General features: G+C 47.6%; 1 long non-coding RNA gene across 1 annotated transcript; it reads left to right on the top strand.

Annotated features, from left to right (window-relative positions):
* Positions 1-19,348: 19,348 nt before the first annotated feature.
* Positions 19,349-28,271, top strand: LOC125940755 (uncharacterized). The gene is made up of 3 exons (XR_007463959.1): positions 19,349-19,596; positions 23,462-23,518; positions 28,141-28,271. It is a non-coding gene; the product is annotated as an uncharacterized LOC125940755 (long non-coding RNA).
* Positions 28,272-72,089: the final 43,818 nt, after the last annotated feature.

Genomic DNA, 72,089 nt, shown 5'->3' on the forward strand with positions numbered 1-72,089 from the left:
GCTTGGACTAGGGAAACCGCTGGTGTGCTCGAGTCGCCGGGGTTAGAGCTGGTAAAGAGGCTAGCGGGAGCCATTGCCTCGATTTCACGGCGGACAATCCTCGTCAATTCGGCCGACGGCGGCGAAAGGTTAGATTGCGGCCGCTCTTCACACGAAGACGTTGCAGCGGTGTTGGGAAGCCGGGAGAATGGTCGTTCGATACGGCGGCTCTTAGCCTGCTCGAAGCGCTGACACTCCTCGATCATGACATCGACGGTAGCACAATTTATGCGCATGAGCAGATTGTATGCGTCGTCCGCTATCCCTTTCAGGACGTGGCCAACCTTGGCAGGCTCTGACATGTTACTGTCAGCTTTACGGCACAGCGCCAGCACATCCTGTATGTAAGACAAATATGATCCCGTGGACGTGTGGGCACGAGTTGGCAGCTGTTGCTTCGCAGCGATGTTCCGACTGGAGGCCTGACCGAACAGGTCACGGAGCTTTTGTTTGAATGTATCCCAGCTCCCCAAGTCAGCCTCGTGATTGTCATACCACAACTTCGCCGTTCCCCTAAGATAAAACCCCACATTGGCCAGCATGACTGTCAGGTCCGAGTGGTTGGAGTCGCTCACCCGTTGGTATAGCGTGAGCCATTCCTCAACGTCGATACCATCGGTGCCGTTGAACGTTCCATGGTCTCGGGGTTGGACTTCTACAATCGGTGTCCGCGGCGCAGAAGCAGATTCCGGTTGGTGTGCCATGGTGGTCGCACCGCAGCGCCGACCACTTTGGAGCTCCGCCGTCTGGCGAGAATACCCAGCACCTCCCACCAATGTGTGACGGGGCGTCAAATTGATAAAGGGGGGACAGTATTTATATACAGAGACTGTTGGCAGAGATGGCCAAGATGGCTGAACACGCGCAGCGTTTCCCGGCGATCGTCGTCTTCTTCCTTAATGCAAGGAGGCGGCCCGTAACAATATGTTACGTACAACTGGAAGGCAACGACAATGCTTAACGCAGTTCACATTCTTGGCGTGAGATAATGCTACCACGAGCACGCCATCGTGCCTTATAACTTGTTGCTTTACATGTGTTGAACGACATAAAATAGAAAAGTAAGTTTGATGTGTTAAAATAAAAGGAAAATGCAACTAGTATATTAAAGATGTATGCAGGTTTCTTGTGCGCATTGGCGCAAAACTAAATTAAAGAAGTTTAATAGATCGCGTGCCAACATGAGTACATCAGAGCGTAACAAAAAAAAACACAGCATATCCACGAAGTGAATGATGATGAGTGGGCGAAGCACCCGAGGATCATTCGGGTAAACTATAGCTACGGACGAGAGATAAAGAGAGCGCGCGTCGGGAACGAGAGAGAAAATTACACCATCTTCCCGTAGGGGAACCCTGGGTAGTATGCGAAGCAGCCATGGGGTCGACTCAAGGTAGTTTTATCAGCTGTATAAACTTGGACATGCAGCAGCACCAGCAACGCGCACAACTGTTGTCGACGCCGTCGGCGTTTTGCCCACGTTCGCACCGAACGCGCGCAAAGTGGAACCGGAACCGGAAATGGAACCGGAACCGGAACGCCATCTAGTGATTACTTCATAAAACTACAGGTGGCTACGCACACACGCCATCTATTGAGCAATTCATAAACTAGAGGTGAGAACGACCCACACCCTAAGGAGCTTCGCCCCTAAAAACGCAAAAAGACTGGAGACCAAAATGGCTACCCACTAAATTTGGTGGTAAATAGCGGTCAAAATGTTGGTGTAACCTGCTTAGGATGCGAGCGCCATCTGGGTGTCAGCTTCTCAAGTACCCGAACGCGCGGCGGCAGGTCTGGTAGAAATGCTGTAAAAGGGGTCTGTGTTTGAGTTTATTCGTATCAGAATTAGGTTTTCTCGTACATTTAAATTACAATCCGACGCCAATTGGCAAACAATCCGACGGCGAATCCGACGACGAATAGTAAAGTCGTATTTTACCATTTTTTCTGGCGAATTTCACTGCGAGAAATTTAATTTTTGTTCACCAAAACCTTGCACCGCGTGGAGGGCCGGCGCGCTCGGGGTGGTTGGGATGGTTGGGGAGGGTTTTCTCCGCCACCTGCCGACATCGCGCGCCGACGCCAGTTGCCAACGTACGATTTTCTGCGACATGGGGCCCTTAACGCTGTCGCGTAAAAAAAAAAAAAATACGCGGGCACCTTGCACTAGTGGTGCAAGGCTCGAGTGAACAGCGGCTCTGGTGATTGACCTAGCTTCTTGAAGGCACAAATGGTTTCCAGCAGAACGTATGGACACGGACAGAAAGGGACGACGACACACGCTGGACTGGCAACTGAATGTTTATTCTTGGTTTCCCACACCTTTTATAGCACACGACAGCCAATGCTTTTTCCTTTTGTCATGCCGGTTATCCGTCTTTCAGAGCGAAATGTCGTCGCTGCGCAAGTAGTTTTTTTTTCCTTTTGTGTTAGTAGTATCGATGGTGTACTGATGCATGATTGCCCGCTTCTGTCAATGGCCATGGCTTCTAAAATTTCGCGCATCAGCTTGTCTTTACTTTTTTTCTAAAACCTCTATGTCGTAAAGTTGTACGGTGCAATGGTGCTGGCGATGACGAAAAGCGAGATGCCCAGAGGAGGTTCCTTTTAAAGATGCTGCATGCTCTCTTGTCCTGTCATTGAGAAGCATGTCCGGATTTAAACTTCACTTTTGAAATGCCAGAAAGAAAAAGAATTAGGTTTCTTGATTTGGCCATCACCTTCGAAACGCAGCACACATGCTGGAAGTACGAGACCCGCTCTTGCAACGGGTTTCTGCCATACGATTCCGACTATTCTAAGAATGTAACAGTTGGTTTCCAACAGTTGTAGCACGCCTCCAGCTTTGCTTTGAAGGGGTGCCAGGCGTACACAGCCCCGTAAACGTTCAACTGTTTGGGAAGGGTCTTGTTCGGAGCGTCAGCAGTGGTGAAAGACTTGCTTTGGTTGAGAGCCGAGAGGTTTTCAAATATTTCTTCTTGCGGCTGATCGTATATCGTATTGTAGATGATGCCTCGGGTGGCGTCGTCCGGCGTGGCGATGTGTGCACGGACCGGCAATTGCTTGTCGTGGATTTTGAGGACTTGCAATTTGCACGTAGCGTTGTGCCAGATCCTGCGCTGGCGTGCTGATTGTTGATTGCTGACGGGTTGATCCTCAGGCGATCGTGCCGCCGCGCCTCGTTGTAGTTGACATGAAGCATGTTGCACACGAGTGGGAGTAGCATTCCGCCGTTGCGCTGTAGGAGATCGAGACTACCGCCCGGACGGAAAATGATCTTGAGGTCCGTGGCGGGCAGTTTAGGTAGCGGAGCATGCCTTCGAAGCTTAGGAGAAGATGGCTCGCCTTGTTTGTGCTGAGCCGGCGTAGCCAGGTCGGCTGGTTGTTGAGTGAGCGTGTCGGAGCTGGTCGCCGATAGCGCAGCGCGGAGAGTTGCGTAGGCCATTTTCCGGGCAATAAAGGCTCTATTCCATCGGAGATCGTTTGCATCCTAATCTTCGCCTTGGACACAGTATACCATCCTGCTAGCCGGTTCCTTGGAGGCGGGAGAGGAAACGCCGGCGGCCGCCTCGGCGTTGCTCCGGAACTGTAGCCCTAGCGTGGCCGCGCCCGGCTGGAAAACAGAAGTCGCTTCGTGCGCTTGAAAACCCACAGGAAATTGCCGAAAGTGGTGCGAACAGGTGTCGAACACCTTCACTGAACGTTTTTGAGTGGAATCAGGCCATGCTGGGTCAAAAACTCGCCTTCGCAGTACAAAAATCACATCATCTCACCCTACGGGCAACCATGGTGGGATGCGAAAGCATCGCGGGGGGTGCGCATCGAGTTTCCGTTTCGTTTCACTTGGCAACACAACCCAATGAAAGTTAGAGTGAGAGAATGTGTTGAGAAGAGAGGAGACGTTTGTACGGGATTGCGTCTTCATTTAGAGATCTACGTGATTCCTAGCGTCGGTGCGCGCGGTAACTTGAAGACGATCCCGAAGTTCGGGGTCCCCTTGCCGACGCTGATGTTTACGTTCGGCTTCCCGAGCCTTCCTCTGCTCCGCGGAGGTGGCGCTGCCACTGCAACTAGCGCCGATGTTGACGTTGTTCATGGCGTTTCGCACATCGTTGCACAGAGAGAGAATGACGGAAGTACAGCGAACGCGCGCTTTATACTGCGCCGCGACACATGCGCCGCCTACCGGCGTACCCTTAGAGAGAGAGGGAGAGAGTGAGAGAGAAAGTTATATTGTTCTAGAGGAGGACATTGTTTCATCAGCCCTGCGAAAGCTATGGTTCCTTAAAAGAAAACTTAAACATGCTCCAGTCAGTACCAAAACGTCAGCTTACAATACATGTATTCGGTCAAAACTAGAGTATGCTGCCGAAGCTTGGGATCCTCATTTTAAGAAAGATGCTATGCAACTCGAAAGAGTCCCAAGAAAGGCAATCACATTTATTTTTGGGAGATATAGAAGGCAAGATTCGCCATCCTTATTGATGCAGAAGTACCATGTGCCGACTCTCGAGGCTCGCCGGAAAATTAGTCGTCTTGGTTTTCTTCAAAATTGTCTTGCAGGGAAAACTAAGTTAATACTTCCAAATTGTATGAAACCTTTAACTACAAGGACAACTAGACATAGCCATGAATACTCTTTATCGCCAATTTTCGCTAGAACCGATGCACACAAGTACTCTTTTCTCCCACGAACGGTGTCTGAATGGAATTCTTTGCCCCGAAAGGTTTTTGAATCCGCCGATTTTATGAATGAACTCGAGTCTCACATTGTAAGCTTCGATGGTTGAACGTTGTTACGGTCTTTGTGTTCTCTTGATTTTTGTTGTGTTTATCATCGGTACATTGTATTTATCCTTTGTAGCCCCTCCTGCTAGGGCCAAATTACTGGCCTGCAGTATTGTGTAAATAAAAAAATCACAGCATATCCACGAAGTGAATGATGATGAGTGGGCGAAGCACCGGAGGATCATTCGGGAAAATAACAGCTACGTACGAGAGATAAAGAGAGCGCGCGTCGGGAACGAGAGACTCAAGGTAGTTTTATCAGCTGTATAAACTTGGACATGCAGCAGCACCAGCAACGCGCAGAACTGTTGACACCGTCGGCGTTTTGCCCGCGTTACAGTGGCTAGAATGGGGAAGTGTGACGACCGGCGAGCGGCTCATATGGGAGGCGCTGAAGCCGGAGAAGAGGGAACCGCGTGGGGGCGCTCGCTCCCGCATTCACGTCGCTGAAGCTCCGCCGCGCCGAAAAGCTCGCCGTTTCTTTTTGGTGAATGCCACGTGCGTACAGTTCTTTTTACGGTTCTGCGCGCAAGTTTGACCCCCGTCGTGTGTAGTCATGCTGTAGTCATGCCAAGGAGGCAGAGTCATTGTTTTGTGCCTGGGTGTACGACAGGCTATAAGTCTAACAAGAATAAACTGGCCTTGTTTGGTGTACCGAAGGACCAAACCTTGCTCGCACAGTGGCAACGCGCTGTTCCTCGCGCCGACAAGAAACTGGAAGAAAATTGTGCAGTGTGCGAACTCCACTTCGACGATAGGTTCATTTCTAGATATTTTGAGCACACAGTGAATGGTGAGCTCATCCGCATTGACAGAACCAGGCCTGCGCTGCTTCCGGGAGCGGTTCCTACTCGGTTCCCCAACCTACCTGCCTATTGCTCAAAGAGGCTGCCACCGGAGAGAAAGCGCCCCACAAGGACTGAACAGCATGCCCCACCGAGGAAGAAGCGTGCACAAGAGACAACCACATCAGTAAGTGCTGAGAACGCGATCGACAGTGTTGACATCAACAGCGATTCATGCATGCCGTTTGAGAACTTCGCCTTACCGTCGCCCTCGTGGGGGAAACATACGTTCAGTGTATCTCCTCTGATTGTTGGTTACAGCGTGTGTGAACCGGGAAAAGACAAGAGCATCTTGTTCGCCAGGAAGTTGGTTGTTTTCACACAAGAAGAAAACGGAGTGAAGCAAGAAGTGTTTGTGAAAGGAATACAGATACTGCACGATGTGTGTGACGACCCTGCCTCACTGTTAGGGCAGGTAGACGCTCTAAGCGTGTGCTCAGGGGCTGGAACTGTTGAAGAATTTCCGTTTGGTATCGGAAACAAGAGGTACCTTGTCACTGGTACCGAAATATCCAGTTCAAAATGTCATGGAACCGCACAAGAGAAAAAACAATGCGTTTCGTGTAAACTTCTCAGGAAAGGCCTCCTCAATCAAAGATCTTCGCGGAAACAACGCAGTCGGACTCAAGCTGTTCGTCTATCATTAAGGAGGAGGACACAAACACAAGCTCTTAAACGATTAAGGGCTAAGCTTTCGCGGTATGAAGATAATATGCAGAAACTGAAGCAGCAAAGTGAGGAGCTCGAAGAAAACGTCCTTGAAAACCGACTAAAAGATCTCAGGCCCAAGCAAAGGCTTGCCATCATGCAATGTTTTCAGGGTGCACGACGTAAGTCGGCAAAGGGAATGAAGTACAACCCAGAGTGGCTATTGGAATGCATGATAATGCGAATGAAGAGCCCTAGGCTGTATGAACACGTGAGACGGGAGGGCATACTGCTGCTGCCGAGTCGCTCGTGCCTGAAAGTATACATGCGCAAGTATAAGAGCGGCTTTGGCTTTAATTCCATGGTGTTAGCAGGGATTGCCGAGAAAACGAAATCAATGGATGAATTCAAACGACACGGTGGGCTCATAATAGACGAAATGAAGTTGTCAGAGTGCTTGAGTGTTGGTACCGCAGGAAAGGTAGAAGGATTTGTAGATTTGGGAGCGTTCACACCTGACAGCGAAAAGCACATTCCATGTGATCATGGCATGGTCATTTTGTTTCAACCGTTGACAGGCTCCTGGCATCAAATACTGGGAGTTTTTGCTTCCAGAGGAAATGTAAAAGCTGCACTGCTTTCAAGGATTGTTGTGGAAGCCGTGGAAGCCGTGCCTCAAAGTGGATTTTATAACGTCGGATGGAGCATCATGGAATCGGTCCATGTGGCGTAGGTTTGGTATATCGGGGTCTTCAACATCCATAAAGTCTTCTGTGCCGCATCCTGTCGAGGAAGGCCGGCGCCTTTTCTTTACATCAGACTTCCCACATTTAATGAAGTGTGTTAGGAATGGCTTTATAAAAGCCCCTTACAAAACCCCAGATGGTGCTGTGTACATGGAGCATATCAAAGGGGCGTATGATGAAGATAAATGCGCCGTCACACTAAAAGTGATGCCTAAAATCACCGCTTCCCATGTGAACCCAAACAACTTCGAGAAGATGAAGGTAAACTTAGCCTTCCATTTGTTCAGTGCTGAAGTACTACGTGGCCTATTTTTTTATAAGAATGAAGTGTCTAGGCGTTGGGGCAACCCAGCTCCAACACAGGCGTTTGTGCACAGGATGGTAAAGCTAATCGAAGCAATGACGGCACGTATTCCATCGCAAGGACTGAAGATAGATTCTCCTCAAGAAACGAACATAAAAGAGTTCCTAGAATACCTCAACAAGTGGGAAACTTCCTTAGAGCCATCCAAAATTGGATTCATTTCAGGAAGCACCGCCGAGGGACTGAGAGTTACTCTGCATGCTACCCTTGGCCTACTGAGGTATGCGAGTGAAAAGCTGAACTTCAAGTTCATCCTCACAAGCCGTCTAAGCCAAGACTGCATTGAAAAGTTATTTGGTGTCATTCGCCAGTTTTCAGGGTGCAACGATCACCCTACGGCAACGCAGTTTTTGATAACGGTCAACTGCCTGAGCTTTTATGATTTGGTGAAGGCCCCAAACAGTGGAAACTGTTCAGGAGGTTCACTGACCTCTCTCCTTGGAGATGGCAGTAGTGCCAAGCCAGTGGACTCGCTGATTAACAATGGCAAGCTCGAAGAAGCTTCTGGAGTATTGGAAAAGTCGGCGCTTGATCCTGATCATGTGTATGCTGCGAAGAATAGCGATGCCAGACTTGTTTATTACATAGCCGGGTATGTCGCTAGGAAAAATGTTCTGAAAAGCGGCTGCCGCGACTGCTTCGATGAGCTTCTGGTAGCTCCGCAGGATGCAAGCAAAGACCTCGCTACGCTGACACATTTTTGCGACAATGGTGGGCTACTCTATCCGTCGGAGCAGCTCTTCGCGTTCGTCGAAGCCATTGAGATGACTTTCACGACATGGTTCAGCTATGATGAGCTACATCATGACAGCTTGGCTGAGTTGACCTCGTGCCTGAAGAGGAATTCTGTCGTGCTTGGATGTGCACAGCACGGTGACAGCCTAACCAACCAGATCATAAAGTTTTTTTTCATAACGCGCCTCCACTTTTGCACGAAGTCCCTGAACAAGGAGCGTGCATCTTCCCGCGAGAGAAAGAAACATCTGAAACTTAGCCGTCTGACGTAAACATTAGGTCCAACGCTTGACTGCTTTCCAACCCGTGCGACGTATTTGTGTGTTTCTAAGTTGTGTTTCGGCAAGTATACAATAAAATGTATTGTTGTGGTCCAGACTTTCCTTTCATTAGGAGTTGTTTCATAAATCCAAGGGTGAACTAAAATAGTGCAATCGCAAGAATCCAACAGCGTGTTGATCGCGTTTAGTTGAGGGCATTCCGCATCCGTGCAAGCTTCTGCCATCTGTTCACGCCATATTAGCATATCATATCATTGAGCTACAAAATGCAAAATGTGTAACCACACTAGCTAAAAAAACGCGAATTAGAATAATGAAACGCGGCGATCCGACGCCTTGGCAACGCTTCTGCTTCAAGCGCGTGACGTGAATACGGGCCGCAGCTCCATCTACCTTGTTCCCTGCAAAGCGGCACGACCGAGCGGGCGCGCTCGTCACACTTCCCCATTCTAGCCACTGTACCCGCGTTCGCACCGAGCGCGCGCAAAGTGGAACCGGAACCGGAAGTGGAACCGGAAGTGGAAACGGAACCTGAACGCCATCTAGTGAACACTTCATAAAACTACAGGTGGCTACATACTACTACTACTACTACTACTACAGAGGAGGGAACGACCCACACCCTAAGGAGCTTCGCCCCTAAAAAATATGCAATGATTTGCTGCACCGCACCTGTGACGGAGAGGGGAGGAGGAGAGCGCACTCCTGCGTAGGGGAGGAGAATGAGGGAGAGTTGCACATGCGCAGTATGGGTGCGGACGCCGCAGAACGGACACTGCCCCGGGCATAAGATGCTCTCGCATCTAAAAAACACGGAGCCGTGGTGAGATGCGTCCGCTCGCTCCGCCGGTTACTTGGCGTCCCTCTTCCGAATCGGCTCGCCGCCGACAATGAGGTTTAAAAAAAAATGTCACAGTTTCGCCCTAAGGGCGAAGCAATGAATGCGATAGCAACACAGCAATGTCATACGAAGTAAGGTGAGCGGCTTTGGTAGCAACAACACGCAGAACTGTTGTCGACGCCATCGGCGTTTTGCCCGCGTTAGCTCAAAATGCGTGCGGCGTTGGTGACTGTTGCTGGAGCCTCTGATATAAATAGGCACTTGGTGCCGCAGCTAAACGTCGCCTCCCTTCCCTCCCCCTCCCCCACGGCCTCTCGCGCGTCCGAAGAAGGCGCGTTTGCTCTACATATATGGTGATTGTAAAGGAGAAAAGAGACGCCTACTTCTGCAGCCCTTAAGCGAGCACGGCGCCGAACGCGCGTTTGTTCTCCGCCGTGCGTTCACTCCCCGTGAAAGACGCGCCCCTCGCGCCCTTTCACTCGCACATACAGCGTTCGGCGCGCGGCGACGATTTCATCTCCAAATGACGTCATACGGAACCTCACGGCGACGGCGACGGCGACGGCGACGCCGACGGCGACGGCGACGCCGACGGCAGAAATCTGCTTTTGAGTGTCCATATAATTGCTATCGCAATAAAAGATTGTCGCAGTTTCACCTGAAAGGCGAAGCATCAATTGCGATAGCAAATTTGTAGAGAGCTATACGAAGTAATGATAGTAGCTTTATCAGGTGTATAACCTTGGACATGCAGCAGCACGGGCAACACGCAGAACTGTTGTCGACGCCATCGGCGTTTTGCCCGCGTTCGCACAAAATGCGTGCGGCGTTGGTGACTGTTGCCGGAGCGTCTGATATAAATAGGCACTTGGTGCCGCAGCTAAACGTCGCCTCTCTTCCCCTCCCCGCCACGGCCTTTCGCGCGTCGGAAGAAGGCGCGTTTGTTCTACATATATGGTGATTGTAAAGGATGAAAGAGACGCCAACTTCTGCAGCCCTTAAGGGAGCACGGCGCAGAACGCGCGTTTGTTCTTCGCCGTGCGTTCACTCCCCGTGAAAGCGCGCGTCCCTCGCGCCCTTTCACTCGCACATACAGCGTTCGGCGCGCGGCGACGATTTCATCTCCACTGACGTCATACGGAACCTCACGGCAACGGCGACGGCGACGACGACGGCGACGCCGACGGCAGAAATCTGCTTTGGAGTGTCCATATAATTGCTATCGCAATAAAAATTTTGCTGGAGTGAAAATGACGCCTCAAAGTTGAAGCATAGAGAAAGAAATTCAACAAGAGGGGACACTCGGCAAAAATTGGCAACAGGAAACACGTCACCATACGTCACGCTATACTTTTGACACCGAACGTTAGCTGCCGCGAGCATCGAAAAAAAAAAAAGAAAGTGAACTTAAGTTAACAGGTATTGTCTTATTTTTTTTAATTCTTTGCCGCGAAAACTAAAACGTTTTGCGTATAAATGAACTTAAGCTTTGCGACTTATTTTCCTTGCTTTACCTAGCCACAGGTCAATGACGCGCCAGATACATGCGTCATCCGCCAGACACTCCTCCGAAGCCAGCGAGGATGGCTGCGCGCGCGTTTGAGCGCTCGCGCGCGGCGACCCGTCTGTCTCCTTCTATTTTTCTTTTTTTAAATGTAACCTGGTTTATTGGGCTCTCGGCTTATTCTTGCGTTCCTTCTGCACTGGGACAAGACACCACTGCACTATTGGACTATGGCAAGGTGAGAAATCTTGTTTCACCGTCTACGACGCAATTAGGCTTACGCCACGGGACCGAGACTTAAGACGCAGTTAGCGAAAAAGAGCTCGGCCATCCTGGCGCAGTTAATTTGAGTTAATGAATCGTGCTGAGACATGTTTCCGACGCTTCCTATGTGACTATTGTAACTTATTTCGGTTTTTGAGCCACACTGGCCGCACAGGGCGCCGTGTCGCAGTTAGCGAGAACTCAGCCGTGGTGTGTAGTCTAGTGCATCTTGCTAGGAGAAGTTTGTGCCGCTTTCTCTGACGCCAGACATTACTGAAAAGTAATTTCGTTACTTTCTGGGGTACTTTTGAGGCACGCTGGCCGCACAGCGCGCTGAGACGCAGTTAGCGATAAGCAGCTCGGCCGTGGTGATAAAGTTAGTTTGGCGTGTAATGAATCTTAGAGAGACAAGTCTGTGACGTTTTTTGTGGCTCCGCAACAACATATACCTTCTTTCGGTACTCACGCCTCTTGAAAACGCGATGGGCGATTGCCAAGAGTGATAACATGGGGTGTGCTGCTGGCGCCGGCTGAACGCGCGAACGACGAACATATCAGAAACTTTTAATTCGAAAATTACGTCTTCTAAAGGACAGAAAAAGGGCATTGCACCCACGCATTTGTCTTGAGTGCCTGTTGCGTCTGTCTCTATGTATATCGCGTACCGTCGCGTCGCCCGAGGCCAAGTTTTGGAAACGCGAAGTCGCTCGTGTATTTGTGCTGCCTAAGTGCAGGAAATAATGCCCGGAAATTGTGGAACGCTTGGAAATCAGATGTTTTCATATATGTTTGGGATTAGTCGGGTATTTTCTACGCCATGTATGTAAAAGCGAATTGCTTTTGTTTGTAATGCCGTCCATTCACCGCTTTCGCACGTTTCGTCTCTACACGCAGTATTTCTATGTCTAAATACCAAAATGACTCATGCTTGTAACATGCTGTTACGTGCTTGCAAATGTAACATGCTTGTAATTTACTTTTTTTTTCAGCTGGTACCGTCCGGTGGAGCTTCATACAGGAACTACTGCCTTACCTGCTGGTGTCACAACGTTGGATGAACGCACAAAAAGCGCGGAACGAGCTTTTATATAGAGCAAAAGAAATATTTCCTCATTGCACAAAAGGTCTTGCGTCTACTTTGTGAAATTGCACGTGGCACAGATTCGATGGGACTTTACGAGATCGTTCGCAATCATTTTTACTAAATAATAAACCGATTCTGCACGAAGAGCAAAAAAAAAAACAGGAAAGGAAAGGTCGGGGGGGGGGGGGGCGCAGCCGGCGTGCTAGCTCGCGTTCAAAATACGCGCGCCCAAAACCAAAACCGGAAGTGATGCAAGTGATCGACACCGACCGCTTGGCACGCTGCAGTCAATTCGGCCGCTGGGCCCTATGGGAGTGTCCCCTCTTGTTGAATTTCTTTCTCTATGGTTGAAGCCGGACCGCCCCCGTCTTAATATAAGCAAGACGACGCGTTAGCTGGGAGTGTACGAAGCACTTTCTTCCTACTCAGTGCCATTTGGGAAGGTTAATTTTGCCGTACAGGTATTGCACAACGTCCTTCTTGCTGTCACTGGTTTAAGAAGGAAGCTTAAACGTCTTGTCAAGTTTTATGGTGCATCATGATATTATTACGCAGCCAAAGTTAACATTTCAGGCAGAAAACACAAGCTTTTATTTTAGATATAGGCTAATATCTACAATAACTCAACAAGATCAAATGTGCCCAGAGTCAATTTCAGCTGTCGCGGCCCTCTTTCAGGGTGGAAGTATAGGCATACTCTGGCTTCACCTGCGCTAGTAAGGAAAAGCGGGAACTGCCCCTCCAGCAAATTTTTGTTAAACCACCTTCGCCGCCGACGCCTAGACCATAGCCTCCTATATTTTTTAATGCCCGCCGAGTGCCGAGCAGAGCAAGGCGCTCCACCCGTACCTTCTAGTTCATGCGCTCGCCACCACGCCGTGCTGCCGCCCCATACGCAGAGCAGACGACGCGACTACTTTGTTGCGCGCGTGCTTGTGGAGAGAAACTTGTGCTCGTATTAGAGATGGAGCTGTGAAATAAATGCGCAGGTTGCACTAGTGTTTGTTCATGATGTACAGGGGTGATGGGAAGAAACGCAAACAGTGCGGCGCGATGTTTTCATCCTGCTGTGACCCTGGTGGAAATAGAAAGATGGTACAATAGTTTTATTCTAGTGGCTTGTAGTTATCATGCAGGCTACAACCACTCGAAAAGAAATGCGAAATATCAGAGAATGTAGGTGCCGCACTGTTTGCGTTTCTTTCCATCCCCACAGTACAATGAAAGCAAGCAACACGAGACATATTGTGAAAACTGGACCTTTCACTTAGGCCCCCAGCTGTGAGATCAAGCTCACAGTTTCAGGGTCTTTCGTGACAGTGGCTTTATTGCGAACACTTTGGCGACGTCTTGTTTGTCTGTCGCTATCAGAGCGAAATTGGTGAATATTTGGCGAAAGAACTTCGTAAGCAACAATTTGAGCAAATTCTCTTGATGCCCTGGCTTCGAACACATCAAAGCTTTGTGCTCGCGGAGGATTTCGGTAGCATTGTTCACAGCCTCCTTTAGAGGGTGATGCATACGCCTTCTTCTTGCTAGAAGAACTTCGACGAACTTCTGTAGTGCGTAGAGAACATCTAGAAGTTGTGCGGACGGGCAAGGAAGTCCACCGCGGTCTTGGTGTTTAATGAGCGAGTCCGATGGTGTCGATGCGTTTGGCTTTGTTAAGAGCGCGAAGCACTCCACACATTCGAAGTTTTCTCGTACGGCTATTGCGAGGTAGCCACCAACCATAGCCAATGCGGCCACATCTGGAGTGGGAAGTAGAGGCTTATCTCGGTTTAGTCGCTCTATGAGCTCTCTACGTGCATCTGCAGGGAATTCCTCGCTGGTTTGCTCCCTTGTGTTTTTCTGCTGCGGCAGCGTTGACAAGCAATCACTCTCTTCTGCTGCCATTATGTTGCTTGTACTCGACGCCGATGCGATACCGGTCTTGAGGGTTTTCTCAATGCCTGTGAGCACGGCGCGGACGTCCGTTTGGTCATTTGATCCTGCTGATTTCCTGAGCCAGCCAAAGAACGACTCGATTGGGTCCGATGACATTTTCCTCGTCAAAACGAAGTGAAAAGACATCTCGTCAAGAAGATATCTAATGCACTCAACGCTCGAACGAGTTGTGATCACAAGACCCTCATAAGTCTCTTTGGTTAGAAAGTTCTTTGCCAGGCACTGACTTTTGAGATCGGCCAGGTAGTCGAGGAAGCTTGTCTCCAGCCAGATTAGTCGTTCATCGCCTGCAGATTCAAACTGCTTGCAGTCAGCATTCTTCTGATGTATGTGCTGGGTACAATTACTCACCTCCATGAGCACGAACCAGCGGTGCACGGTGTCCATAAATTGCACCGTCGGTCCGACACCCGCGAAGCTTGCGTCGCACGTGTGGCCCGCCTGCTCTTGCAAGAGCTTCATAGCAGCTGTCACGGGAGGAGAAAAAACTTGCACTGCTCCTGCACGTTCATTTTTTTCATATTCGTAGGGAATACGTGCTTTCTCGTCAGAAATCGTACTGGCTTTACAAGGCTGCCTTACTGCATTCTGTAGAGGCTCTTCAAGTGGTTCGCTGATATTTCGCCGCCTTTTCCGATGTCACGGGACAAAAACTGTGATCGCACGTTTTTGATCAGGTGGCACTGATCGAATGCAAGAAAGAGCTTTCGATTCGGTTTGCCAGGCTGGTCAATGCAATGCTTGAGGCTTCCGTTGCACAGAAGCTGCATAGCCAAGACATTGATCTTGTGGTTGTCTGTGACAATGTGCACGACGAAAAATCCTATTTCTTCAACTTCCTTCAGAACGTGTCTCATGAGCATGTGCAGCTCACGGCCAGTGCACTTTCTCGCGAAAAAGTACGCCACGGCTATATTGAACCAAACTGAAAGGCCGTTAAGGACGAAACACAAGAGTGAGTTGGCCAGCACAGGCTCATTTGTTGTTTCTTTGGGGAAGTTCACACCATAGTCCACTTCCCCGATGAAGGCATTCCTTTGCTTGTGATACAGTAGCCGTTGTTTGACGCGCATTTCGTCTACAATTAAAGAGCATGCCCTCGCATGCAACGAGGGATGAGAAGCGAGTTCTGCAGACAGCCTTTGCTTCACGAGTTCGGTCATGCCAACTTCTCCACGTGATGAGCCCATAAAGCGCTCGAGGGTACTTCGACAGGGAAGCCGAGAATACCTGTGCTCCTTACGTGTTCGTATGCACGAGTCGAGAGGTTACGCAAAACCACAGCATGGCGCACTGTCACTTCAGACCACGTTGTTTTCTTCTTCGCGAAATTCTGAACTTGTTCCACTAATATTGAAGCAGCCAGGTCTTTCTCTTTCTCCACAACTTGCAGGACTGCAGACACATAGCATTCTTCCTTGAGCTTTTGCAGTTCCTGTTTGTACTTGTCCACGGTGTTCTTCAGTCGCTCAATTCGCGCGTTCAAGTCTCGCTTCTTAGGTCTCCACTTTCGTTTGTCCATTGCCGAAACCGAGATCAATGACTACAGCTGCACAGCTCTGTCCACCTGCACGGTCGTAGTGATGCAGCGCTCGCTTACGCCGTTTTCCAGAGGTAGCGGCAGTTCGGTTGCGGAGCAATCCATCAGTGATAACTCTTGAGAGGCGACGTCGACGAAGGGCAAGTCATTGAGAAGAAGCGAAGGAGACTCCAGTTGGCTCTCAACTGCTCTTCGTTTCGGCGGTGGTGTGTTCACTGGCGCAGCTGCCTCATGTTTTCTCACAGACGCGTCGCTTCTCTCTCTATTATTGCGATAGCAATTATATGGACACTCAAAAGCAGATTTCTGCCGTCGGCGTCGCCGTCGCCATGAGGTTCCGTATGACGTCAATGGAGATGAAATCGTCGCCGCGCGCCGAACGCGCTGTATGTGCGAGTGAAAGGGCGCGAGGGGCGCGCGCTTGACGGGGAGTGAACGCATGGCGGAGAACAAACGCGCGTTCGGCGCCGTGCTCCCTTAAGGGCTGCAGAAGTTGGCGTCTCTTTCCTCCTTTACAATCACCATATATGTAGAGCAAACGCGCCTTCTTCCGACGCGCGAAAAGCCGTGGGGGAGGGGGGAGGGGGAGGGAAGGGAGGCGACGTTTAGCTGCGGCACCAAGTGCCTATTTATATCAGAGGCTCCGTCAACAGTCACCAACGCCGCACGCATTTTGAGCGAACGCGGGCAAAACGCCGACGGCGTCGACAACAGTTCTGCGTGTTGCCGGTGCTGCGGCATGTCCAAGTTTATACAGCTGATAAAGCTAATATCATTACTCCGTATAGCTCTCTACAAATTTGCTATCGCAATTGATGCTTCGCCTTTCAGGTGAAACTGCGACAACTTTTTTTTCGGACACTGCAGGTACGCAGGATACTCTTCGAAAATGCTGGGAACAGCGTCTTTCTTGAGTTTGCGAATTTCGCAGCCCTCCTTGAAGTCGGAGGAACCGAAGTGTCGGCTGCATACAGTCGAGTAACACGACGTCGTATTCGGTGTCCAGTGGTCCCGAGAAATGACCTTTTAGCCATTTCGCTCGCAGTTCCGGATCGCTTGGTATCTCGTGGAACGATATGCCCGGCGTCCGTTGTTTGCTCGAAGACTTGCAGCGTGGTACGCAGCAGTACGGCATCTTGTCGGGCGCAGGGCACCCCAACTGATTCCACACTGCGGATAGAAAACCAAATCGGTATGTCGAAAGTAATGCAGCATGAAATATTGTCACGTAGTTGACGGTGGGCTGCCTGGTACACAGGCAGACAAAAAAGTAACACTGCGTCGACGATGAACTTGAAATAGAATTTATTGGGCGAACTTGTGCCCCTAAAGCAAGCGAACTCGGCAACCGCGAAAACAGCACGCGCGCCTACGGCGTTCGTCGGACTCTGGCAGCACGAGCGGTGGACCCGTATTTATACCCTCTTGCGTCCAAGATCGAAACGCGTCAAGCGACGCCGCTCGCGTCGCCAGGAACGCGAGGCGGAACTCGCGTTCCGGCCGTATGGGGGGCGTATGGGGTGTGGGGTGCGAGCACCTCTTGCGGAGAAGGCAGGCGTAAATCGAGGAGGAAGGGGGAGGGCAGCGGACGGCCTCCGCTGCTCCACTGCGCGGGCATTAAAAAAAATGTGGTTGATCCCTCTTACATAGGAATCGGTATAGAACACGAAAGTGAAACGTGTCTTCACAGAAGTAGTGTAATGTTTATTGCACATTGATATATAATGTCTATTGGTGTTTTGTGGCTAAAGCGCCCTTAGGCGTTGATGCACCCACGCTGACGCCTGGTGGCACGTCTCCTCCATCACGACTACCAACGTCGATGACCATGAGCAACCGTCGTGCATATGGAAGCTGCACTACGCTGCACACGCTAGCACAACGCGAAAGACGAAGCACGTAACTGACACACTAATACAACGCGCAAGATAAAGCACGTAACTGAATCGTCACCGAGTCAAATCAGCGCGTACAGCGCGTCGTAATTGCACACTGTAAAAAATTTCCGTAATTTTACAGCAAAAACCTACGTAAAATTTACGTAGACCATTCTGTTTTATGAAAAACGGCGGGATTCTACGTAAAAAAGACGGACGTGAGCTCCGTTTTTGAAATACGGAGAGCCGTCCGTAATTTCATGAGGAGGGCAACTGAACATGTTACTAGTGAAAAATGAACACGCAAAGAATATAACGAAAAGACACTGTCTACTCTCACTGCCAGTTACATATATCACCATAGATAACGCTGTTTGAACATTATTCGCGTGCGAGCATAGTAAACACACAAAAAGAAGCAGGTAGGGTTTGAGCGGTGGCGCTGCTTACCACCCCTTCATCGCGCCTACACGCTGGGTTGGATTCCTCCAGCACAAACAACTGTCCGAGTACTCGCTAATGGCGGACGGTGGAGGTGGTGTTCCTCTCGCATTTGTGATTTCACACTAAATAGGAAGGAATCGGCGCTGGATTGTTACACAAGTAAGTGATTTAAGTGTCCTTTTTTCGTTGTTGGTGCACGTCGCGCGTGCGAAATGCTCCGCGATGGCCGGTGATGGGCTCAATTGTGTTGTGTGAGCACGCTCTTAACGAGATTCCTTGGCCATGAGGATTGACAAAGCGACATTGCGAGTCTGTGATAAAGGGGTCTTTCATTTGTTGTGTTGAATGCATACTCACTACAACTGAGACGTGTAGGCAATATTAGCGGCGTTGACGCCTCTAGTAGCTCCTTTGTCGTCTAATGTGGCCGCTGGTTTACGGACGTTAGCATTCCAGTTAGTACTGTGTTGTGCTGTGTGCTCGGCGTTCCAAAATTAAGTGAAGATGTTGTACCCGTTAGTATCTCTCTCGACGCGGTGCAACGTTATGTTACCAATATTCGGTGACGCATTGCATCACAGTGAAATTTTTAGCCATTATTATAAGCTTCGGACGCAGTGCCTTGGCTGGGCGTGCATAATCGCAGTGTTCACGCCCGGGATTGGAAGATTGCTCATGTATGAAGACCTCATTGAGCATGTTCGATGTGCATGCCCCTTCATTACAATCAAATGACGGTGGAGCGTGCTTACTGCCATAACCTTGTGCCACCTGCAGTGGTAGGGAACACGGGTGTTACACGGCGCCCTTTCGTTTGTAGTAGAGCCCGAGCAATCGTGCACGATCGCAATTGAAAGTTGTCCGCGTGATACCCGTTAAGAGTCATTGCAAAGGAAACGGATTATTTTCTACCTGGCAATCTGTATTCTTTTTTTTTTTTGACAGCTACCAGGCTGACGATTAACGTTCTGACGCAGTACGTCAGAATATCACGTATTCTCGGAGGGAGGATTGCCGCTTAAGTTCTGCCCATATGCGGCCGTAATTGTAAAACAAATGCATGCAAAAAGTACTTTTTAACTTAACCTTTACATAGAATAGTGGTGGCCAAACGTGCATTACGGACATTCCAAAGTTATATATATTCCTAACAAGTGTAAAAACAAACCAAACTATATGTCAACACTGATGTTGAAGGGAGGTTCACACTTACTGTCTCGAGTTGCATAGACTAATTTTCAGCTTACACGCATCATTGCAATAATTCTAAAATGCGTGCATGTGTTGTAAGTTATGCAGGGCAAAATTTTTGTCAGCTCATTTTTCTAATAGAAAGTGCTTCATAAAGCTTTTTTTTTGCAAAAAATTAAATGAGGCCATTAGCACTTTATAAAATACTGTGAGCTATCTCACAGCAATAACAGTAACTCAGTGACGAGCTTATATGCAATAGTGTAATTGTATATAAAAATGTTTGTGCTTTGCTTTGGATGACCGGTCAGAAAGTAACTGATATCAGTATTTCATTTGCAGCTGTTGCACCAGTGAAGGATGTCTGTGTGCCGCTTTGCTTTCAGTTTCTCAGTCATGGGGGCCTGCTTGCAACACCAGTGGCAAAGCAGTCTTGCATTGTGCTATTTGTTCTGGTAAGCTGTGCCATTCTATCGTATATCAGTCATGCATATGCAGTCCTAATGGACATTGACTGCAAATGTTGGTTGAATGACAATGCCTATACAAGTATAATAATTGTTGCAGATGCATCCAAAAGATAAATGTTTTGTTCTTCCTGGGGCAACCAATTGGTTCAGCATGAGGACGTCGACTTGAAAGTGGGATTGTTTCATACTTGTCTCGGTTGCACATGAGTTGTGTTCAAAAAACACTAATAGCACCAGATTTCGGGATATGAGGCAACAGATAAAACATGCACCAATAAAAATTTTTCGTTTAGTTTGCCTCTATGAGTATGCAAAAACACCTGCATACTGACCTCTAACACTGTCATGCATGGGCTCTATGGTAACTAAGTGTAGCCATAGTTAAGCTCACTGTTAGCCACTGCTCAGCTTACTATAATAGGTGAAGATGCCTCGACAGATTTGCGTGTGACATTGGAAGGTATCATAACAAGGTAAAATATAGCTTCAGCACACAGCTGTGTCACGTGGTCAGATGACCAAAATATATGAATATATTGAAGGGAATGAACAGCACTACTGCCAGAATGAAGTGAAGGTGAAGGGCACAGCAACACATTCTCTTTATCCTGTCTATGGCACCATTCAGTTCCTTCCTATACATGCACCAACCAGCCCAGTTCAGAACGCTCTAGCAGTTCATCTGAAATACCTTAATTTGTCTAGAAGATTAAGTGTATACACTCTAGCATATGTGGGGGCTATTCTGCGAGTTTTGTATGTTTTGAACATGCGCCATGAGGATTCTTCATTGCTCAAAACTTGATATACAACTGCACAAAGCAGCATCAATAGCTACGTTGCTTCCCCATCTTGTGTCGAGGGTCTGTGCGTGTTTCCTAAGATAGTCCTTGTGTCGTCGTCCTGTTTGTCCTACATAATTGCTGCTGCAGGGCAGTAGGATGTTGTAAACAGCACCAACTACACTTCCTATGATCTCCAGCATATACTTCTTGATGCAAACTTCTTATCTTGACCTGGTCCGGTTGACATTTTCGTACCTGACCAGTTTGTTGGCCCTGAAAATAAAAAGGTAGTTCCAACTCTCCCTAGCAATTTGCTTGAATTGACAGCTTCCTTTGTGTACCTATTGTATAGCAGTGATAGGCCTTGGCTTCCTTGAAGTACTCCGACTGAAGACTTCACCTATGTTCAGCTCCGTTAAATGCTTCTTGGCAACGCATGGCGAAAGGCAGTGCGAACACACTGTTAAAAGCAACCATACTTGGGTCTTGAAGCTCCCCTCCATTTCGTGGTAGTGCCCTTGTGTTCCTGTAGCAACAACACGCTTCAGTGTTCAAGTGCGCTAATAGGAAAGGTCAAGACACTTTTGAGTGTGGGGCATAGATCCAGCACGATGCTCACCACAGAAAACCTTCAAGCCAGATATTGGAGCTTGCCTTCCAGCAGTTTTACTTCCATGAGCACACCTGGCACTGTGGAGGAGACATTAAAAAATGGCTGAACTCCTTGAGTAGCCTTGCTTGGCAACTTCTCACAGACAAAAACACTGTCAGGTAACCGTAAAACACTAGCTATTGTGGGCACCAGTGTAGTAAAGTTATTTTGCTTCATTGGCAACTTTCTCCTCTATATTAGGTGAAGTAAGGCTACTAAATGGGTAGAGTGATTTTCTTCCTGTCTTCTCTGCAGTGCTAGATGAGATCACGTACGGGGAAAAACTACCACTAGACAGTGATCTTCCATTTCTGGACCGCAGGGTTTTCTTTGGTTAGTGTTATGTATGCTGGAGCTATGCCCAATGTTTGGAGGAGGGTATTCTGCCTTCCGCATCGGCACACTCTTTCGCTGTGAAGCTCATCACAGGAACACCAAAAGGCGTCCTCAAGAAATCGAGGCATCACCAAGTGGAGGAGAGCTTCTGAACCCATGTCTAACATTTCCTTAAAGTGTGGTGGCCACTGTTATATCATATTCACAAGGTCAGTCATAGTGTCAAAGAGACTGTTGGGAAAGCTGGAACTTTCCTTTTATTTTTTCACGTCGAGCAATCGGGGTACATTGTGCGAAAAGGGTGACTCGGACCGAGCCTTGACGCAAAGTGTAGCAAAAGGCAGAACAGCAGTTCATCAACTGTGCAGTTGTTGTTTACATTATCCCGCTATCCAGCAGCTGCAACTACGCAGGACAACAAGCCTAGTATATATATGTTTGTCTGTAAACAAAATTCTTTGCCTGCATTCATGTTGTCTAGCCTTCTCCCGTCTTTTCGTGCTGTCCCCAAGTAATCGCATAGGTACACTCTTACATAACTTGCAATTATAAGATTCATGCTTGGGAATATAATCGGAAACTGTGCCATATGGATGACATAATTCATTACACGTGGTGTTAAAGTGGCTGTGCAGTCTGGGTAGGGGCTTCAAATCTGCTTGTTATAGCAATTCATAAGTTGCTTCCAAAACTTGAGATACAAAGATTCAAGCTATGTCTGTGAAAACAGTGCATCATGTTACAAGGAACTGTTAGAACACTCATGGGAAATAGCTCGGTATTGCGAGAGGTTGTAGAAACTTGCTTTCTACAGCATTTTATAAAGATGCTTTTTTAACTCCCGCATCTGTCGTGTTGTCTCATCACAAAACTGTAAACAAATATGAGTATTATGCCTTGAGTTTCAGTAAAGATTACATGAATATGATTAATCCTTTCCGACGCTATGCACACAATCCAATACACCAAGATAGTGCATTAATAGCAATGGCATTGATTAAAGTAAGGATATTTAAAATGTGTCCCGTACATCTTCAAACTCTTCTAATTGAAATAGTGCTGCATGTTTGAATTACACAGGCAAATTGTTTTAGTAAAGGAAGTATGAAGGTAGATGGTTGGGTACTTTGCTTGGTGTATGTAATTGTATGTATGTCACTTCTTTCATCGTTTTTCACAGTGTGTTGCACCAATCATAATTTTCGAATGGCTGGATAGGTGCTATTCAAGCCTGGTAGACATGAAATAGTTGATGTTTGCAAATCTGATGTACTTGCACTGAGTTTTTGCATGGAGTGCACATTCCGTAAACTTGACAAACTCACTAAAGAACTGAAAACTCCTAATCTATTTTACTTCTGTAAGCATTTTATGAATATGAAGATGTAAGAAATGCGGTGAAGCTAAGTTTTCAATCAACACAACTAATTGGCATGTGAATGGGTTAAGGAAAGAGGCTCCTTGAAACAATTTCTCGAAACATCGCAACATACCACCTGAGGGTCTCCAACCTTAACCTCTTACTACTGTTTTGCAAATCACAATATTGACTGAATGCAATATTTTTCTGACCAGTCTTTCATCTAATGTAAAGAAAGTTAACACGCCTAGTCTTACATGAAAATAAATTCGAAATCATTTATTTATAGCACTCACTTAGCAGCAGTTCTGAACTTTTCTTTATCAGTATAGTACTTGTGATTCACCTTTGTATTGCTGAGTACAGGTAGAGATATGGTTAGTTGTTTACTAGAAAGGATCCCGAATTTTCCACCTTCTGATTGTAGCTTAGACCGTCACTTGTACTTCACAAGGAGTGGACTGTGGTAGCTAGGAAATATAGTTTTCCTGAGAATTTCCATGCATGCAATTTTGATTCTGTCTGCTAGCATGTTTGTATTACAGCATGAATTTCATAGATTAGAGGCTCCATGAAGGTACATTCTGTCGTTGAATGTCTATGAGATGGTTAAGCAGGTTGACTGTATCTAGTTACAACTCCTCATGTCCTGTGGCAGTTTCGTTTGTGTGGTTTGGTGCTGTCAGTGTAAGCTTAACATTTCTTTCCTTCTCCCAGGAAGGACACAAGCATTGAGGAGCCATTTGACCTGCCACTACACTGATACGGTATTTGGTAGGCTCTATTACAGGTTTTCTTTCGTGTAGTAGTACCTGCTATAATTCTGTATAACGTGTTCAGACCTTTAGTCAGCAGGCTGTTTGACAACAGGTGTTTACAAATGAATAACTAACAAGATTTTCAAGGTCATCAGTGATGCAATCGTTGCACACTGCTGCATTTTTCTGCAAATTAATTGATGAGCCATCCAGCAAGTGCTGCTCTCCTGCCTGAATGCACAAACCTTCAAATACTGTTAACCCTATATCACAAGTGTACAGCAAATGGAGATGACTGTTCACAGCGACAAGTTCATAATGTTTACTTACATGCAAAAGGGAGTCAAACGTCAGGTACACATTTGAAGTTTTCCAACACAAGTTCATCATCATAGTGCATAAATGAACAAGTAACTTAGCGCAATAAAAATACACAGGCACAAGAAAGGGAGACAAAGACAAGCGCTTGGTGACTCAGAAGTGTGTGACATATATGTTCCAACCAATTATTATTTTCTAAATTTTCTTCTACTGATCCAGGATTCCTGTGACTACTTGCCTTAGGTAACACACTCTGTTGCCTTCTTGCCCTAGAAAACATAACTAGTGCCTTCTTGCAGCCCTTTAAACTGGCAACATCTTCACCACCGACAGTAGAGCATGTTCAGATAAATTCAACTAGACATGCCTGGTGACCACTTAATTTTGGCGAACAAATTTTATTTTAGGCCCGAGCCTGACGACAATGAAATCAATGATATCTTCTATTTTGTTGTAGCGCAAGCTGAACCACAAGGACAACAGAAAGGCAAATTTGACGCACAGCCAGCATTAACGTTCAACAACAGATTCGTTTCCAATTCTCATCACTATATATACCCCGAAAACGTCATACAACACGTGTAAAAGCTCGGTAAACATGAACTAAAAAAAAAACGGGAACCACACGCATGCAGTTTTTTAGCCACATAGATTGACAGACATGTAGACGTTTAACGCGAACAAAGATCGCATCATCTTCCACCTGCTTCTACTCATGATAACTGTTTTTTTTAATCTAGGTTTGCACTTGCATCTTTGGCAATGAAGGGCAAGAAAACCATCAGCAGCCAGGTATTTACTTTGTTATTGTGTTCTCGTAGCCTGTCATTTACACATCTACCAGTTTGACCAATGTAGGACCGTCCACACTCAAAGGAATGTCGTATAAAACACACGTGATGCAATCAATGAATTTGTTTTTATGTTGATTTTCGCATGCAGTATCCGCAATTCTTTCTGGCTTTGTCTTCCTACACAGGCTCCCCAATTTATTAGGAGCTGAAAAAACTATGTTGATATCAGACCTTCCCGCAATCTTTATTCTGTGGGAGAAACTATGTATGTAGGGGGTGACAGCAACCTTTCTTTTATGTCGGTGTTTGTACCATTCACTTGCTCGGAACCTTTTTTCACTTGGCTCGGGTAACCAGCGCCGCTTAAACGTGAGACTTGCCATCTGAAGCTATTGTGCATTAGGTGCCGGCATGGCTTCTTGAGCGCTTCACTGAAACACACCTTCATGATTCCCCCTCTTCAAGTTTTGTATGCACGGAATGAAGTGGTAAAAGTGGCTTACTTGCCCTAGGTTCTTAACCCCAGCAGGTTTTGTTATCGGTGAGCACAAAATTAATGTGAAGGAATCCAAACTTCCCGTCACATGGCTATCCTACACCTAATGCACGATTGCTTCGAACGGCAAGTCTCACGTTTAAGCGGCTTTGTTTACCCGAGCCACGTGCTCATGTCAGTCGCAGCAGGACTGCTTAAAAAGGCACAGCAAAAAGGTTCTGAGCAGGTATATGGTACAAGTACCGATATAAAGAAAAAGATTGCTGCCATGCCCTACATACATAGTTTCTCCCACAGATTAAAGATTGCTGGAAGGAGTGACATCAATGTTGTTTTTTCGACGCCTACTAAATTAATGAGCCTGTGTGGGAAGTCAAGGCCAGAAAGAATTTTGGATACTGCATGCGAGAAGGAACATAAAAGCAAAGTCATTGATTATATCGCGTGTGTTGTATACCGCATTCCTCTTGGGTGTGGAGGGTCCTACATTGGCCAAACTGTTAGATGTATAAATGACAGGCTATGAGAACACAATAACAAATTAAATACCTGGCTGCTGACGGTTTTCTTGCACTTCATTGCCAAAGATAAGTGCAAACCTAGATTCAAAATAGCAGTCATCATGAATAGAAGCAGGTGCAAGATAATGCGCTTAACTATAGACACTAGAAACATATCAACATTTGGTGACGCATGCATCAGTAAGCCTTCAATTTCATTATCCTCGAAAGAGCTTGATTATCTTTGTTCGCGTTAAACGTGTACATGTGTCAATCTGTGTGGCTAAAAAAACTGCTTGCGTGTGGTTCCTGGTTTTCTTTAGTTCATGTTTACTGTGCCTTCACACGTGTTGTATGACGTTTTGAGGGTATATATAGTGACGAGAACAGGAAATAAATCTGATGTTGGAAGTTAACACTGTGTGCATGTCAAATGTGCCTTTCTGTTGTACCTGTTGTTCAGCCTTGCGCTGCAATAAAATAAAAGATGCCATACAAACAAGCCCCTATAGCTACCCTCATTGTTAGTTTCGCAAGAAAAAGAATTGTCTTTGAAAATAAAATATAGAAGCACCTGTTCAGTTGGAAGCATTTCTTTCTGGATTCTGCCAAATCCGTATTTTGATTAATCCCAAAGAAAAAGTGTTGTGGCTATGGCTCTAAGAATATTTTGGCACAGACTGCAGGCAAATAGCATGAATTCCAACTAATTACCATGGAGTATCCCTGCTACGATATAAAGTATAACTTTGAAAACACATCATTGCACATGTTTTAAGTTCAGTGTGTTTTTCTCTGCATCTATTAACAGCACGGAATTTGGCCATCCTGTTGCCATTGGAGCCGTAGACATTTGGGCAAATAGCTCTGCCCTCGTTGACTCTCAAAATCCACGAGAAGCGCTCATATTTGGACATTGCTTTAGTTTGAGCTTTACTTTAAAATTTCTTTAGGAGAGGCGGAATTCCCAAATTAAGCACGTCACCCAAGTAATGCTGTCTGGAACGACATGTTGCATTATTTGTTTGGTTCTGGGGTTGCCAGTCAAGGAATGGACAGAATAAACGGTACTGCCTGTAGCTGCCGCATATGGGGTCCATGTGTACTTGTTGCAGGTTCATTTACGTCGCGAAAGTGCTACAGGTTACTTCGAAAAGCACAGACTGACAAAATGGCAAATTTTTGGAGGAACACAGCGACTTATATGGATTGACGTTGGGTGGTGTGTCTATAATTATAACTTTTTAAGGGGGTGGAGATAGTATGTTGACGCACTGACGACCATAACTTTCAATTATCATTGCTTAAGTAAAAAGTATATTGCACATTGATACTTTCATGACAAAAACCAACCAAATCTGAAAGAGGCTGAAAGGCACACATGTATTGCAAGGCATGCTTTCTTCATATTGTTGCTAATTTATAAGCTGGTCATCTGGACAGTACCTCTGGCTTGGTTGTTTTGCATCGGAATTGTACAACATGAGTGGTTTGAGCTCGTTTAAGAGTGCTTCATTGTTTTGGGAAAACAGTGGAATCTGCAAGGTTTTCTATTAGAGCAGTGAAAGTTGAAAGCCATGGTCCGCAGTATGGTGGGGGTCGTGGTAGCTCTACCTACATGCAGAAAATGTAATCTCTGACTGTCAATGTGCACATAAGAGTTTTGCCTGTTCCAAGTGAGCCATCAAATAACTTGGGTAGATTTCATCTGAAGTTTTTCATGTTATAAGGCTAGGAACATATACCAACAAGGCAGAGTATGACATTTTTTTAGAGCACTGGTAGTTACATTTGTGACTTGGAAATCATTTATTGTAGATGTATCTGACTAAAAACGGTGATGATGGTGGTACAGTAAACCTTGTTACAAGAGGCACCCAAGGAACTCGGGAAACATGTCTCTTGTAACCAAAATTCTGAAAACACTGAGGAGTCGGACTAGACCACTTTATTATACATGAGCACCAAAGTGTGCTTAAACTCATCTTTGATGTGAACAGAGCTGTCTCATGGAAATATGGCTATGGCTCCGGAGTTTGATCACCGGCATACAAAGCGACCAGCACCGTATACGCTGTGACAGATATCCAACTCAATGGTACTCTGTCACAGAGTCGGTGTGGGAGCGCGACGATTATAGAAGCATAATGGCAGAAAATTCAGTGAAATTGGTAGTCTCAACCATGTGAGGAGTGACAGCCGGCTGCAGAACGAAACAAAATAGAGCCAAGGGAGTGAAACTTGCAGCGCATACCGGTTAGTACGACGTTAGCCGCATTACGTGAGCGTGTCTGGGTTGTGTCTCTTATAAATAGTGAAGAATTTGCTCTAGGGACATAAAAAAAGTTGTCCTTAGTAACCGAGTGTCTCTTGTAACCATGTCTCTTGTATGCAATGTTGTTAACATTGCGAACGTAGGAAAACCAACCAAACCATTTTGAAATGTCTCTCATAACCGAGTGTCTCTTGTAACGAGATTTGACTACTAATAAAGAGTCTTAATTGATTGCTTTTTTTTCCTTTTCAGGCAAAGGCAGGAGGCATCTGCAAGCAACCAGTCATTCCGATTCTCAACCAATCCTTCTAGTCAGCCCATTTCTAGTGTCTTATCTTGCAAGTTTTTTTCAGTAAAGCACAATAAACACGCAGTTTCGTTCAGATTCAGGTGGCTTGTTGCTTTTTGGGCACGAATTTGTATGTATGCTTTGTACACGTCATGTACAGAACTCAAATGCAACATGCAACACTGACACGAAGATGAAGCGGTGTAGAAGACAGTTACACAAGGAGGAAACGTGCACACACAGCATTTTCAGTGTGGTGTATGTCCACTTATGTGCATTGATTTCTGCCCCATTTCAAGCTATATCTGATGTGAGTTAGCCATGTTGTAATGTACAACTTGGTATAACTTATTTCAATGAAACAAACAATTTTCTCATTTGCTGGAGATGTACACCCGCATCATCATTTACAAAACAAATTTTGCACCTGTTGATACGAAGCAAGATAAAGCTGAACAAGTTCGTACGGATTCATGGTACAGGCACGCAAGCATAGAAGACATGGACACAAGAAGAACAAAAAAAAAGGTGTTTCTGTCTTCCTTTCTGTTCTTTTTGTGTGTTTTATGTGCATACCTTTACTCACTACGGTCTGTCCGTTTTTAATTCGGAAAGTACGGTGCTCAATTTACAGAATTTCCGTTCTACGGAGCTCACCGTTTCGTATTTGGAAAATACAGACAATTCCGTGATCACAACTACGGAAATAACCATTTTTCATTCGACGGAAATCACCGTTTTCCATTCGACGGAACTCTCCGTTTTCCATTCGACGGAAATCACCGTTTTCCATTTGACGGAACTCTCCGTTTTCCATTCCATGGAAAAATTTTTTACAGACTATCCGTTTGACGGAAACGCTGTTTTTCATTTACGGAAAAGTGTCCGGCAACGTTTTACCTTCAACTTTCACCGTAAACTGAAGAAATTTTTTTACAGTGCAGCCTCCGCGATCAACTTCAGAAACATTTTCAGAGCTAATTGCGGAGGCCACGCTCCGCTGTGCTGAGTACGGTGAACGCCACCTAGGTGGCGTTGGTAGTGCTTCTTGATGCCAGCGTCCCTTCGAATGCTGGCATCGAGGCGTCGTAGTGCTGAGACCACCGAAGCGTTCACTGTCGGTGCGCGTTAGTGTCATAATGCAGTACTTCTCTTTTCTGCTCGTAGGCGGCGGCACCGCCCCGAGCAAGAGCGCGGGTACACGGAGGAGTGTTAGATATATAAGGCGCGTCTGTGTAGCTCTCTGCAAATGCGTTTGTGGCGCAATGGGTTAAACGCTCGGCGATCTATCGTCGCGGACCGAGAGGTCGTGGGTTCGATTTGCATGTTTGTGGAACTTTTTCTTCTGGTTTCTTTCTTTGTATTATGTTCTATGACGTATTTCCGTGACGGAAATACGTCAGTGAAGTCTTGGTGGACCCCGGCATAAAACACTTTCGTGTTAATATAGGAGGCTATGCCTAGACTCTCGCTTGGCCGCACGACGCGCTTCAAAATGAGCGGCTTCTTCGGGTGTCCGGATCTTCTTTGGTCGTCCCATGTCAAGGCTACATGCACTCGCCACAGAGTCAACGAGAGTTGTGCCGCCGTCCCGGCGGCTCCGAGCTTTATCTCCCCGGTTACGTCACGACCAAGCTGCGCCTCCACACTTGCCGGGTTGTGGCTGGTCGAAACTAAGGTCCCTAGATTTTCTGCAGTAGCATGCAAGTGACTGCGGGGGAACAGCGTTAGGAAGAGCATGACCGCCGAAATGAGCGCCGACCAATAAGATTCGTCGGCGGTGTTTCAAAGCGTGTCGCTACTTAAAGAAAGCAATATATATATATATATATATATATATATATATATATATATATATATATAGGGACATTAGTCAAAACCGGCGGAGCCGACGCCAGAGGCACCTGCTGCAGTCAGGGACACCGCATGCGTTTGGCGGGAACGCGGGCAAACGGGAAATGCGGGTCATCTTGCAGCAGCTCTGCGGGTTGCCTCGTTGGTGCTGCTACAATTTCTTTCTCTCGCTCTCTCGCTCTCATTTTCTCTTTCCCTCTCCCGAGCATTTCACCCACCGCGTGCATGCTCTCCAATGTCAAGGCAATATGTGCATGGCACGGAAAGGAGGTGAAGCACACTCCGTACCGCGAGGTGGCTGCTAGGAAACGCAGTGACGTCATAGCTCGGCGAGGTTTTGCGGCTCCCGACACAACTTACGGCCAGCTTAAACAGCTCCGCTGTTAAAAAAAAGACGGATGGTCAACTCTGAAGGCGTGCGCACATAATCGCGTTCGCTAGCGGGCAATGCAATGAAGGCGAACCAACATTGGTACGCGGCAGAAAGATTGCGCTCAGTTTCTATGAATAATGTTTGCGACACATTTAATTTCGCCCACAATAAGTCTTCTGGAAGGTGGCTGTACACGTTTTGCGGTGAAATAATAGTAAACCAATAACTGATACACTTTTCACTTTGTTTCCGAGTTCTTCCACAGGATAATTACGGCATCTTCTGGTCTGACCTATGTAATATCTACCACAAGATAGCGGAATGCGGTACGGAACACCCCGTACGGCGCATGCGGGTATTTTTGCACGCCTCACCGGTCAGTACACAACACTGGTCGAAAAGGGTCTGCATGTGTGGATGATGATGACTTCCATACTACCCCCAATGAGGGCCAAGGCACACGTGGTGCATATCGTTCCAAGGCCAGCTAGCTGTTTTAGATGATCGCCCTCTGTTAATTATGATTTGCATACTACGGCACATACGCACAACGGGCTAATGGTGAAGAAGCGTGTGTTGATTACGATAATGATTTCTATACCATGGCACATTCCCACAACAGGAGACTGGACAAAAAGCTGGTGGTACACATCGTGCCAACACTATCTTTTTTTAGATGATCGCGGCGTGTTGATGATATTTATGACTTCCATACTATGGCACCTACCAAGAAGCGTGTCCGCATGTTGAATACAATGACGATGATTTCCATCTTATGGGGCATACCTACAATGGGGGATTAGCTAAGAAACCGGAGGTATGACAAGACCAACTATCTCTTTGATATGATCGCCGCGTGTACGTGATTAAGACTTCTATTCTGTGGCACATAACCACAACGGGGGATCGAACAAGGAACGTGTCCTCGTGGTGACTACGATTCCATACAATGGCGCATATACCCACAACGACAACGGCCAACAAGCAGGCGCTTGCCCCCAGCAGGTGAAGAAGTGGAGCGTTATGAAACATCGTTTCAGCGCAGAATTAAACACGGACGAGAAGAGAAAGACAACACGAACGCCGGTCTCTGTCTTCTCGTCCGTGTTTAATGGTGCGCTGGAACGATATTTCATAATGCTAATCACAACCCACTAGTCCAGCTGTCCACGCTTAGTGAAGAAGTGGAAGTTCAGGCAGCGAATTCTTGGCCAATCCCCCAGTGTGGGTACGAGCCAAAGTATGATGCCATCATCATCATCAAAATGAGCGGCAACACTCGAGCCGCTGCCACGCTCTCGAGAAAAAAGTGGAGAGGGTTTGGCCATCCCAGAAATGCTTCATGCTTTACGCTGTTTGCTTACTTCGCAGAGCGATAATATAGTGTCCCGCAAAGCAGCCCGTAGGTCCTTAGTTCTTAGCGAAGCGTCGAGGGGCAAGCTGCGCCCTAGCTTCCTGACTATTCTTTTTGTATCGACAGCTACATTGGCCGTATTCTAGCCGTTTCGCTGTGGTCGGTGGCCGCAGCGCAAGCTGAGCCGTTGCCTAGCAACCGCTGCAGCTGGCAGCGCCGCTCACCGCGCCATCTGGCTTGACGTCAGAGGAGGAGGCGGTGAAACCACGAGCTGAGCCGCTGCCTAGCCACCGCCGGCGTTGCATTGGCATTGCCGGCGTTACATCGCCGGTGGAGCCGGCGTTGCATCGTATATATAGAAGGGGCGGCTCGTTGGGGATTCGTCCGCAGATATGGAACGTGAGTCAGAGAGACTGAAAGATGCCATGCTTCGTCGTCGGAAGGAATCCAAGAGGAAGCAGCGAGCCGAGGAGACGGAGGAAGAACGATCCGCATGCCTCCAGAAGCGTCGTAAGTACGAAGCGGCCAGGCGTGTGCATTCAGATGAGGATGTTTCGTCGTCTAGTTCGGCATCTCGTGCCAGGGCCGCGGATCAACGATGGAATGAAACACCAAGCTAAACAATAACATTGTTTAGCTTGGTGATAGGCTATGAAGGCCTATCAGTAAAAACATACCGAATGGAACATCTTCATACGGTGCAACAAGATATCGGATACTGTGAGAATTTAGATCAAAATATTTTTGCAAATTTCTATGGATAACATCCCAAAATAAAATGGCATCTTTACAAACAATAAAACAGTGTTCAATGGTTTCAGGCACGTCACATAGGCGACAGTCAACAGACGAAACGAAAATATTCTTTTTTATGCAGCCATGTCTTAACGGGCAATGTTGCAGTGTGTAATTTGTAAAAAAAAGTTTTTGTAGAAGGGGGAACTGGCATTTTGCGCACTCTCGCAAGCACATCATGCCCAGGTTGTGATGTATACGGATCCATAAAACGGCGGAAGGAACAACATCGATATTAAATCTTTGTAAAGATTTTTTCGTGACACAGTAAACAAATAATCTTTAGAAAATCGAACAGTCAGAAAATAAATAGAAAAATAAACCTCACGCATAAACCCCCATAAACAAGGTCTAGAAATTAAATCTGAGGACACCACCAATTCTGGCAGGACATGAACCAGGTTAACCTGCATGAAAGCTCGTAATACCGGATGAGAGCTATCCCGAAAAAAGAAAAAGCGTGAGAGTAACTGTCGCACATATAAATGCACCAAGCCTAACCCTCCAGCCCTCACTGGTCGAAAAATGTTGTCGCGTCTCATAGGTTCAAAACTGGAAGACCATATAAACGTTGAAAAAATTCTATGAAAACGTTGAATGTAAAGCCTTGCGCAGTGAAGAACCTGAAAGACATAGAAAACTTTGGTTGCCAAAAACATGTTGCAGGCTTCTGCTCTTCCAAATATTGATAGACGGTGCGAGACAAATGTACTTGTGTAGCGCTGCAGGGCTGGAACGCGCTCTCTCCAGTAGTGTGCACTGAACTTGTAGGCATGCAGTGGAACTCCTAGATATTTAGATGGCACACAGGACCACTCAATGCCAGCATAATGTGATGGTGTAATGGTCCAATATCCAAACCGTAGCCCGGAGCTCTTAGTGTTATTTATCCGCGCACCGGAAACAGAACCAAACTCTTCTATGATAGAAAGAGTTTTATCGATTTTATCGATAAAAACTTTTATCTCATTACCAAAAACATTAAAACCAAGAACACTGCTGCAGTTAAAAATGCTCAAACAGAGTGGTTCTAAGTAAAGGGCAAAGAGGAGCGGGGACATAGGACATCCTTGTTTCACTGAAGAACGGATGTGAACGGGATTAGAGAGGCTACCATTGACAACAAAGCGGGTTGTACAATGACTATAACAAAGTCTAACGCCATTAAGCACTGTGGATCCTACATTGGCGTGTTCTAGAAGAGAAAATAAAAACTAATGCCGGACCCGATCAAATGCCTTTGCGAGGTCAATCTGGAGCATTGCAAGTTTATCATAAGAAGTCGAACAGCACTCAAGAACTGCGCGAGCGACGTGTATATTAGTTTGTATGGAACGGCCTTTGATGCCACATGTTTGATGAGGACCAATAAGAATTGAAATCGCTACCTGCAACCGATTGGACAAAATTTTAGCAAACATTTTGTAGTCCACGTTTGACAATGTTTTTAGGTATTAACACTGTGTGGCTTTTTGTGAGAGACTGTGGTAATTCCTCTAGTTCAAAACTAGTTAAAAATATATTCAGTAGAACAGGCGTAAGAATTGACTTACAGGTTTTATAAAATTCACCCGAAATGCCATCGGGACCGGGAGTTTTTGACATGGGTCAAAAATCAATGGCATGAATGGCAACCTCTACCTCTTGTTTAGTAAAGGGACCGCTAATAACTGAACAGTCTTCATCAGTTAGAGGAGTTATTAAAGATGCAAAGTATTGTAGAAGCTCGATGTTCTGGTCTCCAGAAGCACCACTGAAGAGCACCGAATAGAAGTCTTCGAATAGAGACACAATAGCACTCGTGTCAGTTACTAGTGCGTCTTTCAAATACATGTCGGTAATAACTTTCGTAGAAGCTTGGCGGCGTTCATCAATCAAAGCCTGACGGATCGGCTTCTCAGAAAGCAAGGCGTGGTTATTACGTGACCCAACATGGGCGCCTCCATAGGGCACTACGTCATACTTTTGCAAGTCACATTTCACGTTTGCAATGTCATCAGCGTACGTTCCAGGAGATTCACATTCAAGCTCATAAAGGCTATAAAGACTTTTCAACAATATATTCTCTTCATACTTTTTGTAAAACTACTTAATAGAACCAAGTTCAATGGCGACTGGTCTGATTTCTTGGTTAAAAAGCTCCCATGCAGCGAATAGTGGCAAATCAAGAGAGAAGCAATTTTTCAGTGCTGAGCATACCTGATCAGTAAACATTTTATCACCAATTATAGATGAATTTAACTTCCAGAGTGCCCACTGAGGGCGGAAACTAGCACGAGTGTCCCCGCCTAGTCGCGTAATTACCATACAGTGGTCGGAGAACGAAATAGGGTGAATTTTGAATTGGAGATTTCTAGAAATCAACGATGTCGAAACATATATACGATCGAGTCTAGAATGCGAACTTCCTTGAGTGTACATATATGAACAAGATATTTGCCCCGATGCTCCTATATCTATGAGGCCCGCATTTTCAGTGATGCCAAAAAGCACTTGACTACTTTTGTCCTTATGGGTGTTACGTAATGAACGATCACTCGCGTCGCACACGCAGTTGAAGTCTCCTAAGAGAACAACAGTAGGGTCACAATCCAATTAGAGCTAGATTTTCAAATAAGGCCATTCATTTTGCGGAATCATTGAACGCATAAACGTTAACGATGCGCCATGGTACGCTACGCAAGAAAATATCACAAAATATCCACCGCCCTTCAGAGTCTACATTATAAGTGAATGCGGTACACGGAAGGACCTTCCTTAAAAACAAAAAGCAACTTGCCGATAACCCAACTGCATGAGACACACAAACATTGTACTCGGACAAAAAGTACTCTAATGCCCTTGCAGTGTCTTCATCACTTTCGATCTTTGTCTCCTGAAGGGCGACAAAATCGAGTCGTTTGCTAGATAACAGCGGCGTAGCTGCAACTGCTTCTGTCGGGACCGAAGCCCTCGTACATTAAGTGTTGCGAAAGATAGTTGCTGCGAGAGCGCCATGTTGCCTACACACCGTTTCTTGTCAATGCTGCGTGAGATCAGGCTCGGAGGACGAAGGAGATTCCTCTCCTCCACCAACACCAGGCCTTCTAGATCTTGACCGTCGGTGCCTCTCTTTATGTTTGGGTGAACGTCGGCGACGCAGTTGTCTGGAAGCATTTGGCGTGCTGTTCTCCTCACTCGACACATATATTGTCGAGGCACGGCACTTCAGCAAAGTGTTGCTGGAGAGTGTGTTCTCCATAGGAGTAGGACACTGGTTCGGTAGCTGAGCAGTGGCGGTTTCTGCAACTGGATTGGACTGGACGCGCTTAGGGCGTAGTGGGCGTCTCCCACGTAGGGACCGACAGGGAATACCTGGCGGCCGCTTCGTGGGCCTGCTGGACGGCCCATTGCTGGTCGGCGAGAAGCGAGCTTCTGAGGGACTTCTCCCACTTGTCCAAAGTAGAGTCGGGATGAGCGTTTCTACACTCCCAGAGCATGTGCGTGAGTGTCGCCGTGTATCCGCACGAGGGGCACATGTCGCTGGCGTACGTGTCAGGATAGAGAACGTGGAGTTTGGCGGGGTTTGGGTACGTGTCTGTTTGTAATAAGCGATAGGGTTAGCGCTTGCGGTCTGTCAAGTTTGGGGTGTGGGGGCGGAAAGATGCGGCGTCCAAGGTAGAAGTGTTTGGTGATTTCATTATACGTAATGGGTGCATCCCGGTTGGTCTCTATCTCGGCGAGGTGAGGTTGCCCTTGGACGGCGCGGTCAGTAAGCGCACGCGCTGCGTCGTGGGCGATCTCGTTGAGGTTTGGCGGGGCACCCGGCACCCGTCCGAGATGGGCGGGGAACCAGATGACGGTGTGGTGCTTCAGGGTACTCTGATCCGCGCTGCGGAGGATGCGTAACGCTTTGTCCGAGACGACACCGCCTTCGAAGGCTTTGAAGGCCGGTCTGGAGTCGCTGTAGATGACATTCCGTTTGCTGTCGAGCATAGCTAGGGCTATGGCTACTTGCTCCGCTATTTCGGGCTCTCGAGTGAGGATCGGGGTGGAGTTGAGGATCCGCTGCGAGGATGAGACCGCGACCGAGGCGAAGGCTCGGTTGTTGCGATAGGCAGCGGCGTACACGAACGAGACATCGTCCGTTTTCATGTCTATGCGCCTGAGAAGGGCGGTCGCTCGCGCAAGGCGCCTGTCTCGGTTTAGGTCGGGATGCATATTTCGCGGAATGGGAGCGATCGTGATAAGGTCTCGGATCTCGAGGGGGACCGGCGTCAAATCTGGGGGATCGCTGGTCATCGAGGAGAAAAAGCCGAGATCACGCAGAATGTGGCGGCCCGCCTTGGTGGTCGTGAGTCGGATCATCTGCGTTCGCTCCTGAGCCTAGGCGATCTCTTCTAGCGTGTTGTGCACGCCGAGCTCGAGGAGTTTATACGTGGAAGTGGTGATAGAGAGGCCGAGGGCTCGTTTCACAACCTTTCGAATAAGGGCGTTGAGTTTGTCGCGCTCCGCACGTAGCCAATTGTGTATGGCGGTGACATAGGTAAAGTGGCAGAGAACAAACGCATGTACAAGACGCAGTAGGTTGTCTTCTTTCAGGCCGTGGTGCCGGTTGGCCACTCTACGTACGAGTCATATTGCATTTTCAGTCTTAGTCATTAGTTTCTGCACCGTTAGGGTGTTGGTTCCGCGGGACTCGATGATCATACCCAGGACCCTGATGGAGTCTACCCTGGGAACTATACGACCGTCTCTTATGCGGAGTGTGATGTTGCGTTCGGCCGGAGGTTTCCACCCTTTGGGCTTGGTGCCACGGCGTTTGGGCAAGTACAGCAACAGCTCCGACTTGGTGGGGGAGCACATGAGACCGGTGTGTTCAAGGTAGGACTCCGCAGTTTCAATGGCATCCTGCAGGGCGGATTCGATGAAGCCATCCGACCCCGCGGAGCACCAGATCGTTATGTCGTCCGCATAGATGGTGTGATTTAGCCCGTCGATCCTCGAGAGTCGTTCGGAGAGCCCGATCATCACTAGGTTGAAGAGCGTCGGCGAGAGGACGGACCCCTGGGGAGTTCCCCACTGTCCGAGCTCGACTTCTTCCGACACCAGGTCTCCTGCGCGGAGGACGGCCCTGCGCCGGGTCAGGAAGGAGCGGACAAAGTCGTAGAACCGACGCCCGAGCCCGAGGTCTGCGATCGCCTTCAGGATGGACGAGTGGGCGATCGTATCGAATGCCTTTTCTAAATCGAGGCCGAGTATGGCATAGATATCCCGAGTGTTTCCTCCGTTGAGAATTTGATGTTTTAAGAGTAACATGGCATCTTGAGTAGATAGCCCAGGTCGAAAGCCGATCATGTGATGCGGGAAGCAGTCGTGGTCCTCGAGATAGCGACCGACCCTGTTGAGGACGACGTGCTCCGCCACCTTGCCCACGCACGACGTGAGCGAGATGGGCCGGGGGTGATCTAAGCTAGGCGCTTTTCCCGGTTTGGGAATAAGGATCATGTGCGCGAGTTTCCAGGCGTTGGGTAGCTCGCCCTTCTTCCACGTTTCGTTGACAGTATCGGTGAGGTAATTGACGGAGGGCTCATCCAAGTTGCGTAGGAGCTTGTTGGGGATGCCATCGGGGCCAGGGGTGAAGCGGCCATTGAGTTCGTGGAGAGCTCGGCGTACCTCTTCGACGGAAAAGTCGGCGTCTAAGTGGCTGTTGTCGGTACCAGTGCATTCGGGGTGAGGAATCGACGGGTCCGCGGGAAGCGGTAGATATTTCTGCACGAGGCTCTTGGCGACGTCCTCGGGTGGTGCGTACCCTTTGGCCTGATGGAGTATCTTTGCGAGAGAATGGCGCTGATTGGTGCGAGTGTTGGTGTTGGTGTCGTCGAGCAGGTGTTTGAGAAGGTTCCATGTTTTGCCATTACGGACCTGCCCGTCAATCGAGTTACAGACGTCGTCCCACTGCTGTTTGGAAAAGGTGATGCAGTGATCCGCTATGCTCTTGTTCAGCTCGGATATGCGTTTGCGTAACCTCCGATTGAGGCGCTGACCCTTCCATCGGGCCAGTAGGGATTGTTTGGCCTCGAGCAGATGGGCTAGGCGATTGTCCATCCTCTCGGTGGGCAGGTCTGTACAGATGGTTTTGGTGGCCTTGCCGACATCGACCTTAAGCTGATCCGTCCACGTCTCGAGACTTGGCGTGGCGTAGGGAGGGGGTCGTTCTGCGCGTGTCTTACGGAAGAGGTCCCAGTCCACCCACGTGTACGTCTTGGTCTTCCTGCTGACTGTGGGGAAGTGTACGGCCAATAAGAAGTGGTCGCTACCAAGATCTACCGCGAGGTGGGACCAACGGGCGTCGGCGATATTCTTGACGAAGCAGAGATCCGGGGTGGTGTCTCTTTGCGTGGACGTGCCAGTGCGGGTGGGGAAAGCCTTGTCCGTAATGAGGGTAAGATTCATGTCGTTCGCGTTCTGCCAAAGCTCGGTACCCTTGGGGGTGTCGTACGCGTAGCCCCAGGGGCGATGCGTGGCGTTAAAGTCGCCCGCGATCACTATCGGGCTGGAGCCGGCGAGGCGAATGGCTTTCTGGAACAGGCGTTTGAACCGTTGTTTGAGGTGACTGGGGCTGCTGTATACATTGAGTATGTACACGCTTTGTCGGGATGCGTTGCCAGGGAGAAGCTCTACCATGACATGTTCGATTTCGGGCATGTCGAGGTCGTGCATAAGGCAGGTGATCTTATTAGTGACCTGCGTGGCGGTACCACGTCCTCCCGAAGGGCCCGGTAACCACTGGTATCCGGAGAACGTGGTTGTTGGCACTACAGTTTCTTGTAACAGGACGGCGTGGGGTTTGGCTTCGTGGCTGCGTAGGTATTGCTGTAGGGAGGCTTTCTTCCGGGCGAAGCTCCTACAGTTCCCTTGCCAGATGCGCATCTGGTCATTTGGCCTGGTCATCTTGAAGCATTTGGGTGTCGGTGCGGGCGTCCGACGGGTGCAAGAGAACCACGTGAGGGGGTGGACTGGGCGGTGGCATGCATTGCGAGACCGGCTTAGCTGCGGCGACAGCGGGGGCCACGACGTGATCGAGATAGTGTTCTACGTTGCCCAACCGATCACCGTGGGCCGCGAGGGTGGACTGCACGAGGGCCATGCTCTCGCCGAGGAAGCGGAGGCTTGTCTTAATCGACGACAGCACGATCTTAATGTCATCTAATTCGGGCTTTAAAGCTGGATGTTCGCGAACGACCGCGCGTTTCTTGGGTGCGCTCTCGCCATTGTCGTTGGCGGCGTCTACAGGTTCTAGCGGCGACGGGGTGTCTGCATTGGCAGTGTTGTCAGTGGCGGGTGTGGCGGCGCACATGATCGTGTCATTTTTTAGTTCAACAATGGTGGCCGTGAGTTTACGTATCATTTCTTTCATCATTGCGTTTTCGTGCTTGAGGAATGCTATCTCGGATGTAGTGTTTGTAACATGCTCTGGGAGTGATCCCGACCCTACCTGTGATGTAGCGTTTCCTTTTCCTCGGGCGATGTCCGCCCAAGTGAGGGTGCCTCGCTTATTCTTGCTGGCGTTGCCTGCCGATGATGGCGCCGGAGGGCTCGCCGATCATTGATGGGGGGGGGGGGGGCGGTTGTGCCGGGGCGGGGCCCGGAACAGGAGCCCGAGCGGGATCCGGGACGGGAGCCGGAAGGGGATCTGGAGTAGCCCCTTGATGCAGATCTAGTGGGAGCCCCGCGTGGCGCACCACGGGAACATGCCCGATGACGGCTCCGGGACCTCGATCCACGCCTTGAGTGGCTCCAGGAACGGTCACCGGATCGGGACCTGGATCGGTTGACAACGGACCGACCACCGTCGTAGGCGGCTGCGTTGGATGCTGTAGCACAGTCGTCGTCGTCTTGCGTCAAGCGTGCTCGCTCCCATCGTCGTCTTCGCACCACATAGGGAATGTGATAGCGTTCTTTACATGCCTTGTCGGCAGTGAGGTGAGCTCCACTGCAAAGCTTACATTTTGGAGTACACTGGTGATCCCGATAGGGGTGCGGGGCACCGCAGCCTCGGCAGATAACGTCTGTGGCGTTGGGGCAAACGTCCTCGCGATGGCCGAGCCGGCCGCAGGCGTAGCATATATGGATCTGCCTGCGGTACAGCGTACATTTCAGCAGTACCGACCCGTATCGCACCCGTATCGCACGCGGTGGCCATCGAAGGCCACGATTACTGCAGTGGTATTGCCGATGCGCTTGGCGGCCAGTGCTGGTGGATTTCTGTCCTTGACAATCTTTGCATCAATGTCCGCCGAACCGTCTTGCACGGGGATCCCCCGGATGACGCCTTTACACGTAGAGTGCGGTGCCGCTTCGTAGGCACTAACTTCATAAGTCTTGTCAGCGATGCAGATTTGTTTTACGCGCACGTAGCGGTTAGCGTTTTCTCTTTTCGGCGTGCTTGCCACTAAGATGTATTGTTTGTTGTTGGGGTTAAGCGTGTCCGCGTGTTGTTCCACAGGGCCGAGGTGGCAATGGCGTCGGCGACTACCGTTGGGCCAACCCTAGCGATATTAAGTCCCCCTCTGGGTCTGATGATGATGCGGATATCGTCCTTTGGTAGTTGCGGCATTCTGATCGCTCGGAGGATGTTGTTTTTCGCGTTTTCTCTACCGCGGGGCATATGCTGTCCACGTTTCAAAGTGCCATATGGCGGTGTAGATTTGGCGCCTACATTTTAAGCTACTGCTCGGCGAGACGTGGCGATTTGCCAGCCTTGATCTGACGTGATGTCCTCCGGGTCAACGTCCTCCCCCGACACTTGGCAATCCATTGTTAAGCGTGAAAATACGTCGAAGGGAGCACCGTGCCAGCTGCGGCGCCGCGCTAGCGAGCGCGCGCCACGTCGGAGTGAAGATTGCCCTCGTAAAGGCTAGCGAGGCGGCGGCCGAGCGACGATCGAAAAGGCGTTGAAAAACGTGAGAATAAGCACTCACTGCGTCCAAAAGGGTCCACAGAGTCCTTGTGTCTTCAGAAAGCCATTGAGCACAAATATAACGTTGAAACCGCAGAAAACCGTCGCGAAAACGTTGAGTAAAGCGGGAGCCGAAGTGAACGCGTCCGCACACTCTGGCCTTTCTGCAACTGGAATATTTTCTAAAAAAACAGCCATACAGCCACGCTTCCAAGGATTGCATTCATGCGAACTTATGATTGCGTTCGAGCGCCCTCGGTGAACGGAACCACCTAGTAACGCGGTACGCGCGAGCGGCGCAGCGTGGCGCCAGCGGTCGAGCACTGTGACTAGGCGCAAATAGAAATACGCGGCCTGGCAAGATAGCTGGGGTACATTTAAAATAAGAAGCGATGAAAAAATACGAGCCTACATAGGTGTTTCATATTTGGGTAGCCCGGCGGGTACCTGACAGCGCATGCGCACTCCAGCTTTATGCCAAAGATGCACGGATTAAATAGGCCAGTATATAGCATTTAAATAACCACTTCATGAAAGCTGGCTAAGACATATTTTTCAACATGAGCTTTGGATCTGCATAATAATTGTGCGTATGCTTTAGTAGCGAATGTGTTCAAGGTATGCTCCTTTACGTCTCCCTTCTGCTTTGTGTATAATGTTCTGTGTACGTATGTTTTGTTGCGAGTGCACTCGAGCATCGATTGCTTTACTTGGTGAGTTACTAGGTAAGGGCCATACTTTCTTTTTCCGTCACACATACCTTTCTGCAATTGAATTCTTTAAGGTTTTTCGAGTAAGCTTGGCCCCAGACACTTGCTTCTTGGTGGCGCGTATTGGGTGCATAAGCATATTATTGGCAACTGAGCACATCGCTCTACTTGGAATGGCGCGAAAGCGGGAACATTGTACTACATAGCACTACGAATTTAAAACCTAAAAGGTCAACAGAATAACAGTACAATTGTGGACGAAGGAAAGAAAGGCGAAAGAGCTGACTTCCATCTGCTTTATCTTGCCAGTATCTTTTCAGAAAAATAAAGTTAAAATGTCCATATGTCTAATAAGTAGTCCCAACCAGCACGCTCCTAAAAAGTAATGTGCTTCTTACCTTCTGAATGGCGACGTTGAATGTAGCGTTAAATACTGCTTGACATGTCTCGGGCTCTACACGGCGGGGACAGAGTAGTACAGCACCTGCATTTTCGAGCCCACATTGGTACTGCACTCGAAAGTGTTACGCGTTAAAAAAATACGCGCGATAACACCTAATTAGGGGCGCAACAATAATTATTACGCTGATGAAACGCGACCTACCTAATACACAATGCAGGAGTCTACGCCAAACGGTGAATCGGAGAACACGTCATTATTGCTGTGCTAAAAGGCAGGTCACTCCAATTCGAAGTACTGGGCCAACATTTATACGACACTGATTTTTAAAATAAAATATCATACATGAATAAATTTGAGAGAATTCATTGCACAAAAACTGATTGAAATAGTTTTCATGCCGACAGTGTAAAAATTTGGCACGGGAGCCAATTGTGAAGTCTTTGCGCGCACAGCATATCAACACAGCAAGGCCACCAGAAAGTTCGCCCTTTCCATGCTCCAGCTCTTTGTGCTCGTTCTCCACATCAAGTGCACCACGATTCATGACAATTTGATACCTAGTTGAGAAGTCGTAACTGCAATACCATTTTTCGCGTTTTAAACATGTGCTTATTTATTTATATTGTATTTATAGATACGGCAATCTGATTCCAGATCATAGCAAGGTGGGTATAGATAGAAAAATACAGGCATGTAAACCCATACACGTTCATAAGCATTGCAGGCATTTTTCAAACATTGTTAAAGAATTGTGGACACATTTGTAAAGAATGCATAAAAACATGCAAGCTTATAAACACACAACTTCATAACATTTGCAAGCGTTTTTCAAACATTGGTAAGAAATTCTGTGTAACAATCACAGTATTGAGGTTATTCCAGTCTGTTATCGTCCTAGAGAAAAAAGAATATTTGAAGCGCTTATTCCGCACTTTATTGTTAGAGCATGCTTTCATCTCGTTTCGCAACCTCATGAGTAAGTAAAAAAGTGTTCACGTTATAATGGACGAGTTGAAAAAATAATCGGCAGTCACCGGCGGTAATGCACTGCGTCTTATGAGCTCACTAACAGACGGACGGCTGTAGGGGATGGGTCCTAATTATTTACGGCATATTCCAACCACGGACGAATAAAAGAATTGACGTAATAGTTCAGCAGAAACCCGCTAGGAGGAGAGAAGTAATTAAAATGGAAAATGAGTCATCCACCCAAGGAAGCCGTATGGGTTTCCTTTGTAGCAATTGCTACGATTGGGTGGATGTCTGGGTGAGTACCGAAATAAGTTGTCTGGGTGGCACCGACCTCTTCAAATATAGCTTTTTTCCGTCAACAATTGAAGCCTGCAACTCGTTGCCAGGAAGCATCCGTTCACTACCATTGAAATAATTCTCGAAAGCCTGTTCATGTTCATGAATGTTCATATGTTTGTTCATCCCACTCCTGAAATAGCCTTATTGAGGCTGCAGTATGTATAAATAAATAAAATAAAGGAATTGTAGGCCCTAAGAAAAAAAATCAGTTTACGCAAACAATTTGCAATAACACTATTTGTGACAACAATTAAAACAGACACCGACCACGAAAGTTAAATAATATATATAATAAGACATTTCGGCTTCCGCACGGGAGCCTTGTTCACAATGAAGGTGAAGGCGGAAATTGTCAGGTTAAGTAGGCTTTACGATGTGACGTAAGCAACGTGTGTACACGTGGGGAAAGTTGCCGTCGTTGCGATTAAGTGTGTGTTCGGTGGTCTGAATTGTCAGGGATTCAAGCAAAAGCCGAGAAGTCAGGTTCTTTTCTTTTTCTATTATCTTTGCGTTGTCCCAGTCTATTTCATGACGAGTCGCTTCTGCGCGTTCGGCTAGAGCATTTGAAGTTGCGTTCTTTTTTCTTACATCATACATGTGCTGCTTGAGTCTTTGCTGAAAATTGCCTGTCTCGCCGACGTAACTTCGATCGCAGTCTGCGCATGGGATGCTGTAGACAACACCTGGGAATTTTTCTTTTGGTAGCTTGTCTTTTATGTTTACAACTCAACTTTTTTTGTAGGAACATGCGCTACTTGTACACTGTAGGGGCCTAGAACACGTGCCAAGTGCTCACTGATCCCAGGGACATACGGTAGAGGAGCACGACGCCTGCTATCGGTGCGTGCTGGAAGCTGACGTTCCACGGAGCGCACAAACGAGTCAGGGCTTTGCGAGAGTTCCCGATGCACGCGCTGTATGTCGGCAGATACGTCTTATGGTTTTTTTGCAGACCCTGTTCGCACGGTTCACAAGCGAGGCGACTACGGACCTCTTGTGGGAGGCAGGGTGAACCGAATTGAAATGTAAATAGCGACATGTGTGGGTACTCTTCCTGTATACGCTGAACGACAAGCTATTTCCTTCGAGTTTGACGAGGACGTCGAGGAAAGGAAGTTGGCCATGCTGCTCAATGGTAAACTTGATTGCCTCATCCATGCCATTCAAGAGTGCTGTAAACGCAGTCACCGCCTCCTTCTTGATTACGCTGAAGGAATCGTCCACGTATCGTAGAAAGGTTTTGGGTGCAGGGCTGAGCGAATTGAGTGCACATTGTTCAATCCATTCCATCGTAAGATTTGCTGCCGTAAGTGATACAGCAGCACCCACTGCTGTCCCATGTACCTGCCTGTAAAAGGAGCCCTCGAAAGTGAAGTATCTATTCTTGCGCAACAGTATTTATGTGCTTTGTCCAGGAAAGATGATTGTTTATCCAGAGGCCCAAATGTATGTACTCTGATACCTCTAATAGAGATATTTCATCAACAATATATGCAAATGGAAGAGGTATTTCTTATGTGTAATTCCCGTAAGAAAAGTTGTTTCATGAATAATAGACCTTTGCCATTTTTCGCACCAAGGAATGACCTTTGCTAGGTCATTATTTGGACGCACCTCATCATCAACAGAAAATACCTTTTCGTACAAAATGCAGTCATCTGTATAAAGTTTCACAGAAAGTCCTGCCACAATGTCATCGTTAAATAACAGAAATAAAAATGGTCTCTAAACGGATCCCTGGGGGACGCCAGAGACAACCTCTGCGTTATTAGAAGGCGTATTGTTTAAGGTCATGAATAGGCGTCCGTTAGAAAGGTGATCCAAGTAAGTACCAGGTAATTTTTATATAGTACCCTAATTTATGAATTAATTTGCAATGTGACATCTTGTCAAATGCTTTGCGAAAAACCATTAATATAACGTCGGTTTTCTTCCCTTCATTAATCGCATGTGCGAGATCGTGCACAGTCTCAACTAATTGAGAACCGTTGTTTCAACAATAATAGACCTTTGCCATTGTTGACACCAAGGAATGACCTTTGCTAGGTCATTATTTATACGCGCCTCATCATCAACAGAAGATACCTTTTCGTACAAAATGCATTCATCTGCATAAAGTTTCCCGGAAAGCCCTGCCACAATGTCATTACTAAATAACAGAAATAAAAATAGTCCCAAAATGGATCCCTGGGGGACGCCAGACGCAAGCTCGGCATTGTTAGAAGACGTAGTGTTTAAGGTCATGAATTGGCGTCCGTGAGAAAGGTGATCCAAGTAAGTACCTGGTAATTTTTTATATAATACCCTAATTTATGAATTAATTTGCAATGTGACATCTTGTCAAATGCTTTGGGAAAAATCATTAATATAACGTCGGTTTTCTTCCCTTCATTAATCGCATGTGCGAGATCGTGAACAATCTCAACTAACTGAGAACAGTTGTTTCAAGAATAATAGACCTTTGCTATTGTTCGCAGAAAAGAATGACCTTTGCTAGGTCATTATTTAGACGCACCTCATCATCAACAGAAGATAGCTTTTCATACAAAATGCATTCATCTGCATAAAGTTTCGCGGAGAGTCCTGCCACATTGTCATTATTAAATAACAGAAATAAAAGTGGTTCTAAAACGGATCCCTGGGGGGTGCCAGACGCAACCTCTGCATTATTAGAATACGTATTAGAAACCACGTTGTGCAAAGGGCCGTTTATAGTCCGACGTCACGTTGGCGAAAACGACCTCCTCTGTAGTCGTAACCGGCGGCTTGCGACGCGCCCCGACGGACCCAGCGCCTAAATGGCTCCTCACTATAGCTATGCAGAACTATCGATAGTAGTATCGATACTACCGATAGATGAGTCACTATCGAACTATCGATGGTAAAAAGAAAACTATAAATAGTGCTATCGATAGTAATTTCGACAGTACTATCGATAGTATGAAATCAACCGCGCGAACTCATTGCAGCATAAACTTTGTTCCCCGAGTGCGTGGTTGTGGTAACTATAACAGGACTCTTCGTTATCGCAGTCTATACCCGTCACCTAGCTCTGCAGATGTACCCTACGTACAGTTATTGGATCATCATCAGCCTATATTTTATGTCCACTGCAGGACGAAGGCCTCTCCTTGCGATCTCCAATTGCCCCTGTCTTGCGCTAGCGTATTCCAACTTGCGCCTGCAAATTTCACTAACTTCATCATCCCATCTGGTTTTCTGCCGACCTCGACTGCGCTTCCCTTCTCTTGGTATCCATTCTGTAACCCTAATGGTCCACCGGTTATCCATCCTACGCATTACATGGCCTTCCCAGCTCCATTTCTTCCTCTTAATGTCAACTAGAATATCAGCTATCCCCATTTGTTCTCTGATCCGCACCGCTCTCTTCCCGTCTCTTAACGTTAGTCCTAATATTATTCGTTCGATCGCTCTTTGTGCTGCTTCTTTGTTAATCTCCAAGTTTCTGCCCCACATGTTAGCACCGGTAGAACGCAATGATTGTATACTTTTCTTTTCAACGACAGTGGTAATCTCCCAGTCAGGATATGGTAATGCCTGCCGTATGCACTACAGCCCAATTTTATTCTTCTGTAAATTTCTTTCTCGTGATCAGGATCTCCTTTGAGTAATTCACCTAGATAAACGTAGTAATTTGCAGACTCTAGAGGTCGACTGGCGATCCTGAATTCTTGTTCCCTTGATAGGCAATTGAAAAATATCTTTGTCTTCTGCATATTCATCTTTAACCCAATTCTTGCACTTTCTCGATTGAGGTCCTCAATCATTTGCTGTAATTCGTCTCCATTGTTGCTGAATAGGACAATGTCATCTGCAAACCGAAGGTTGCTGAGATATTCCCCGTTATTCCTCACTCCTAAGCCTTCCCAGTCTAAGAGCTTGAATACTTCCTCTAAGCATGCAGTGAATAGCATTGGAGAGATTGTGTCTCCTTGCCTGACCCCTTTCTTGATAAGTAACATTCTACTTTTCTTGTGGAGAACCAAGGTAGCTGTGGAATACTTGTAGATGTTTGCTAAGATGTTCACGTATGCCTCCTGTACTCCTTGATAACGCAATGCCTGTATGACTTCTGGTATCTCTACTGAATCAAATGCCTTTTCATAATCTATGAAAGCCATATAGAGAGCTTGATTGTACTCCGCTGATTTCTCGATTACCTGATTGATGACATGGATATGATCCATCGTAGAATATCCCTTCCTGAAGCCAGCCTGTTCTCTTGGTTGGCTGAAGTCAAGGGTTGCCCTGATTCTATTGGGGATTATCTTGGTGAATATTTTATACAATACTGAAAGCAAGCTAATGGGTCTATAATTATTCAATTATTTAACGTCTCCCTTCTTATGGATAAGTACAATGTTGGCGTTCTTCCAGATCTCTGGTACACTTGAAGTTGTGAGGCATTGCGTATAAAGAGCCGCAAGCTTTTTAAGCATGATATCTCCTCCATCTTTGATTAAATCTACTGTCATTCCATCTTTCCAGCTTTTCCCCTGGTAATGTCTTTCAAGGCCCTTCTAACTTCATCGCTAGTTATAGAAGGAGCCTCTGTATCCCGTTCATCGCTATTTCGAATGAAAGTAGCTTCGCTGTTTTGGGAACTGTACAGGTCAGTATAGAATTCTTCCGCTGCTTTTACTATGTCATCGATATTGCTGATGACATTACCATGCTTATCTTTCAGTGCATACATCTTCCCTTGTCCTATGCCAAGCTTTCTTCTTACTGATTTAATGCTGCGTCCATATTTTACGGCTTCCTCAATCTTTCCCACGTTATAATTTCGAATATCCCTTACTTTCTTCTTGTTGATCAGTATTGACAGTTCAGCGAATTCTATCTGATCTCTTGAGTTTGACATTTTCATGTTTTGTCGTTTCTTTAATAGGTCCTTTGTTTCTTGGGAGAGCTTACCTACTGGTTGCCTTGGTGCTTTACCTCCTAGTTCAATTGCTGCTTCTGAGATCAACCTAGTTACGGTTTCATTCATTACCTCGATGTTGTCTTTATCTTCCCGTTCTAAAGCTGCATATTTGTTTGCGAGCACCAGCTGAATTGGTCTGCTTTCACCGTTACTGCCTCTAGGTTGGCCTGTTTCCTGTTGACTAATTTCACTCTTTCTCCATTCAAATTGAGAGAAATCCAAGACCTCACTAACCTACGGTCACTGCATTTTAGCTTACCTAACGCTTCTACATCCTGCACTATGCTTGGATCGGCAGAGAGTATGAAATGTATTTCATTCCTTGTTTCTCCACTAGGGCTTTTCCTGGTCAACGTCCTGTTGCTGCGCTTCCTGAAGAAGGTATTCGTTATCCGGAGCCTATTCCTTTCCGCGAATTCTACGAACATCTCTCCTCTTGCATTCCTAGAAACGATGCCGTAGTTGCCAATTGCTCGCTCACCAACCTGCTTTTCCCCCACTTTTGCATTGAAGTCGCCCATGACTACAGTATACTGAGTTTGCACCTTTCTCATTGCTAATTCAACATCTTAATAAAACTGTTCTATTTCTTCATCATCGTGACTAGAGGTTGGGGCGTAGGCTTGTAGTACCTTCATTTTGTACCTCCTATCCAGCTTTATTACGACGACTGCTACCCGCTCATTAATGCTGTAGAATTCATCAATGTTGCCCGCTATATTGTAGCTAGAAGTCCTACCCCGGATTCTCTCTTATTTGGATGACCTCTGTAACAGAGGACGTGGCCATTATAGTCAACACTGTGTAAGCCTCCCCAGTTCTTCTAACCTCACTAAGGCCAATAATATCCCAGGCAATGCCGGATAATTCTTCAAATAGCCCTGCTAAGCTAGCCTCACTCGAGCGGGTGTGCGTGTTGAACGTTGCCAGGTTCAGTTTCCATTGGCGGCCTGTCCGGACCCAGAGATTCTTAGCACCCTCTGCCGCGTAGCAGGTCTGACCGACGCCTTGGTCAGGTGCTGCGCAGCCACTGAGGACTGGGGGCCATGGGTTAATTGTTGGAGTCATGGGGGAGGTAGTGGCCGAATACGGCACCAGGGAGGCCAATTCCTGTTCTGGTGAAGGAGTGACTTTGATGAAGCTTAGTGGGCCTTCCTAGTTTGGTTGCACCTGAACTAGTATAGCTCCACTAGCTCTCGGCAATATATTTTTCTTGCCGGTGTCAGGCACCACTCCATGCCTGAAAACGTGGAGGACTGGAGTAGGATTCAAACTTACGACCTTCAGATTTGAGGCCGGGTATTCTACCTCTGCTCCACGCCCCCACGCGTGTCGCAAATGCCCACACACGCGTGTCGCGTGTCATAAAGTGTCGCAAATGTCCTTGTTGTGCTGGCAACAACGACCCGAGACGCATACTTCAGCGTGCCTGCTTCTGAGCTGAATTCGAGTGGAATTATTACTTCACCACGTATGCTTGCTATGTTTCAAGGTCAGTGCTCGAACTGAATCAAAGCTGCATAGACATGAAAGCAAGGAACGTTGCTCTTGACACAGCAGGTGCGCACTAGGATGTGTTCCGCCCCACACCACTACAGCGCTCTAAACAAGTCTGCCCTAAAATCCCTATATAGAAAAAGTACCGCCATGTACTCTTTCGTCCGCAGTCTCCTCTCCTAAAGCGCTCGGTTTTTTCTTAACTTTTTGCTTGCGAAAGCAAGTCGACGGTGGCGCCCCTAGAAAGTTTACGTTGAAGCTTTCAGGCCGGGCGCGCGCCATCCACGCCGCCGGCGGCTGCGCAGAGGTACATTCCACATGGCGCTGAGGTGGAAAAAACAAAATATAAAGAAGTGAAAGCACGCGCTATCATCGTCCAATCAGAGATACAAGAGAGAGAGAGAGAAGCGGCGTTGATCAAAGGATGGCGGTACTTTTGTTATATGGGGACTTTAGTCTGCTCACGAATGTACGTACGTACTATTATGAGCAATAGGAGGGTCCCTTTGCAGTCTTTGACTTTAGGATCCTCGTCTGTATAGTATCGTTTACATAATCATTGTATTGAATGGATAATAAATTGAAACTGAATATGAAAAGGGAACACAGGAACGCGTGGCAAACAACCTCGAAACCGACTCGGAGAGATACGCGGATGGCGCTGCGAAAACCAACGGGAAAAGGAGGGCGCTCTTCCACTAACTGTTGGCACTTCCATCACGCTGGCACTTCTACAAAGCAGCAGCTTACGTCCTTTAGACGATAATATGGTATCGTCCGACACACTTTAAGAACAGTTGCACCCTTTGGGGTGCATTTTTGCCACACAGCAATAATCGTCATCTATCTTGCTTGCGTTTCCTATCTTGAATACTCTGCACTTGCTACTTTCCTGTCGAGAACGCTGTGTCACGCTGATAACGCTCTTTTCGTTCGTGACCGAGAAGTGCCGGCGCACAGCATTAAAGAAAGGAAAGCCACGCGAGTCAGATGACGATTATTGTTCTGTGGCAAAAATACGCCCCAAAGGGTGCAACTGTTTTTACAGTGCAGCCGATAAGACGGTAATCGTCGCAGTGACTTACACCGATTCGTTTTTTTTTGTTTCTTTCATTCATTCTTTCTTTTTTTTCCTTCGCGCAACCGCTTGATAGTACTCTTACCAAGCTTGCCCTGGATTTCAAACCGATTCAAAGGTCGATCTAAATGGTCGCGAAGCTTCGGGCGGAAAGCGGTTCAGAACGAATTGTCACCGATATCAGCAAGGGTGGTTATGGGAGCAGTGATTGAAGCGTGACTATGTTTGGAGGGAAGAAACATTGGGAAAGAAAAAAGCGTTTTTTAATTAAAGCGAGACATAGTTACATTCATTCAATGAAAATAAAATTCTTCATCAATTTTCTGTACGCACTGCGAAAAAAGAACTCTATTTTGCTTGATCTTTATCAATAAATACATTTTTTCAGCGCCCACCGTAAGAGCGCCCACCGATCGCGGCGGGCGTTGACGCCGCTATCACTTGCAATGCAATGCAGCTCTTGAAGTGGACAGAAAGGCGCGCTCGTAAAGTTCACGCCCCCCTCACATGTTGTGTCGCTTTGCTGGTCGACGTTTGTCTGAATTTCGTGACGTGGGTAGTTTCATTGTTTCTTAAACTGTTCAGTCAAAAGTAGTGAGTTGCGACCGCCAAATAGTTGTTTACTTTAGTTGTTTTCGTGGGACAGCGCTGGCTGACGGGCTTGGCGTCCGACGAAAGGACGAGCACTCTACGCCCAAAGCGTTCGTCGGCCTCCAGAGAAAGTATGTTACGTGCAGCGATGCGATTTCAAAACCCGTACAGCTGAACTTTTCCTGCATCGCTTTCTGAGCTGAAAGCTCGAAACGCCCATCAAGTCGAATGGCGGGGCATTTCAATATACAGCTCTAATGGCCAGCCTTCGAAAACAAATTTCCCGCCTTTGAGAACAAGATGACGTCACTTCTGTTTTTAACGGATATGACGTCAAATTATTTTTCCTTCCGCCGGTAGTGTTCCCTCCTCGCACAGATGGCGCTAAGCCCCATGAACCGTCGATGAACCGCCATGTTTTGAACGTATGGGCTTCTATGGCAGCTTCGCTACCAGGTATATTTACCTTGCCGATTCTTTATTTGAATCGACGCACCCAGTTGTCAGTGACGCAATATCTAAAAGTGTTATCACTGTCTGCTGGCGATGCGAAGTTCCGCACTTTGCAGAAGCACGGCGGGAGTGCGCACAATTGTTAGAACAGCGTCCCCCTTTCCACTTTGTTTCGGACGGCGGCCGCTGCGTATCACCCATAGCTGGGTCTAAGGGTGTTTTCTACGCGTTCCTGTGTTCCCTTTCATATTCCTCATAATAGTACACACAAGGACGTACAGGGGCTACCGATGGTACTATCGATTCCTTTTAGAACAATTACTTTTGTATGATTGTGGCTGTTGAGAAAACCTAGTGCTTATGATCTTTATTTCAGCGCCCAATGTGTCGCACGCAGCTTTGGTGCAATTACAATTAAGCTTGTAATTCCTCTTCATTTATTACTCGATCAGAAATGTGCAGTCTTTTGTTAATTAGTTTGTAACACCGATGGCGCTATCGATGGTAACACTATCGGTAATACACAGCAATACTATTGATAGTCTTTTTACGCTATCGAGTTTAAAAAAAGCTATCGATCCTATCGATAGTCAATTTACTGATAGTTTCGCATCACTACTCCTGACCCATTCGCGCGTCGGAGGCGACGGCACTGGCAACCCACGATGCATCGCGCACGAAGAAAGGCGCCAATCGCCACTAAAGCCCCTATATATAAAAAGTAGTGACACTCTCCTCCGCCGCCTTCCCTCCTCCTTGTTTCTCCTCTCTTTCGCCCTCCTTTTTCGACCGTTGCGCCGCCTACACCGCTTGAAACATGTGCACTTGTTTATCTTTCGCCGCTGATCAGATTCGACGATCGCCGACTGTGTTCGCCGCTATCGTTGTGCTCCTCGCCAGTCGGTAGACGCTTCTCGGGTGAAAATGGCGATGGAGCGTGATCGTAAACAAACGCAGCCAGCGCCCGACGGCGCGACGGTCCACGTGATGCCATGAGGCCAATACCGACGCGGCGTCCGCCTCGGACAGGGTGTGCGAGGAGGCGGCGGCATTCTTCAAAGCGTGACGCTACTTTTTATATAGAGGGGCTTTAATCGCCACTCCGCCGGGGGTCGCAGACAGCCGTTCAAAGCGGCGCGCTTGTTGGGGATCGTTGTGCGCATGCTCAGAAGATAACAGCCGACGGCGCGCGCGTTGAAGCATCGAGCGGTCGTGGTTGAAGGCATTGTCCGTACGGACCTCCTTGCTCCAACTTTGATCCAACTCCAACCTTGCTCCAACTTTAGGGGCCTCGGCGAACCCATGGACCAGTTCGGGTTTTGGCTTTCGTGTCCCCGTTGCCCCTTCCGTGTTCTTGAGGCGTGTGGTGTCGCGGCAACTGCACTCAAATAATACGAAATAATGGTACGTTGTTACAAATAGTAAATAAAGAACTATAAATAAATATCCAGCCACCAATACCTTGCTACGCTGAGTTCTTCCCCACCGCGGCCAGTTAATCCCCACTATAATGTTCTGCTTGGAGCACAGCTGTTGCTTCTAGAACAATTACTTTTGTATGATTGTGGTTCTTGAGAAACCTAGTGCTTATGATCTTTATTTCAGCGCCCAATGTGTCGCACGCAGCTTCAGTGCAATTACAATTAAGCTTGTAATTCCTCTTCATTTATTACTCGATCAGAAATGTGCAGTCTTTTGTTAATTAGTTTGTATGCATGATCACCGTTTCTAAACAGAAACAAGCTGTTTAAGGTTTCCGTGTTTCGGCGGTGTCATTTTGCATAATAATATTCCTGTGCATATATGTAATTGATAAACTCCTACGTCAACGATACCAGTGCTGCATTACTGCGACGTGAACAGCATGTTTTTTTTCTCTGTAAGCCTTGGCCTTCATATTGTAACCAACAGTTACGACAGCCGTTTCAATAAAAACTAATTTATTCTGGGCGAACTTGTGCCCGACACTCAACAAAAGCGACCCTCGAGCTTCACTTCTTCGCACCTCGTTTTTCTCTTTGTCGCCTCCTGTCGCGTGCCAGTCGTACGATTCTCGCGCACGAGTCGCCGGTCTGTCAACACCGGCCCAGCGTCGTCTTGAGGTGCTTTGCTAGACGCTTGCGGTGTGGCGGTTCTTTAAAACACAGTTAGGATGTGGCGGTCGTCTGTGTTCTAGCAATGCTGGTGGCATTAGCCCCCTCCGAAGAAGCATCGTCCCGATGCGTCGAAAGGCCCTAGAGAGGCGAACTGCTTTAAAGGGACAGTAGTCAGAGGATGGCCGGTGCTAGGCTTGATAGCATGTGAAAATTATGCTATTCAATGCCTTTAATGGTAAGGCTTCATTCGTACTATGAGTACAACCTCTGGGCGAGTCCTGCGTCGTGTGGAGCAGACTTGGCCTTCAGGAGTTACCTCGTAGTTTAAGGGACTTAGCCGGCGAAGTACTCTGTAGGGGCCAAAGTAACAGCGCAGTAACTTCTCCGAAAGACCGGGGGTACGTATAGGCGTCCATACCCACACTTTGTCTCCGGGGTTGTACTGCACCTCTCTTCGCCCTAGGTTGTACCGGTTTGCGTCGACGTACTGCTGTTGTACGATACGGTGCCTTGCCAACTGCCGTGCTTCTGCCCTTTCGATGTACTCACTAACGTTAGGGTCGTCTTCGCTGCTGTTTACAGCTAACATCGCGTCTAGTGTCGTTGTTATTGTCCAACCGCCAACAAGTTCAAATGGCGTGAACTGTGTCGTCTCTTGTACTGCAGTATTATACGCAAAGGTAGCATAAAATAGAATACTGTCCCAGGTCCGATGCTCTACGTCCACGTACATTGAGATCATGTCAGTGAGCATTCTATTGAGCCGTTCAGTCAGGCCGTTTGTTTGCGGGTGGTACGCTGTGGTTTTTCTATGAGCAGTATGTGTTAGTTTCATAACATACTGCATCAAACGGGCCATAAAAGCTGTTCTTTTGTCTGTTATGACTACCTTGGGTGCGCCATGTCGTAACACTATGTGTGTGACAAAAAAATGTCACAGTTTCGCCCTAAGGGCGAAGCAATGAATGCGATAGCAACACAGCAATGTCATACGAAGTAAGGTGAGCGGCTTTGGTAGCAATATTAATTGTAGGAAACGTGAGCTTATTAAATAAGCAGGTGTGCTGCGGCGTAAGTAGACCGACATGAAGGGAGACTCGATGACCACGACAAGGCGCGTGTGAAACGGCGGTGTTGATGAGAAGCGCTTCCCGTGGGCAGCGCGTGCGAAGGGACATACCTGTAGCGCTGCACTGCCAATCCGGGCAGCATTGCATGTGTAGCGTGCGTTGGAAAATGTGGCCCGACTATTACTAACTGAATTAACAAGCGTAGTGTCAGCGCGCAAATCAAACATGAATAGATCACACTGAATGACTGCAGACAACGACTGTCAAAACGCTGGCACCAAGCGCATCCGCCGCAGCGGCCGAAGGTACTACATGCGGACTATCGCTGCAACGGAAACTGAGCGGCGAATGCACAGCGCATACAAAGGTCAGAAAAAATTAAATTGTGGGGTTTTACGTGCCAAAACCAGTTCTGATTATGAGGCACGCAGTAGTGGGGGACTCCGGAAATTTGGACCACCTGGGGTTCTTTAACGTGCACCTAAATCTAAGTACACGGGTGTTTTCGCATTTCGCCCCCATCGAAATGCGGCCGCCGTGGCCGGGATTCGATCCCTCGACCTCGTGCTCAGCAGCCCAACACCATAAAGGTCCGAGCCGTGTGGAGATAAGAGACGGTGCGGGCGAGCGACACAGCTGGGAAAAGTACGAACGAGGTTGTTGGCAGAGCTGCGCCCCCTCCCCCCCACTCCCTCCCGCGCTGCATTCCCTCTTTCTTGTTTTCACGTGGGAGATTGAGTGGCAAGTTCGCCTTGCGCCCGGTTGCAAGATAGGCCTTTGGTGCCGGAGCACAGCGTCGCCCCCCCTCCCTCCCTCCCTCCAATACTCCCACGGCGACGGTCGCGTTTACTTTCCGCCGTGCGTTCGCTCTCCGTGATAGCGCGCGTCCCCCGCACGCTTCCGCTCGGGCATACGGCGCGCGGCGACGATTTTATCTATACGGAACCTCACGGCGACGGCGATGGCGACGCCGACGGCAGAAATCCGGTTGAAGTGTCCATACAATTGCTATCGCAATAAAACTGAGCCACTTCAATAGCGGTTCCTTTTGTAAGAGAAGATGTCTCAGCATACCGGGTCAGATAATCGGTTGCTACCACAATCCACCGCTTTCCTGAGGTTGATACGGGAAGTGGTCCAAGTAAATCCACTCCTATTTGTTCAAATGGCTCTGCTGGTGGCTGTATCGGTTGCAGAAAACCTGCTGGTTTGAGTGGCGGTGTTTTGCGTCTTTGACAATCTCGGCACGATTTGACATAGTGCTGCACTGAATTCGCCAACTTCGGCCAGTAATATTTCTGGCGGATTCTCGCCAGAGTCCTACTAACGCCTAAGTCGCCAGCTTCTGGGTCATCATGCGAAGCTTCTAAGATCTCGGCTCGCAGCGATGATGGTACGAGAAGTAGAAACGTCTCACCACTGTGCTCGAAGTTTCGTTTGCAGACGCCGTTGTTCCGGAGGACATACGAACACAATCCGCGGACAAAAATTCGAGGCACTTTAACTTGTCGACCCTCCAGGTACTCGATGAGTAGGAGTAATTCCGGATCAGTACGCTGATGATGAGCCATTTCCGCCGTATTCACAGCCCCAAGGAATGGGAAATCTTGCTCGTATTCAGGTGACGTCGATTCGATTGGTGGGCGTGATAAGCAATCAGCGTCATTGTGCTTGAGACCAGACTTGTAAACGACCGTGATGTCATACTCCTGTAGACGCAAACTCCATCTAGCGAGCCTTCCAGAAGGGTCCTTGATGTTCCCCAGCCAACACAATGAATTATGGTCGCTGATGGATCGAAACGGTCTGCCATATAAGTATGGCCGGAATTTACTGATGGCCTATATAACCGCCAGGCATTCCTTTTCTGTAGCTGAGTAATTTGTCTCGGCTTTCGATAAGGTCTCAGCATACTTATTCAGTGGCAGAATGGAGAAGAAAAAGTCATCGCGTACGGCTTGCGTACGGGACGACTTTTTCTTCTCCATTCTGCCACTGAATAAGTATAGCTGCGAGGCCAACGTTACTCGCGTTGGTGTGGATATCTGTTTCGGCATTTTCATCAAAATTGGCAAGTATAGGAGGACTCTGCAAACGCCGTCGTAGCTCAGAGAATGCGTCTTCTTGTTCTTTCTTCAACACGAAAGGACATCTTTTGTCAGTAGCGTGAATGGTTCGGCGAGTTTAGAAAAGTTTTCTACGAAACGCCTGTAGTAGGCACACAGTCCCAGGAAACGTCTAATAGCTTTTTTGTCTCTTGGCTTCGGAAACATTTCTACTGCAGTGATCTTCTCAGGATCGGGGCGGACGCCTTCAGCACTGACAATGTGTCCGAGAAAGCGGAGCTCGCGAAAGCCGAAGTGGCATTTTTCGGGTTTTATGGTCAACCCCGCCGTGCGAATAGCGTCCAGAACTGCTCTCAGTAGCTGCACGTGCTGCTCGAATGTACTGAAGAAGACCACCACATCATCAAGGTACACGAAGCATGACTGCCATTTCAGTCCGGCGAGAACAGTGTCTATCATCCGCTGGAAGGTGGCGGGCGCAGAACACAGACCAAATGGAAGAATCTTAAACTCGTATAGACCATCCGGTGTCACAAATGCCGTTTTTTCGCGATCTCTCTCGTCCACTTCGATCTGCCAGTATCCGCTTTTGAGATTCAAAGAAGAGAAGAAGTAGGCATTTCGTAGTTTGTCCAAGGTGTCGTCGATGCGTGGGAGTGGATAAACATCCCGCTTCGTGACAAAGTTAAGCTTCCTGTAGTCAACACAAAATCGTTGGGTGTTATACTTCTTTTTGATCAGGACTACCGGAGATGCCCACGGGCTATTGGATGGCTGTATTACATCGTCCTCGAGCATTTCTTGTACTTGACTTCTTATCGCTTCTCTTTCTTTTGGAGCCACTCGGTACGGGTGTTGGCGTACTGGTCTTGCAGGTTCTTCGACTGCAATGCGGTGTTTTGCGACGGGAGTACGACGGACTTTTGATGAAGTAGAAAAGCATTCAGCAACTCTGTTACCAAGCTCACAATCTTATCTCTTTGTGGTGATGACAGCTGTCGGTCAATATCGATGGAGGCAAGGACACTGTCTAAAGTGGCAGAAGCTGGTGATGCTGCATCGAGGGTTTACACATCCGCAAGTTGTGCATAGTCATGAAGAGACGCTATGGCTGTTCCCTTCGCCACGTCTTGTGCCTCATTGACAAAGTTAGTCAAGAGGACATCCGCACATCCGTTACGCAGGTGAACTATGCCTCTTGCCACGCAAATTTGCTTCTCAAGTAGCAGCCCGATATTTCCGTCTGCAAGTCCCTCGTAGTCACGAAGTACGTCACTCCTTACAACAAGTCACACTGCACCGCTCCGGCACCGTCACGTGGTGATCCACAATACGCAGAGAGGAAATATGTGGCTGTTCCGTATCAGAAATGGCAACAGCATTTTCTGTAGAAAACAACACGCGAGATTCTTGCAAGTCGATAATTGCGCCATTCGTTTGCAAAAAGTCCATGCCCAGTATCAGATCCCGGGAACAATCAGGAAGAACAATAAAGTTGTTGACGTATACAAAGCCTATAATTCCGATTCTTGCTGTGCACATTCCTACGGGGTCGACTAAGTGTCCCCTGGCTGTACGTATTGGAGATCCGGTCCAATAGGTCAATACCTTCTTCAATTTTCTGGTGAGTACACTGCTAATAACTGAATAGTCCGCACCAGTGTCTATCAACGCAGTCACTTCGAAGTCGTCGATGATGACACGCAACTCAGAAGTAACGGCGTCATCAGCGCACTTGTTCGTCATTTCGTCACTGCCGTCGTCTTGTCGGATTGGCGATGGAGGGCCTTCGGTTTTCCGGGCGTCAACGGCCTTGCCTCCACAGGTCGCTGGCTCTAGCTTTCCCGTCGCTGACTTGGTGAGTGACGCCTCGGTGAATAGGAAGATAGACGCGGACTGGGAGACCTATAACGCATAGGTGCTGCCGATCGAGGTTCATGTTGCGTGGGTTCCGAATAGTCTGGTGCGTAGATAAAAATGCCTCAATTTTATAAGGACGCTCACCGTTTCGAGGGCAAGGTGCATTCACAGAGAAGTCACGCACTCCTACTCGGCGATACTGGCATTCCCGATATAGGTGACCAGCCTCTCACACAGTGGTAGCAGAGGGGACGCCGGTCTGCAGTGCGCCATAAATCGCTTTTACGTATTCTTCCTTCCTCCATGGGCGGCAAATTGCGAGGAAGTCCCTGGGGTATCGCGGCGGTTCGTCTAAAGTCGGTGCGTCCTAGGTCTTGACGTAAAACTTGGGTGTACGATATCCGCGGCTGATGCTCGGGTTGTGTGCGGGGCCGTTCCTGAGGCTCTGGCTCACAAATTACTTGCCGGATTTCTTCGCGTATAACATTGGCAAGTGAGGACACCGTAGGAGGGCTTTGGGCCAGCTGAAGCTTCTGCAGCTCTTCCCTTACGACGGACCTCACCATTTCGCGTAGGATGTCCATATTGTTGGGGAGCGCTAATGACCCAACGTGAAATGATGCGACGCTTACATCTCTGTTGTACTGCCTCGCACGCTGCTGCAGCGTCTTCTCCATCGTCGTCGCCTCTGATCGAAATTCGGCTACAGTGCGGGGCGGATTACGAACCAGGCCAGCAAAGAGCTCCTGTTTCGCACCGCGCATTAGGTGCCGCAATTTCTTGTCCTCAGCCTTGTTTTGGTCGGCTCGGCGGAAGAGGTGGGACATGTCTTCAATGTACATGGTCACACTTTCATTGTTCCGCTGGTTCCTCGCCTGAAGAGCGGCTTCTGCCCTCTCTCTGCGGTCCGTGCTCGGGTACGTTGCAAGCAGCTCTCGTCGGAAGTCATTGCACGATGATAACGACGCTTCGTGGTTTTCAAACCACGTGCGTGCAGATTTCTCCAGCCCGAAGTACACATACCGGAGTTTCTTTGTTTCGTCCTAACCGTTACATCTGGCGACACGCTCAAACTTTTCGAGCTAGTCCTCGGCATCCTCGAATGTGTCCCCGTGAAAGGATTCTGGCGTCAGGGATGAGTCAACGACGACGTGAGGAGAGATCACTTGAGTAGCCATCGCACTGGCTCCTAGGCTGACTGCCGCCGCTGCCCTTGGTGAATCGACGAGGGGACCAAACTCGGGGGCCTCACCTTGTATGCGGCGACTTGTTTGTTGGTGGACAGGCGTTAATTCCGTTGGCTCCAAACTTCGGGCATCCGGGCTACCTTCCCTGGCACGTGTGGGGATTGGAATCATACCCCGCACCTCCACCAGATATGTAACCAACAGTTACCACAGCCATTTCTATAAAAACTAATTTATTCTGGGTGAACTTGTGCCCGTCAACTAAAGGTTGTACACTCAACAAAAGCCTCCCTCGAGCTTCACTTCTTCGAACCTCGTTTTTCTCTTTGTCGCCTCCGGTTGCGTGCCAATCGTACGATTCTCGCGCACGAGCCGCCGGTCTGTCAGCACCGGCCCAGCGCTATCTTGCGGTGCTTTGCTAGACGCTTGCGGTGTGGCGGCTCTTTAAAACACAGGATGTGGCGGTCGTCTTTGTTCTCGCAGGGCTGGTGACAATATATATATATATATATATATATATATATATATATATAAGTGAAGTAAAGAGTAACAGGAGCCGGCACAGAAGTAGTTCAAAAAATAGAAGCACGTAGGAAAAACATAACAAGACTTTACTAACAAGATTAACTCAAAATTCTTGTTATGTTTTTCCTACGTGATTCTATTTTTTGAACTATATATATAAATATTTGTCTTACACGCCGGGCTCATGGACGCGGTCAGCTGCTTGACAATGCATGACAGAGCAATGAACCTAACGTGCACGCAGGCAGAGAAGTTACAACGCAAACGCTCAATTCCAAAACTCTTTTTGATTACTGCAGAGCCGCGATTTTGTAGCGATGCCTTCCACTCGATTATTTGCCACTCTTATCATCCACCGTTCACGGCCGGCTGATCGCTTGCTTCGCTGCAAGTAATAGCCACAGTAACAGCGAAGCTAGTGCTAAAGCACTGTGTTGCGATCATCTGCAACTGAAATCTTTCATGTCGAAGCTGTAGAAAGAATTTGAGGCATGCGAGCGAACATGTAGAAAGCAACCTGCAGTTTGGGTATTGAAAATGCAGCTTTGCGCAAATATTTAATTGAGCCTTGGGCATATTGTTGGGTTCTACGGTCTTGCATATTGTTGGGAACTTGCACTGTGCATGCTGGAAATAATTGTTTAGATGCTTTCATTACTTTTGTACCCGTGATTGCTTTTCTTGCGCAGGCCTCCTCAGGATCTTCATGGGCAACAGTGTCATGCCGGAAGACGAGAAAAAGAGATCGAAAGATGTGCGCAGGCACTTGGCGCATCAACTCGCTGACGCGCAAATAAGGTAGTGCAACTGGTACTGATAGCTGCGGAGCCTGTCCCAAAAGTTTGTGCAGTGAGACAGCAAAAACGCGGCAGAGAGTGTAGTGGCATGAACTGCTTAAACTTTTGGCCCAGAGCTTGTGTATTGACCTTACCAGCTGATCTTAAGAGCAGTTGCCATGCTCGCTATTTAACGTTACGTCAGATCTTGAGAGGTTATGGGTGATAATCCATACCTCTCCAAAAAATGTGCTACTTGGTATCTGTTAAGATCGCTCAGTGCTACTTCTGATTTCTGCCATCAACTCAACAACGTCATAAGCGAGGTATCTGTTACAGATCGCTCAGTGCTACTTCTGATTTCTGCCATCAACTCAACAACGTCATAAGCGAACTGGTAACCGCCCGCCCAAACGCGCAAATCCTGCTCTTCGGTGATTTTAACTTCCCGCAAATAGACGGGGGTGCCATACAATCATTCTCGGTATCCGGACACACAGAGGCCAAAAATTTTGTCGATTTCTGCCTTAACTTTAACCTTTCTCAGCTAGTAACTGAACCAACCCGGATTTCGCAGCAAACAGCTAACGTCCTCGATCTCATACTAACAGACCACCCTGAAAGCCTTTCATTCATTTGTTACTTGCCTGAGATCAATAATCACAAAGTCATCCATGCCACTTTTTCGTTCAATTTGTTAACACGGGATACCTTTAAGAAAACAGATATGTCTATACTACAAAGGAAATTACGAAGCAATAACTGAAGCTATGAATACCTTCTTTCCTGTATTTGAATCAACTTTTCACGATCATTCCGTTAACAGCAATGGGACGTCCTTCAAAAACAAAGTGAACTTACAAAGAAATTTATTCCTAAAGTCACCTTTCGTTCATCTCAGCAAAAAACCATGGTTCACAAAAGCCCTAAAACACATAGAAAACAAAAATAAAAGCGTCTGTATCGCGCCGCAAAACAGAGTGGACGCCCATGTGCATGGGATAAATATTATGAAGCCGAACAGAAGGCATCGGGCCTGTTGTCAAAAGGACAACAGACGTCCAAGACAATTGCCTCCTCGCCGCGGGCTACGTTGACGCACTGCATCACGCTAAACGCTCCTTTTATCACAATAATCCACCAAACCTATTATTCACGAATCCGAGGCAATTTCGGAGAGTCATAAACAATAGCGAAACGCGCACTATTAAGATAACTAGCGAATCGAACGAAATTATTAATGACTCCGATTGCGCCGACGTGTTTATTACCGCCTTTGCTTCTGTGCTCACTAACGAATCTAATGTGCCTCCCGTTTCGTCATCGCCTAGTATAAACTCGTCAATGCCAGCCATTGCCTTCAATGCACACGGTATTTGTGCGGTCATCGATAAAATGAAGTGTTCATCATCTTCCTGCATGGACGAGATTAACTCAAACATTTTAAAAAAACACTAAGCTTATTTTTGCAGCCTATTTGTCTCTGATATTTTCACAGTCTCTTTCTTCAGGTTTAATTCCAGATGACTGGAAAATCGGGAAGGTCGTTCCAGTCCACAAATCAGGTAACAGAAACTCGCCTCTTAACTACCGCCCCATCTCCCTAACAAGCATCCCTTGCAAAATCATGAAACATGTCATCTACTCTCTTATGAATTTTCTTGACTTGAATCACTTTTCCATCCCGCCAAGCACGGATTCCGCAAAGCTTTCTCCTGCGAAACACAGCTGGCCATCTTCCTGCACGACGTTCACACTAACCTTGACAGTAACATGCAGACTGACATAATTAACCTGAATTTCTCTAAGACCTTCGGTAAAGTCCCTCATCAACCTCTAATATTGAAACTTACAACACTTAATATGCATACTGATGTATTGAATTGGATTATTGAATTTCTTAGTAACCGCTCCCAATCTGTCATTAAAAATAATCACCTATCTAACCCTGGGCCAGTAACATCAGGCGTCCCTCAAGGATCGCTTCTTGGCCCTCTAATATTTTTAATATATATTGTGAGAAGATGCGACGCCTTTAATTCCGAGCAGCCGCCCGAGTCAGAGACGAAGCACCCCACGCGCCAAAATATGATGATGAGTCGTATGTACAAATGACGACGACGATATGCACAAATAGCGCTCACCCAAGATGATGAGTCGTATGTACAGATGACAACGACTATATGCCCAAAATGCGCTCACACTAACTTGCCCCCCCCCCCCCCCGCTTCCAGGAAAGCGGTCAGTAAGACCGCAAGCTACAATGGGTAGGTACGGCGAATGTAGGGTATCAGGCGAGCTACGTGAACGATTTCCGTAGTGCGGCGGCGGCGGTCAGTAGCTGAGCTGACAGGAGTGGCGCGGTAGTTAACGGCCGAAGTTCTTTGCAAAACGGTGTAGGGGCCGAGACATCTGTGGAGAAACTTTTCACAGAGGCCCGGAGCGCGAACAGGTGCCCGCACAAGAATTTCGTCGCCTGGGCGGAACGAAGCAATGCGACGCGTCGCATCATAGCGAATTTTCCTTTTGTCCTGAATGGTAGCTGTGTTCGCGCGGGCAATTTCACGGCAGCGGGCGATGCGAGCAGCAAATTCTTCAGGAAGAGACGCGGGTGGAGCAGCAGGTGCTGAAAGGAGTGTAGTGTCCAAGACGAAAGACGGCGCACGACTGTACACAAGGAAAAAGGGACTGTAATTGGTTGTACGTTGGACGGCAGTATTATACGCAAACGTCACGAAATTTAGAATGGTGTCCCAGTTGGTGTGATCGGGTGGAACATACATTGACATCATGTCGGACAAAGTTCGATGAAAGCGCCCTGTAAGACGATTTGTTTGCGGATGGTACGCTGATGTGGTCTTATGGGTGGTGCCAGAGGCCTGGAGGACTTCACGAAGCACATGCGAAAGGAACGTCTTTCCACGGTCACTCAGGAGGACACGAGGTGCGCCGTGGCGCAAAACGACAGCGTGCACGAAAAATTCAGCGACTTCGGAGGCAGTACCAGAGCGAAGAGCAGCTGTATCAGCGTCCGCGTTAGACCATCAACTGCGGTAACGATCCAGCGGTGACCAGCAGGCGTGAGTGGGAGGGGTCCGTATAAGCCTATGCCCACAATTTCGAAGGGGGTGGACGGGCATGGTAGAGGCTGCAGAGGACCGGCTGGAAGGGATGTCGAGCGTTTTCTGTGTTGGCATGACGCGCAGGAGCCAACGTATTTGGCGACAGAGGTGGAAAGGCCCGGACAGAAACAACGCGTTTTGATGCGGTCGTAGGTCTTATGAAAGCCCAAGTGGCCAGCCGTTGCGTCGTCGTGAAATGCTTCTAATACTTGGAGTCGAAGTGAGCCAGGTATGACTGGTACCCATCGGTTACCGCAAGGATGGTAGACTGATCGAAATAACGCTCCACCTTGAAGCTTAAAACGTGAAAGTTGTCGTCTTAAGCGACTGTTGGGGGGTCGTGCCAAGCCAGTAAGTCGGTCGATCAGCGTACGGCAGTATGGGTCAGTACGTTGGAGTGAGACGAGGTCAGTAGACAAGAAAGTCAACCGAGGCAACCGACTTTCTCGGGCTACGGGGCGTGTGCTGAGACGTGTGGCTAGATGGTGCCGTGCAGGCCGAAGCATGGGCATTTGGAGACAGCAGGCAGCGTGACAAAGCGTCGGCATCTTGATGTTGTTTGCCGGACCTATACGTGACAGTGAAGTCATATTCCTGCAAGCGCAGTACCCAACGGCCGAGGCATCCAGACAAGTTTTTCAGGGACGACAATCAACAGAGAGCATGATGGTCGGTCACAACTCTGAAATGGCGGCCGTAGAGATAGGGCCGAAATTTTTGTATTGACCACACTATGGCGAGGCATTTCTGTTCTGTAATTGTGTAGTTGCGCTCAGCGGGAGAAAGAGCAGGACTTGCATAAGCCACGACTTGCTCTTCACACTTCTGATTCCGCTGCAGCAGGACAGCGCCAATTCCATGCCCACTGGCATCAGTGTGTAGAATAGTAGGGGCGGTTGCATCGAAATGACGGAGCGCGGGCCTTGACGTGAGAAGTCGTTTGAGGGTCTCGAAGGCGGCTTCACAGTCGTCCGACCACAAAAAGGACGCGCTCGAAGTCAGAAGTTTGTGTAGGGGAGCGGCGATGGTGGCGAAGTCACGGACAAAGCGGCTGAAGTAGGACGCCAGTCCTAGAAAGCTGCGGAGTTCTTTAAGTGTGGTTGGTGGTGGAAATCGCAGCACTGCAGCGATTTTATCGGGATCAGGCTGGATGCCATGCTTACTGACGACGTGACGTAATACTTTAGTGCTTCGGTTTGCAAAGCGACACTTTTTAGTATTGATTTGGAGACCAGCATTTGCTAGACACTTGAGAATTTGGTCTATAAGTTGGAGGTGCTGGGAGAAACTCGACGAAAAGATGACAATGTCGTCCAAGTAACAAAGGCAGGTCTTCCATTTTAAGCCACGGAGTACTGTATCTATCATACGTTCAAACGTAGCTGGTGCATTGCACAGTCCAAAAGGCATCCCGTTAAACTCGAAAAGGCCATAAGGTGTATTAAACGCAGTCTTTTCTTTATCTGACTCATGCATTGGAATCTGCCAATATCCGGAGCGAAAGTAGAGGCTCGAGAAATACTCGGCACCTTGTAAGGTATCGAAAGCATCGTCAATACGAGGCATTGGATAAGCATCCTTACGGGTAATTTTGTTTAGCGCCATATAATCGATGCAAAAGCGCACAGAACCATCCTTTTTTTTAACAAGAACAAGAGGCAATATTAATGACTTACCTTCACATGTGTCCTGTAATATCCGAATGTTCGCCGATGATTGTGTCATTTATCGCACTGTACCTAACACTTGCAATCAAACAGCCGTGTAGACAGACCTCTGCAATATACTAACATGGTGTGACGATAGGTTAATGTCACTTAATGTTAAAAAAATCTAAAGTTACGTCTTCCACTCATAGTAGTAATCCCCTGGTATTTCCTTACCACATCGGAAGCATGCCTCTCGAACTAGTAGAGTCTGATAACTACCTAGGTGTCACCGTATGCAATGATCTGTCCTGGCATAAACATATTTCTAACATCCTATCATCTGCTAATAAAACACTACGTTTTTTAAAGCGTAATCTCCACCAGGCCCCTCAGAACGTAAAACTGCTTCCCTACAAATCCCTTGTTCGAGCAAAACTGGAATATGCATCTGCCCTCTGGAGCCCGCACCAAACATATCTTATCAACTCACTTGAATCTGTTCAGAACCGCGCTACTAGGTTCATTCACTCGCGCTATTCATATTTATTTATTTTATTTATTTCGACACCCTCAATCGCCGAGGCTTTGTAGAGGGGAGTGGGTAACATAAATAAAGAAAAGAAGAGAATGAAACATGCAGCATTATACAGTATTGGCGACAAATTGTAAAAGTGAAATGAAATATAACAGAATGGCACTAAAACAAATATAACTGAACTGAACAGAACAGAAATAAACACATCATGTTATACAATACTAGTAGCAAAATATGAACGTAACAGAAATTTGGGAAAGGGAGAAAAGAAAACATGAGAAAAAAAACGTGAAAAAGCAAACGAAATTGCAGGCATCGCGACATGTAAAAAAAGACAGAAAGAAAGAAGTGGGGAGGTGAGATGCATGAGATGATTAAGCAGTGCTATCACATTGCAGGTGCGCATATAAAGAATGGGAAAAAAGAGAATGATCAGAAATTGAAACAACATCGTCAGGTAGGTGGTTCCAATCGTTTGATGTGTGCGGTATGAAAGAAAAATAAAATGTGTTTGTTTTGCAAAAAATGCCTTTAACTTTGTGTTTATGGTCAATCCAGGATGAGCGATAAGTGGGTGGCGTGATAACCTCGGTACGTAGTGATGAATGATGCAATACCTTATGAAAGAAGCAAAGGCGGAAATACTTACGACGCAGTGACTGAAATGGCAGTGATAGAGCTTGTTTCAATGCTGTTATACTTGCTGTACGATGGTAATTAGAAAGAATGAAACGTGTGGCGTTATACTGAATTAATTCTAAAGACCTAATTAAATTAGCGTGATGGTGGTCCCAGATTGCAGAGGCGTATTCTAACTTCGAGCGCACAAGAGTTTTGTATAGAAGCATTTTAAGGGCAGGTGGGGCTTTATTGAAGTTACGTCGTAAGTATCCCAATGTGCGGTTAGCACTGTTACTGATCATATTAATATGAGTATTCCATGTTATATTGTAGGTAATAGTAACCCCCAAGTACCGGTATGATGATACATGGTCGAGTTCGATGTCACCTAGTTTGTACGTTGAGGAGCTATCGTACTGCCAAAAAACAGTCATTAGTTTGCATTTGTTAGGATTTAAATTCATGAGCCACTTATCGCAATAACTTGAAATGTTCTTTAAGTATGTCTGTAAGATATTTTTATCGTTATCGTTGCGTATTTCCCTGTAAAGCACACCGTCGTCGGCATACAAATGCACAGAAGAAACGCAGTTAGGCAAATCATTAATGTATATTAAAAACAAAAGTGGGCCCAAAACTGAACCCTGTGGTACTCCCGATGTTACATTTACTTTAGGTGAGTTATGACCATTAATTGTGACGTACTGGAGGCGGTTTGCTAGAAAGAATTCGAGCCAAGACAGTATGTTACAGTCGAGATTGAGTGAGGAGAGTTTTAATATGTAAGGCGTGATTAACTTTTTCAAAGGCCTACGCAAAGTCTAAAAAAATGCAGTCTATCTTGGAGTGTTTGTCAAGTACAGTATGCAGATGATGAGTGAACAGAAGTAACTGGGTTTCACAGGAAAATGAACGCCTAAAACCATGTTGGGCCGATGCAAAAAATGAATTAGATTATAAAAATTTAGCTATATGTGAGTACAATATATGTTCCATTAGTTTACACAGAATGCTTGTTAATGAGATGGGCCGGTAGTTAAGAGCGCAGTGTTTATTGCCAGACCTATGTATTGGAACTAGCTTACCAATTTTCCAATCGAGCGGCAAGATTCCTTAATCAAGAGACTGCTGAAAGATCTTGTGCAAAAGGAGAGAAGAATAGGCACATGTATGTTTCAAAAACTTTGAGTTAATGTTGTCAGTACCACATGATGAGGATGTTTTTAAGGAATTAATTAAGGGCCCAATTCCAGCAGATTCAAAAATTATAGGAAACATTGGGTAATATTCATGGCACACAACTGTGTCAACAGGCACATCGGCGTTTCCCGAGAAATTGGCAGAAAAAATATTGTTAAATAAAAGTGCACATTCAGATGCCGGAAGCGGCTCACCAGACTCATTGTTGATTGAAAGTTCGGTACTTTCGTTGTAATTGATTGCGTTCCAAAATTGCTTTGGGTTCCTTGATAAAAGCTCAGGTAATGTATGGTTATGAAAATGATTCTTAGCAGTACACACAGCTTCCGTATACTCTGCTTCTGCACTGTGATACGCTTCCCAGCGATGTGAAGTGTTTTGCAACTTAGCCATGCGGAAAGACGTTTCTTTTTATTACACAAACGTTTCACATTCATGTTATACCATGGCGTTTTTTTATTGCTTCGTACACGCCGAAGGGGCACATGCGCTTTAGTCAGATCAGAGACTAGGTTTCTGAAGAAATCCCAGTTTTCTTGTACACTACGCCGATCAAAATTAGAACAAAAAGTATGTAAGCGCTGAGACATTTCCTGGTTGATAGCGACAAAATCTGCCTTGCTATAGTCCCGGATATATTTATCTTCCTTAGTTCCACGCAAAAATGACATAGTAATATCGAAATGTAGCAACAAATGGTCACTCACACCAGGAAGATAGGTAATTGGAGATATGATGTCGATGCGACTGTCCTGATCCAGTGGAGCGATGCCGTGCCCACTGAAGCGAGCCGAAGTTCTGATGCTGGTTAAAGCTTGCGCAGGGACTGCTTCCTTTGTCGATGCGACTGTCCTGATCCAGTGGAGCGGTGTGTCTCGAAGGCAATCTCTGAAAATCACTGGTTGGCGTGACTCGTTCCCACAGTCGCTATCTTCCGGCAAGGGGTGATTCGAAGGTTGTTCCGTAGGTGGCAGATAGGTGGGTGACACGTCACAGCACGGGTAAGTAGCGAGACGGGCCACTGCCTGCACGAAGTAGAAAAGCCGCAAGAAGCGAAAATGAGCCATGATCCCACAGGCGCTCTTCCCGTGCCCACTGAAGCGAGCCGAAGTTCTGATGCTGGTTAAAGCTTGCGCAGGGACTGCTTCCTTTGTCGATGCGACTGTCCTGATCCAGTGGAGCGATGTGTCTCGAAGGCAATCTCTGAAATCACTGGTTGGCGTGACTCGTTCCCACAGTCGCTATCTTCCGGCAAGGGGTGATTCGAAGGTTGTTCCGTAGGTGGCAGATAGGTGGGTGACACGTCACAGCACGGGTAAGTAGCGAGACGGGCCACTGCCTGCACGAAGTAGAAAAGCCGCAAGAAGCGAAAATGAGCCATGATCCCACAGGCGCTCTTCCCGTGCCCACTGAAGCGAGCCGAAGTTCTGATGCTGGTTAAAGCTTGCGCAGGGACTGCTTCCTTTGTCGATGCGACTGTCCTGATCCAGTGGAGCGATGTGTCTCGAAGGCAATCTCTGAAAATCACTGGTTGGCGTGACTCGTTCCCACAGTCGCTATCTTCCGGCAAGGGGTGATTCGAAGGTTGTTCCGTAGGTGGCAGATAGGTGGGTGACACGTCACAGCACGGGTAAGTAGCGAGACGGGCCACTGCCTGCACGAAGTAGAAAAACCGCAAGAAGCGAAAATGAGCCATGATCCCACAGGCGCTCTTCCCGTGCCCACTGAAGCGAGCCGAAGTTCTGATGCTGGTTAAAGCTTGCGCAGGGACTGCTTCCTTTGTCGATGCGACTGTCCTGATCCAGTGGAGCGATGTGTCTCGAAGGCAATCTCTGAAAATCACTGGTTGGCGTGACTCGTTCCCACAGTCGCTATCTTCCGGCAAGGGGTGATTCGAAGGTTGTTCCGTAGGTGGCAGATAGGTGGGTGACACGTCACAGCACGGGTAAGTAGCGAGACGGGCCACTGCCTGCACGAAGTAGAAAAAGCCGCAAGAAGCGAAAATGAGCCATGATCCCACAGGCGCTCTTCCCGTGCCCACTGAAGCGAGCCGAAGTTCTGATGCTGGTTAAAGCTTGCGCAGGGACTGCTTCCTTTGTCGATGCGACTGTCCTGATCCAGTGGAGCGATGTGTCTCGAAGGCAATCTCTGAAAATCACTGGTTGGCGTGACTCGTTCCCACAGTCGCTATCTTCCGGCAAGGGGTGATTCGAAGGTTGTTCCGTAGGTGGCAGATAGGTGGGTGACACGTCACAGCACGGGTAAGTAGCGAGACGGGCCACTGCCTGCACGAAGTAGAAAAGCCGCAAGAAGCGAAAATGAGCCATGATCCCACAGGCGCTCTTCCCGTGCCCACTGAAGCGAGCCGAAGTTCTGATGCTGGTTAAAGCTTGCGCAGGGACTGCTTCCTTTGTCGATGCGACTGTCCTGATCCAGTGGAGCGATGTGTCTCGAAGGCAATCTCTGAAAATCACTGGTTGGCGTGACTCGTTCCCACAGTCGCTATCTTCCGGCAAGGGGTGATTCGAAGGTTGTTCCGTAGGTGGCAGATAGGTGGGTGACACGTCACAGCACGGGTAAGTAGCGAGACGGGCCACTGCCTGCACGAAGTAGAAAAACCGCAAGAAGCGAAAATGAGCCATGATCCCACAGGCGCTCTTCCCGTGCCCACTGAAGCGAGCCGAAGTTCTGATGCTGGTTAAAGCTTGCGCAGGGACTGCTTCCTTTGTCGATGCGACTGTCCTGATCCAGTGGAGCGATGTGTCTCGAAGGCAATCTCTGAAAATCACTGGTTGGCGTGACTCGTTCCCACAGTCGCTATCTTCCGGCAAGGGGTGATTCGAAGGTTGTTCCGTAGGTGGCAGATAGGTGGGTGACACGTCACAGCACGGGTAAGT

This window comes from Dermacentor silvarum, chromosome 10, assembly GCF_013339745.2.
Source record: "Dermacentor silvarum isolate Dsil-2018 chromosome 10, BIME_Dsil_1.4, whole genome shotgun sequence".
Taxonomy (NCBI): domain Eukaryota; kingdom Metazoa; phylum Arthropoda; class Arachnida; order Ixodida; family Ixodidae; genus Dermacentor; species Dermacentor silvarum.